Source organism: Vigna unguiculata, chromosome 5 (genome assembly GCF_004118075.2).
Source record: "Vigna unguiculata cultivar IT97K-499-35 chromosome 5, ASM411807v1, whole genome shotgun sequence".
NCBI classification, from domain to species: domain Eukaryota; kingdom Viridiplantae; phylum Streptophyta; class Magnoliopsida; order Fabales; family Fabaceae; genus Vigna; species Vigna unguiculata.
Genome location: NC_040283.1, coordinates 15,119,997 through 15,185,153, shown reverse-complemented (window position 1 = coordinate 15,185,153; position 65,157 = coordinate 15,119,997). Strand labels below are relative to the sequence as shown.

The 65,157-nt window shown below is 33.8% G+C and overlaps 3 protein-coding genes and 1 long non-coding RNA gene across 15 annotated transcripts; 3 read left to right on the top strand and 1 right to left on the bottom strand.

Annotated features, from left to right (window-relative positions):
* The first annotated feature begins 16,004 nt into the window (after nt 1-16,004).
* On the top strand, nt 16,005-19,422 carry LOC114184880 (G-type lectin S-receptor-like serine/threonine-protein kinase At1g11300). Of its 4 annotated transcripts, none has more exons than XM_028072260.1 (7): nt 16,005-17,326; nt 17,449-17,556; nt 17,699-17,895; nt 17,971-18,181; nt 18,261-18,498; nt 18,573-18,723; nt 18,818-19,422. In XM_028072260.1, the coding sequence occupies exons 1-7, from the start codon at nt 16,039-16,041 to the stop codon at nt 19,124-19,126; spliced, it is 2,502 nt and encodes an 833-aa protein (XP_027928061.1). In that variant the 5' UTR covers nt 16,005-16,038; the 3' UTR covers nt 19,127-19,422. The 4 variants fall into 4 exon arrangements, with proteins under 4 accessions (XP_027928061.1, XP_027928060.1, XP_027928059.1 ...); XM_028072259.1 differs by having other exon boundaries at nt 17,696-17,895; XM_028072258.1 differs by having other exon boundaries at nt 16,006-17,326; nt 17,446-17,556.
* Nucleotides 19,423-32,596: 13,174 nt separating this feature from the next.
* Nucleotides 32,597-39,121, top strand: LOC114184882 (G-type lectin S-receptor-like serine/threonine-protein kinase At1g11300). 9 transcript variants are annotated; one of them, XR_003604675.1, is made up of 9 exons: nt 32,597-33,899; nt 34,018-34,125; nt 34,341-34,540; nt 34,614-34,824; nt 34,964-35,201; nt 35,277-35,427; nt 35,518-35,908; nt 36,535-36,593; nt 36,685-38,720. XR_003604675.1 is itself a non-coding variant. In XM_028072266.1 (7 exons), exons 1-7 carry the CDS (start codon nt 32,612-32,614, stop codon nt 35,824-35,826), a joined length of 2,502 nt encoding a protein of 833 aa, XP_027928067.1. In that variant the 5' UTR covers nt 32,597-32,611; the 3' UTR covers nt 35,827-38,720. The 9 variants fall into 9 exon arrangements, 2 of the variants coding, with proteins under 2 accessions (XP_027928067.1, XP_027928066.1); XR_003604674.1 differs by having other exon boundaries at nt 35,518-36,593; nt 36,685-36,762; nt 37,697-38,720; XR_003604669.1 differs by adding an exon at nt 38,910-39,121 and having other exon boundaries at nt 35,518-36,762.
* LOC114184883 lies at nt 38,530-39,130 on the bottom strand. The gene is made up of 2 exons (XR_003604676.1): nt 38,988-39,130; nt 38,530-38,788 (listed from the first exon to the last, which is right to left on the bottom strand). It is a non-coding gene; the product is annotated as an uncharacterized LOC114184883 (long non-coding RNA).
* A 1,486-nt stretch (nt 39,131-40,616) lies between these two features.
* LOC114184390 lies at nt 40,617-53,826 on the top strand. The gene is made up of 14 exons (XM_028071700.1): nt 40,617-42,150; nt 42,233-42,337; nt 42,435-42,664; nt 42,747-42,957; nt 43,078-43,315; nt 43,387-43,537; nt 43,621-43,923; nt 50,652-51,963; nt 52,051-52,155; nt 52,250-52,479; nt 52,555-52,765; nt 52,969-53,206; nt 53,277-53,427; nt 53,518-53,826. The coding sequence occupies exons 1-14, from the start codon at nt 40,869-40,871 to the stop codon at nt 53,824-53,826; spliced, it is 5,076 nt and encodes a 1,691-aa protein (XP_027927501.1). The 5' UTR covers nt 40,617-40,868.
* The last annotated feature ends 11,331 nt before the right edge of the window (nt 53,827-65,157 follow it).

The following is a 65,157-nucleotide window of genomic DNA, read 5'->3' as shown; positions in this document are numbered from 1 at the left end:
TATAAAGGAGAATCTTGGAGAAAAATCTCATCCACGTTTGATGAATATAAACCAGATTAGGAGATATTATTGTTGTTATTTACTAATTATCTCTTTGATTAGATTATTTGAGGATATTTGATTATGTATATCTACAAAAATTGTGCCTAACTTGCTTATAAGAGTGTTACTCCCAATGTCAAATGATGCAATTATTTTGGCCTAAATGAGTCACTAACCAAGGTTAAAATACTTTTTTTCTTTTTATCTTCAGTCTAAGGTTATTTTACACCTTTTTTTACTGGAACATTAGCACCCACCGTGGGGACTCGGTAAAACGAGATCCCAACCACACTTACCATAAGTAATTTACCACCATGAGGAATAGAAAAAACAACTCCAACCACCAAGAGGAGAATGAGAACGACAATACTCCCAACAATGCAGCAGATTCCACCTTCGCAATACTCACAAGAAACTTTTGACAATTGTAAGTCATGAGAAGATGATCAATCTATGCTCAGCTCCGCTTACAAATCAACAATTAATCCTTACGATCGAAGCTTACGCTCTTTCTCGATACAGGGAAAAAAAACCAAAGTTCCAGGTATGTTTCTATTTTTTGACATAAAAAAAAGTTAATTATAAAATTGGGAAAAAAATTACAAACCAGAAAATCTAAACAATTTCTTAATCACATAGTCATAAATCATTCTACTCTTCTTGTATTATCAAAAGTTCACAAGCATAAGTTTAATAGTTTTACAAATTGGATTAAATGATTTATTTAGAGAACTAAAAATAAAAAGCCGGAATGATTAATTTAAAGAAAATATTAAATTTTGTAATTTTTAAAATATATGTTGTTATGTTGTTTTAAATTAAATATATTGTTGGATAATATGATCTTAATTATGCGTACATGAATAATAAATTGATTTACTAAAAGACAATAAAATATATTTATATAACATAATTATTGTTATCGATTGTTTCTTTTATTTTTAACCATCTTATTATCAAAAGAGCAAAATAGTGAAATTAATGAATAGTAAAAGTTTCATGAATTAATTACTCGTCGGCCTTTTCAACGCACAAAACTAAATGTCTTTTACATTAAAGTTTGTCTTTAAAATATTAAATGAAATATGCGTAGTGTTATTAATATTAAAATATATGTTTAGCATCAATATTTTGTTTAATATTATTAAATAAATAATTTTTAGTGCGAAGTATTTTATATTTCAAGGAGTTTTAAGTAAGATATTGTTAACAGAATAATTTAGGAAGAACTAATCTACGATAAAGTTGTTTCAAAATCTTAATATAATTATTTAATATGGTGCTGGAATCATAAAATAAGATTGTTTAAATGTATAGACTAAGATTTCCATACATATGGGAAAATGGGAGTATTTTAGTAAATATTGTTAGTTGTTATCTTTAGAATAAATTTATTGTTACTAGATATAAATATTTTCTAGTATAACTATTTTTTGGTGCTACTTTATTCTAATAATAAACATAATTATTTTATAACAATAAGTTATTTTAATCCGCTTAAAACTTTCGATGATATCTTATAATTCATTCTTTTTGGAATTATTTTTATAAGTGAAAATTATTTAATTAAAATTAAGATATTTATAAAATGTTTTACATAACAATTATTTATCTTGAACTATAAATAAACTTATTGTCATATACATATGTTGAGTTATATATATATATATATATATATATATATATATATATATATATATATATATTTATTATGTGAATTACTAATAAAGATTTTGTAGATATATTGAAAGTTTATTCATCATGTTTAAATCAACTAAGACTGACTTCAACTCGAGAAAAGGTAAGATTGATCTTCCAGGTTCCAACCTCAAGATAAGATTGATCTCTTTCACATCTATTACTATAAAGTTGATCTCTTCAGTTCAGGAAAAGGGTAGAATAACCAAAACCATAATTGGGCCACGATGCTCGGTTAAAATATCGGGCCACAATGCTCGATGTCGGGCCATAATGCTCGATGATTTATTCAAATCACTAGGATCACAAGTACAACCATTACTGAAAGATCGGTTTTCAGCTGACTTACTACAGTCAATACTAAGAGAACGGTTTCCTGTCGATTACTATGAATGTTATTTTTTGTTGTTTTGGTGTTATATTGGCAGGAACTGAGAGCTCGTTTCTTGCCGACGTTCTTACTATAATTGATGATAAATGTATTGCAAGAACTAAGAGCTCATTTCTCAACCAACACTCTTATTATAATTAATGATAAATGTATTGCAGGAATTGAGAGCTCATTTCTCAACCGATACTCTTATTAAAATTAATGATAAGTGTATTGTAAGAACTAAGAGCTCCTCTTTTTGCCGACTTGCTCAGTACGATTGAGTTAAACAATCTGATACTAAGAGCTCGTCTTTTTGCCGACCTCTTCGACACAATTGATTTTACACAGTCGGACACTGGGAGCTCGTCCTTTAGCCAACCTACTCAGTACATTTGAGTTTAAATATACTCTGATACTAAGAACTCCTTTTTCATCTGACCTACTAAAATTAATGGATTGTAGTTGTTTGATGATGAGAGCTCGTTAACTAGCCGACCTACTCAGCTTAATGAATTTTAGAAGTTGTGTAATACTAAGAGCTCACCAAACAATAGATCACCAAGCAGACGACCTATTTAGCTAAAGTTTGTGTAATGTTGACAGCTCACTAAAGAGGTGACCTATTCAAGCTTAGGTAAAAGGTAATGATGAAGTATAGGAAACTACAAACGACAGTTACAGATATAGCAACTTTCTCGCTCCTATTGTATAGTGATAGAAGCTGAAAAGTTGGAGAGCTATGTGCCCTCCCAGATGGAGAAGATCTCCCATAAACCGAGGTATTCAATAGGCCAAGGAATCGGGCGAAAATTCAAGTCAGAAATCACATCTCCACATAGTCGAGGTCATTGCAAGAATCTAGAAGGATGTCTCCCTAGGACCGACGCTACTGAGGGTAGTTGGTTGATGGTTCAAGATTTGCGAGGATCTCACCCTAGGACTGACCTCCCTGTAGGAAGCTAAGATTTAGAGGAGAATATTAGAGAATATAAAGGAGAATCTTGGAGAAAAATCTCATCCACATTTGGTGAATATAAACCAGATTAGGAGATATTATTGTTGTCATTTACTAATTATTTTTTTTATTAGATTATTTGAGAATATTTTATTATGTATATCTACAAAAATTATATTTGCCTTGCTTATAAATAAGAGTGTTACTCCCACGATCAAGGGATGCAATTAATTTGAGTGACTCTTTAATTAAAGTTAAAATACCTTTTTCTTTTTGTCTTCTGTCAATGTTATTTTACACCTTTTTTATCGGAACAATAATATATACAAAGAATAACTTATTTCAAGATGCTTTAAACAAATAACAAACTATTCTTCCAATTTTTGCTTTGAAGTTCTTTGTAGGTAACGTCATCATAAAAATCTTGCAATAGTATACATTTTCTTGTTTTGCCAACATATACAACTTTGTAAACTATATATCGGGTACATACGGATGAATCCACCGGATGCTTTGTGAAACCTTCTATTTATAAGGTCAAAAGCCATATTTCTTTTTATTGTTTTACAATAAGTGGGATTATTTCCTTATCCCAACGCAACTATAGTGTGAGAAAAATTGAAATTTTTAAAATGTTTTATTAAGTTTTAAGTAATTTAAAGATATTTTTATATTAAAATATTTAATATTATTGGGTGTAGTAAATATTTGTTACTTTTATCTAAGTATTCTGTCCTTTGATTTTGTCTTGATCAATTGGAAAAGTAGAATGATAACATAAAGGGCGAAAAAAAATCACAAATTAGTTGGACAACTTAACAATTTTCCCCTTTGAACTAAATCTTTGAATCTATCATCTTACATCCATTCCGATAGTGTTTTTACGTAGTACAAGTTTGTTTTCCTAAGTTACCACTTTGGTAAGTACATATATGATGTATTATTATGTGTGGATCTTCACCAAACTCAACATTTGTTGGTCTATCATATCGAATATCCAATGATAGCAAACATTTATTGATACATTGAATTCTTACTAAAGTCTAAAACACTTTGACAATATCATAAGGACGCTTCTTATTGCAAATCCATATTTTCTCCCTGCACCTCCATTGCCAAGGCGAAAAGGCATTTTTACCCCTATCCTCTTCCTTCATTCTTTACTTCTTTTTTCTCATTATGACACAAACTACGGACTTTCTAGTTCAAATTAATTCCCGTGAGTGTACTACTAGATGCATTGTATCAATCAAATGCTGCAGCTATCGCAACCGACGAACTTAAAAATAAATTAATTTGGAAAAAGAGATTAGAAGTCGTCACCATAGTTTATTCTGGAAAATTATTGAAAACCATACAAATAAAATAACACATGGTCCTACGTATTCTCATTAAAAATCAGAAATCAGGACTACGTAGTTCTTCCTAAAACTATTTGAAAATGATTTGGAAAACCTTTTGATTTTTAGGAAATGAACCTGACAAGGATGTGTCCTGCTCATACGTATCTCCATTCACAATGGAGAAGAAGGATCACGTAGTTCTTGATAAAAAAAATTAATTAAATTATTTAATTTTTAAAGTGGTCTTTTGACATTTTTGAAAAAGAGTGTTGTGTGACGCGAGCAGAATTTCTCTAATTTTTTATATTTTTGAAAAGGAGTGTCGTGCGGTGCGAGCAATCAATTAGACACCAAAATATCTCTATGATTTTTATATTTTGAAAAAGAGTGTCGTGCGACGCCAGCGGTCGATTAGACACCAAAACAATTTTTATAATTTTTTATTTTAAAAAGAAGTGTTGTGTGACGCGAAGAATCGATTAAACACCAAAACTATTTTTATAATTTTTGTATTTTAAAAAGAAGTGTCATGTGATGTTAACGATCGATTAGACACTAAAAGAAAAAAATTTTAAATTTAATTTATTTTTATCATTTTTGAAAATTATTTTAATTTTTATTTCAATTTAAAATACTTTTATTATTTTAGAAAATGATGTTATTGAAATGAAATGTAAAATTTAATTAGAAAAGGGTAAAATTGGAAATAGAAAATAAGAGTGCATAAGTGAGTATGTGGGTGCAATGAAAAAAACTATACACATGACAACGAGATGCATTGAGAGAAACGCGTGATGCATAAAGTAATGACATCCTAGCCTAAAAAAGGAAAATTAAAGGGGTGGAGTGTGTGCTTAATGAAAACGCAGGTACATGAAGTAAAATAAAACTTAATGTAAGGGGTGTGAGGTTATTATATTAAGAAGTACATGAAATAAATAAATAACCGGAACCCAAATTAAAAGTAGGAGTGTACAAATTAAATTAAATTATGGAGGTGTGTGAAGAAAAATAATCTGCCAATCCTGATTAAAAGCGAGTGCACGAATTAAATTATGAAGGTGCGTGGAGAAGAATGAATCTGCTAACCCTAATAACAAAACGACCTATCCCTTGATCTTCATCTTCTTCCTTCCAAAAAAAGCCACCACGCTACCATTGCTGCCCCTACTCGAGACCTACAACCAGACCACCGGCGGCGACGCGACCAACAACGGCGCTGGCCGCCATCGTCAAACCATCACCAACGGCAGCGCTTGACACCGCTTCACCTCTCTCAATCGCGCGGAGCGGAACTGCATGACCTTCGTGCTCGTGTCTCCTCCGCTTGGCTAACACCATCACCATTAGAGCCACCACCGTCGGTGCCTACCACCACAGCAACCGCCGGCGTTGTCACAGCCACAGACTAGGCCGTCACCGTTGCTGCGTTGTCAGCATCGATGATTTCCTCTCGTTTTCCCCTCTAAAACGCACAACCAGAGAGCAATACCATCAAATGAAGACGCTGCTGTCTTGCTGGGATGAAAACGACACTGCCGCGACCGCCAACAGTGAGCACCACCACCACCACCTTATCCGCCGGCGACACTCTAATTTTCCTCAAATTCAATCTCCTTCTTCTCAATCCAGATTTCTTTTAATTTTACTTGCTTGATTAATTAATCTCGGGTGATAACAGATGAGAAAATTGGCTTTTTTCACATGGATTTAATATTACGATTAACATTAACATCATCAAAGAACACAACAACATTAATGAACCTAATTGTATGTTGTTCTTGTTTTTTTGGTCTTCGTCTTTCAAATATCTCCTTTGTATACCCTTTTGATTCTAGACCCTCTGCTGATGAATATGTTCTGTGAATTTTGTGGAAAAAGTGAGTGAATGTTCTATCCTGTAAGTTGGAGGAAGGTGAGACCAACGAATAATTGTTCTTTCAAAAACGGTTTTTGTACTTTTTTAATTTTTAATTTCTAATTTTAAAATTTAATTAATTAAAAAACGAAAAGTAATTAATAATAAAATAATTTTTTTAACTTTTTAATTTTTTAATTTTTAATTTCTGATATTTTTATTTTAATTAAACAAAACGAAAAAATAATTAATAATTAATAATAATTTTTTTAATCTAAAAAATTAAAACTTTTTTACTTAACTTAAAAAAACATAAATTAAAGAAACATTTTTTAATTCCTTTTTATTATAATTAATTAATTTTTTAAGATAATTTATTTTTATTCTTTTTAATTAACACTTATTTTTGATTTTTTTTAAATATTTTTATTCATCCGGATGAAATTGAATGTCGATAATAGTTATAGAAATTTGTTAAAATCATCTAATATTTAAATCTAGTTTGGATTCGATAGACAACGGTTTTAATGAGTATTAAAACATAACTTACTCGAGTTTTAAGAGATTTAATAGTAAAGAGTGTTGGTTTTCATTACACCTTCCTTTGCACTACTATTAATCTTTATTCATTAATTATGCAAATCATTTATGAGATTTCACTATAATTCAAAATTCATTTCTAAAATCTAGAATTTAAGGACTTCAAAAGCTCAGTGTCAATCATCAACTCCTTATTGAATGAATCTTTGTCAAATGCAAGATTTTGTATTCAATTAGAACCTTAGATCTATTCTTAATATTTAAAAGTCTCATCTTATTAAAAATGCAAAACTAAGTGATATATAAAAAGTTTCGAAATATTGAATCTTATAATTTCATGTTAAAAGTGATCTCAAGTATTTTATATTCACAATTCACACTTCAAGTAAGTCGATCTCCATAATTTATTTTAATAAAAGATTGTCAACAATATATAAATAATAGAGTTGATAGTTTATTTTAGTATCCGACTGAGATGGAAACAAACATGTCATTTTGTGATAAGATTCAATCGTAATTAGGATAAATGAAAAGTGTGTTAAGATAAATAAGTATATTAAGTATGTCCTGTTGTGGTATAAATCCATGGTAAAACCCAAATCATACTTGATAAGGAGAGTATTAATAATTTGAGTAAAATATTAAGAATCCAAGTAGGAATTAAAGTCTCATGTTGAATAAAAAAATTTGAATAACATAAAAAAACTTATGTATATTAAGCTTTAACAATGATATATATATATATATATATATATATATATATATATATATATATATATATATATATAAAAGATATTTTATATAAACAACTCGTATATATCTTATAAATAGTCAATATTACATATCTGAGTTAGTAATAAAAGGATTACAATGGTAGTTCCGGGTATAAAAGTGTCGCATGGAGAGTATTCTCTGTTCACAAACTGAATATTTTTGATAGAACTATATTACAGTGCAAGTTACTAGAAAAATTCTTTTTCTAAATTGTGTCTTTTTCTTCAGCTTAAAAAGTAGTTCAAGGGTATTACAAAGATAACCCAAAACAATTTGCAATAGAACAATGACAAGATAGCTCCAAATCTGAATTTAAATGGATTCCGAACAACTCTTTATTTCATATTTTTATTTCATATTAAAAAAATAATAAGTTAGGTATGTTTTTAGTCCTGAACTTTAGATATATTGAGGTTAAATTGGAAATCATTTATCTGCAAAACTTTCATACGTTTTGGTTCTTAAACTTTAAAAATGAATACATATAGTCCTTTTAATCCAATTATATTAAATTTTTTTGACGTGTTAAACACATTTCATGCTAAAATTTGAATTGTTTACACTGTTTGATTTGTTTTTGCTTCAATATATGTTGAAAACACGTTTGACACATCAAAACAATTTAACGTAATTGGATTAGAAGGACTATATCCATTCATTTTTAAAGTTTAGGGACTAAAATATATCAAACTTTCGGACATGGACGAATTTCAATTTCGCGTCAAAGTTTAAAGATGAAAAACATAGTTAACATACTTATACACTTGAAAATTGATATTATTTCGAATGGATTTCAGATCATTAACCTACCTTCTTCTTATATACTTTTACACTTCAAAATTAATATTTCTAATGGACGGGGATCTCTAACCTACACCTTATCTTGTATACTTGTTAATAATTACCTTAGAGTCCACTAATGGATCCTTTTAGAAAGACAAAATGGAGAAATATTGCATTGTATTCGTATTGCAGATGTTATGTTTATATAAACACAATAAAGTACAATCATAATCTCTATAATGAAGCCATAATTGAATATACAATAAATAATATAAGAAATAATTGATAATAATGGTTCCACACAGGAAAAATAATACATAGGGGATATTGGGATAATATTATTGACATAATATCCCTGATATTGATTCTATTAATTAAAATCACAACTTTCTCTAACTCTCTCTCTCAAACTGAGGTGACTCAGTCATCTTAAGTTTGTCTATCAAAATCTTGAACCTTTTGTGTGAGAGAGGTTTGGTTAAATAATCTGCAATTTGATCTGTTGTGGGCACACATGCGATTGTGACTTGATTTTGAAGCACTTGATCACAAATTTAGTGAACATCTATCTCAATATTTTTAGACTGAGCATGCATCACTAGATTGGATGCCAATGCTTTGGCACTCAAGTTATCACACCACAAAATCGGCTTTCTAGTCATAGGAAATTTCAACTCATCTAGAAGTGATATGATCCAAGTTATTTCTACTGCTAGGTCAGCTAAAGTATGTATTATAACTTAGTACTTGACCGTGACAAAACTTTTTGTTTTCTTGAGGCCCACGAGATCAATGTCTCTCAAAAGAAAACACATTGCCCTGCTATGGATTTCTTTTCATCTATGCTAGTGACTCAATCTGTATAAGAGAATCCAGTTATATCAAGATCGATTGAAGGTTTGATATGAAGAAAAAAATTTGTTATGCCATGGAGATATCTCAATATTGTTTTTATTCCTTGCTAGTGATCTATGGTTGGGGAACTCATATATTGGTTGAGTTTGTTGATAGAAAATTATATGTCTGGTTGAGTGTTATTCAGACATTAAAATCCACCTATAGCTTGTCTGTATAGTGTTGGTTCACCTACAGGTTCTGGCAGACACTACAAGATGTTTCGGGAAGTAGGTTGCAGATGAGTTCTGCCTATCATCCATAGACCGATGGCAATCAGAGCGAGTGAACCAATCCTTAGAGGATCTATTGAGGAAGATGCAGTTGGTAAAAGAAAGGTTGAAAGCCTCACAAAGTAGGCAAAAATCCTATGTTGATCAAAGAAGGATACCCTTGGAGTTTGCAGTTGGGGAACATGTGTTATTAAGGGTGACCCAAATCACTAGTGTGGGAATGGCTATACGCCCGAGGAAGCTTTCTCCTAAGTTCCTTGGTCCATATCAGATCTTGAGGAGGATTGAACCCATGACTTATAAGATTGCTTTACCTCCTCAGTTGGCAAATCTCCACTCAGTTTTCCATGTCTCTCAGCTGAGAAAGTATGTACCTGACCCATCTAATGTGTTAGAGGTTACGAATGTGCAAGTTAGAGAGGATCTCCAGACAGAGATACAACCAGTTGGTTTAAAGGACCGCCAAGTCAAACAACTTCGGGGAAAATACATCAGTCTAGTCAAGGTTGTTTCAGATAGGAGGACATGTGACTTTACGTGGAAGCTAAAGGAGGATATAAGGTAGTCATATCCGCATTTGTTTTCTAGTAAGTCTTAATTTTCAAGGTCAAAAATTTTTGTTGTTAGGAAGATTGTAAAGCCCACTTTCTTTTAGTTCTAGGCCCAATTTGAGATAGAGGGCCCAAGGCCAACCACTTCTTGTCTTATTTGCAGACACTCCTTCAGTTTTCCACTAAGTTCCCTCTTTCACTCAAAGTAACTCACTTTCCTTTCTCTCAACAGAAGTAGAACTTAAGTTAGGGCTGTTGTAAGAACCTACTTCAAGTCAATGGAACGCTCTCCCTTTGTGTAAGTAGGACTTAAACCCTAATCCCTTTCTGATTCCTTTTTGTGCTGGAGCTTTGGTTCCACTTTAATCTCTACTAGGGTCTCAGTTTCGTCTCCCTTGTTCGTTTGTGCCAGCTCCGTAAGCTTAAGTCTTGTTCTTGTTGGGTTAGCATCTGTCAAGGTAAGGGGAGCTAGATTTTTCACGTTTTTGAAATATATTGTGTGTTTTGATTTTGTTTCATGTTTGAGATGCATGTTTGATAATTGTGTTTATGTGAGAATGAGTATGTTCGTGATTTGGTATTGATTTTCATGCATAAGCAGGGGAGAAAGTTGCTATTCTCCCCCAAGCGAGCAAGCCTCTCCTAAGCGAGAGAAGCAGAAAACTCATCTAGATTCTGCTTGAGTTGTCACTTAGGTGACGAGCTTTTGTTTTGAGCGAAGAGTAATCTCGCTTAGGTGAGAATGTCTTGTTTAAGCGAGAACTCGCAGAAGCTCACAATGCTCATTGTTCGAACTCTCGCCCAGGCGAGAATGCTTAGCTTAAGCGAGAACCCTTTTGTCACTTGAGCGAGACTGGTGCAAGGATGCGTTTCATTATTTGACTTCTATTGTTATATATTGTTTTACTTTTCCAGAGTATTGTGTATAATGTTGTGCCTGTATTATGGGATATTTTGAACTAAAATTGATGTGTTTGGTATGAGAATGGATGTGTGAGAACATGTATAATGTATGTGCTTGATGTAATTCCATGAGTCCCTTGGGGATACTTTATGGTAGTGATACTGTAGTGTATGTAATGAAATAAGGATTCAAGCAAGGTTGAATCCGAACACTCTAATGAATCAGCCAGACTCACATAGAGTAGACTAGTTCAAGTGGTAAGAGTAGTAGGAGGTCCTAGTCTTTGGCAGGATAATGGCCTTAGATGAACATGGATTAACCTTGTGCGTGGCAGGGTAAAACCCATTGGCAATGGCTTTATAGAGCAGTAAAGGCCACCACAAGTACAAGCAACAAATGAATCCGTTCTCATTACATATATCTGGATAATTGAGTTAGAGGTCTTTTAATGTATGCTATTACATGCTTTGTGTGTGATCAATGATTTTCCTGCTTAAAATCTGTTTGCATATATCTATATATCAAAATTATTTTCACTAGCTTACCTTTTCAGTTTGTGTCTATTTCTTCTTTAGCTTTCCTTTTTGCAGTGATCACCAATTTTTTGTGTGAGTAGACGTGAAGATTCCTAGAGATCGTTCATATGGTGGTAATGTTGTTGTCTAGTTTAGACATATTAGTTATGGCTCTTTAGAGCATCTTTTGGAGAATTGTTTATTTTAAATTTTCTTGCTCAGTTGAGCATTCCTTTTGCCAATCTGTTTTGCATTATGAGACATGTTTATGGCATCATTCTATACGTATGGTACTTCTGCTTTAGTATATTTTGGATGACTGTAAAAGGTTAATTCCCGTATACTATATGTCGTTGCTCTATTTTATATATTATGATTATGTGATGTTTTATTTATTAGAGATTATCTAGTAAATGAGATGCCACATTTTTAGGGCAATAAGTTCTCCTTTAGTAGTGAATTGTTTCCCTGTTACGATTGGTGCAGGGCAAGATGAAGCTTTTTCCATATTATACTTCTTGAGTATATTTCTAATGTACTTGTTTGTTTAAGGTACATTCCACCAATATCTCTATGTACTTTAATTCTCAAGAAGTTGTGTAGAAGGCTAAGGTCTTTGAGAGAGAAGCAATGTTTAATTGAGTAATGGAAGTCTATAGAGACTTATTGTTGCTCCCTGTAATTATTATGTCATCAACATATATGAGAAGGAGTATGATATGATCATTTTCTCTAAGAACAAAGAGTGATGAATCACTCTTGGTGTTTTGAAAGCCCCATCTCAATAAAGTATCTTTCAACTTGTCATACCAAGCCCTTGGGGCTTTCTTCAATACATAAATTGCCTTGTTTAATTTACATGTGTGGCTAAGCTTGGTTGAATCTTTATATCCCTTAGGTTGATGCATGAACATATTTTCTTTGAGATTGCCATTCAAGAATGCATTGCTTATGTCTAATTGCCTAACCTCCCAATTTAAATATATTGCAATGGATAGGACAATTCTTACCGTGCTGGATTTGACCACTGGATTGAAGGTTTCATCATAGTCGAGACTCGAAGTTTCTTGAAAACCTTTGGCAACCAATCTTGCTTTCCTTCTCTCAATTGAGCCATTTGCCTTGTATTTAGTTTTAAAGACCCACTTTTAGTCTATGATATTATTTTGTCTCTAAAATGGTACCAAAGTCCAAGCGTGATTAGTTGTTAGAGCTTTAAATTTTGCATCTATCATTGCTTTCCATTTTGACTGAGTAGTGCTTCATTAACATTTTATGGTTCCTTTACTTCTATTCTTGTTTCTAGCAGCCCTATATAGGGCAGTTTTGGGTTGTACATCCCTATCTTGTTTTTGGTTTGCATCCAGTGCGTATTGTCTTGTTGAGTCTGTTGGTTATTTTCTTCTAGTTGTCTTCTGGTGTGTCGTTTACATGTGAGGTTGCCTCATCTGTATGAATTGAGATATTACTGAGCGTTGGTTAATCATCATTGACAACTAAGTCACCAAGAGTTGGTTGCTCTTCATTGGCAACTAAGTCACCTTCTTGATGATTCACCTCCTTATGAGCTTATTCAACAATGTGGCTTGTAGTGGTACCTGCATGACAAGAAGGAAGAACAATAAGGATTGGTCCAGTTATTCTTTTTAATGAATTTCTTGTGTCAAGAAAGCCATCATGGAAAGGAAAGTGATTCTCGTTAAAGACCACATGTCTTGAGATAAAAATTCTGCCATGAGAGTTGAGGCGCTTATAACCCTTGTGAGATTTGTTGTATCCCAAGAATACACATTGTGTTGTGTGGAATTGAAGTTTGTGTTGATTTTATGGTTTAAGGCAAGGATAACAAACACAACCAAACGGCTTTAGAGCATCATAATCATGTTTCTTTCCAAATAATAATGAAAATGGACTTTTATTTGGGTTAACTAATAAGGATGACAAATAAACGCGTCTCCGTGGGTATTGCCTAAACCTGTCCTCATTTTGATGGGGAATCCCCGCATTGACTTGGTATAGGTATGTGTATGAAGAATCCCAGACTTTTTTAATTGAGTATGAGGATGTACATATCTGCACAATACAGTACAATCATAATCTCTATAATAAAACCATCATTAAATACAATAAAAAATATAGGAAATAATTGATAATGATGGCTGCACACGAGAAATAATACACGGACATAATATCAGAGATATTGGAATAATATTATTGGCATAATATCCCTAATATTGATTCTAATAATTAGAATCAAAACTTTGTCAGACTCTTCTACTAAGTGGTTTACTTAGATGTTGGTTACAACTGGTTAATATACTTATATTTTTATAACAGTAATTACTTCTTTTTATATATATTTCTTATCTGACCCACTTAGATGTTGGGTTCATGTAATATTAAGTTTAGCTCCGAAATAAATGGTGGGACGAGATATTGGGATTAATGTGATGAGTTTTTGATGAAGAATTTATCAAAGAGAAATTATATAAAGTAATCCGAATTGAACGTATATAGGATATTGATACAATTTTAAATTTAATATTTTAGAATAATTATATTATGATTTTTCTTTATGTATGCTTCAAACTTTCTCATTTCTATTTCATCCAATTTAAACTTAGGTTTGTATTCTTACCTTGATAAAAGTTCGATGTATAGCAAAAATGATTGTTGTCCCTTTTATCAAAATCATATTGAGGTAGTTAAATATTCTTTATGATTTGGCAAAACCTAGTGTAAGGATGAAAATAAGTTCCTTTGATTTATTCAATTTGATATTAATTTCATTCTAAACACTTGAAGGAAACTTTGTCCTTAATATTTCTATTGATGTGGTTTAATTAGGTGGATATTTATTTGGCATTTTTCTAACTAATATACAGGAATGTCAAAAAAATCCGCACTAGTGAGGATCTGTGGATAAAACCCGCAAAGGGTAGAAAATGGATATTGTAAATGGATATCTGCAGGTAACGAATACGAGTATCATAATATCCGTACTCGTGGATACCCGTACTCGCTATATTCTAATTTAGATTGAAAAAACATGATTAAAATATTAACATATTGATTTGGAATGAATTATTTTTTTATCAATTAATTTAAAAAAAATTATTTCTTTCTAAATTGTCATTCAACACTATTTAAATGGGTTATTTAGACTTTGTTTAAAATTTATGAATGTTATGTATTGTATTTTATTTAAATTTACAATTAAAATATGTTGTTAAATATTTATTTTTATCTTCTTATAAATATTTGTGGATACCCATGGATATCCATGGATATTAAAAAAATGATGCGGGTACCCGCATAATGAATACCCGACGGATAAATATACGGATACGGATATTTATCCAACGGGTAGGGTACGGGGGAGCTATTACCCGTACCATACTCACACCTTTGACATCCCTACTATATATTCTTATTTAATTAATTTTAATGTGGTATTTATTTTCATTGACTTCTTATTTTCAACCTTTAATGTTATTGGTTTCTAAATTAAGGGTGCAGTTTCTTAAAATTTGATTTGACGAACCTTAATTAAAAAAAAATCATTAATATGAAAGAAAAATTAGCAATTTTTGAAAACATATCAAAATATCAAGAAGTGTTTTGCATGTATATACATCTAAATAAAGAAATGACACATCTCTTCTTAATTGAATGTGTCAAATTTAGTAAGGCAATCTACTTTTAAGAATTTTATATTTTACATGTAAATATTGTTTGTTAAATGCTCGAATATAATTTAATATTTTACGTATATTTTTTTAATTATGTTAATAAAATATGATTTTAATTTCAATGATGAACAGATTCAATAAAATGTGCATAAGAAAGATTTCCATTTAACATTAATATTGTGAATAAAATGTGTTAACTTCATAAGGAAGATTTTCATTTAGTATTAATATTTATGAAGTTTGACATTATGTTTTGTCAAATATAATTGAAATGTATTTAAATTGACATATATGAGATAAGAGACATCTTAAGGAGAAAGAATGTATAGTAAATACGGTAGAATATTTAAATCATATTCATTACAACCACTAACATTACGATCACATTTTCAACTATTAGGAAAAAAAAAGTCATTTCCTTAACCATTTAAGCCTCCTATTACGATTATAGCCTCTCTTTTTTATTTTCCCAACTGTCACTATAGTAGAATACAAAAAGTTTGCTATGAAGACTATCTTTTTTTTTTTTTTAATCTGTCATTGTTGACCGTAATCCAATCGATGTGGGACAATTCGTTTGAAGACAAATTAGAAAGCTGGCCCACGCAAGTGCCAGAGAAAAAACTTAATATAAATAATTACGAAGTGCTATTTGACACCTTCCCAGAAATGCATAAAAAATATGATAACTTTAAATGATAATGTGCGAAAGAAATAAAAACACTTACAAGACTGTAGATTAAGAAGTGCTCAAAAAAGTAGCACAACACCAACCGTGTTGATTTTTATGAGGAGAAGTCACAATCAAGAAATGAAGTAGAAAAAGGTCAATTACAAATGCCTTAAAATTCACCTTATCGACAAGAAATAATCACTATCTGTAATGGATTACAGCAACTGCAAGAATTTGTTCTTCGTTTTGATCATAACATGTTTTCTTTTTTCAGATGTTGTTATTGCCACATACACCATCACATCATCTCAGTTCATCAAGGACAATGAAACTATAACATCCACTGGTGGCAACTACACCTTGGGGTTCTTCACCCCTCATAATTCCACAAAACGTTATGTGGGAATTTGGTGGCAACCCAAATTCACTGTCATATGGGTGGCTAACAGAAACCAGCCATTGAATGATTCTTCTGGAGTTGTTACCATATCTGAAGATGGCAATCTTGTGGTGTTGAATGGTCAGAATCAAGTAATTTGGTCAACAAATGTGTCCAACGTTGGATCCAACACTACTTCCAAACTCTTGGATTCTGGGAACCTTGTGCTTCAGGAAAGCTCATCAGAAAGAACTATATGGGAGAGTTTCCAGCATCCTACAAATGCATTGTTACCCAATATGAAGATTTCAACTAACAAAGCAACTGGTGAGAAAGTAAAACAAACATCATGGAAAAGCCCTTCTGATCCATCCACTGGTAGCTTTTCTATAAGTGTTGAACGTCTTAGTATACCTGAATTGTTCATCTGGAAAGAAACTCGCCCATTCTGGCGCAGTGGTCCATGGAATGGTAAGACCTTTACCGGGATCCCGTTTATGAATACGTATTATCTTCAAGGGTTACATATTGGAGATGACGGGGAAGGAAATGTTGAATTCCTTTTCAAGGAAGTAGAAGAGATTGGCTTCATAATCTATATTCTGAATGCAACGGGAAATTGTGAAGAAAGATGGTGGAATGGAGAGAAGAAAGAATGGGTAGTCACATGGAATAGTCATCATTTTGAGTGTGATGTTTATGGTGTATGTGGACCTTTTGCAGTGTGCAATTATGAAAGCTCACCAACATGCAGCTGTTTGAAAGGGTTTGAGCCAAGAAACAAAGAGGAATGGAATCGACAAAACTGGACTAGTGGATGTTTCAGGAGAACACCTCTGCAGTGTGAAAGAGACAGCAACCAAAACAAAAGTGCAGATCATACAGAAGATGGATTTTTTGAAATGAAAATGGTCAAAGTTCCAGATTTTGCAGATGGGTCATCCCTCAGACTTCAACCAGACATGTGCAGAAGCCGATGTTTGGAAAATTGTTCATGCATTGCATACTCATATGATGCTGATATTGGTTGTATGTCTTGGACTGAGAATCTAATTGACATAACACAATTCTCAAACGAAGGACTTGATCTACATGTTCGAGTAGCCTACACAGAACTTGGTATACATTCTATAATGCCAGCTGTTATCTGCACAATAATCTGTATTAACTTTCTTGATCTGAAAACCTTTCTACAGCGACAGGACTAAATTTCCGATTTTCATTTTTCCCAAATGCAGCAGAGAAAGAGAGAAACAGGACAATCATCATTATTGTTACAGGGACAGTAGGAACTACCTTAATTCTCATTTGTGCATACATCATGTGGAAAAGGATTTCTACTGGCCACGGTAATTTATCATCATTATGCGTCTAAATTACTCAATTGAGTTCACAATTTTTTTTTTCTGTTTTGATTAACAATTTTAGATCATTGCTAACTTATATCTGTGTATGTTGTTGCTAATTTGTGCCCCTGTAATAAATCAGTAGAGATCATCAAAAGATTCCTTCAGTTTAATGGAGGTGGAGCACCTCAAGAATATATAAATGACAATGCATTTGGTGATCTCTCACAAGTCAAACTCCAGGAGCTTTTAACAATTAGATTTGAAAATCTGGTAACCGCCACAAACAAATTTCACGCATCGAACAAACTAGGAGAGGGTGGTTTTGGTCCGGTCTACAAGGTACTTAACATTTGGCTTCCTCATATATCTGAAAAAATTGTCAATTGTTTCATTTTTCTCATTATTATGCATTAGGGGCAATTGAACGATGGCAGGGAAATTGCAGTTAAAAGACTTTCTAGAGCCTCTGGACAAGGTTTAGAAGAGTTCATGAATGAAGTTGTAGTCATTTCCAAGCTTCAACACCGCAATCTTGTGAGACTTCTTGGTTGTTGTATTGAAGGGGAGGAAAAAATGCTGATTTATGAGTACATGCCAAATAACAGTTTGGACAAATATATCTTTGGTTAGTTCTTTGATACCCTTAGCTAGCATCCATCAACAATTGTTAGAAATTCATACAATTCTTCAATTTGATTCTTTAGATCCATCAAAAGATAAGGTTCTTCATTGGAGAAAACGCTTTAGCATAATAGAAGGAGTTGCTCGAGGAATGCTTTATCTTCACAGAGACTCCAGGCTAAAAATCATCCACAGGGACTTGAAGGCAAGTAATATCTTGTTGGATGTGGAGCTAAATCCAAAGATATCTGACTTTGGTATGGCTAGAATCTTTGGTGGGAATGAGGATGAGGCAAACACTAAGAGAATCGTGGGAACATAGTAAGCACGCCTCTTTCTTCATGATTATATTCGTACACTTAGAATTGCATTAATTGTGGTACATTTCAATGCAGTGGCTATATGTCTCCTGAGTATGCAATGCAAGGACTGTTCTCTGAAAAATCAGATGTGTTCAGTTTTGGGGTTTTGCTACTTGAGATTGTTAGTGGAAGACGCAATTCAAGCTTTTATGACGAAGAAAATTATCTTACCCTTCTAGGATTTGTAAGTCAGCAAAATTCTTTTGAAGTTCACCCACCATAGGAGTTCTGTATCCTTCTTCTGATAAAACTTTCAAATGTTTTAAATTTCGTTGCAGGCCTGGATACAGTGGACAGAGGACAACATTCCCTCTCTAATAGATCCAGGAATATATGATCCTAAGCTTCACAGATATTTTTACAGGTGCATACACTTAGGACTTCTATGTGTCCAAGAATATGCAGCAGATAGGCCTAATATGGCTACTGTAATTTCTATGCTAAACAGTGAGATTGCGGATCTTCCTCCTCCAAGGAAACCTGCATTCATCCTAAGGGAAAATATGTTAAATTCACTTTCCTCTGTAAGAGGAAATGACTTAAACTCCCTCAACTCTGTCAGTATTTCGGACATACATGGAAGATAGAAAACCAAGAGCTCCCAGAAAGTTGTACAGAGGAAAATTTGAGATTATGTTAGTACTAAAACCAGAGTTGAAAATTGTAATATTTTAGGTATACCAGTTTTTTTGTCCCAGGGTGCTAGGGCTATTTAGAGAGTTTTGCTAATTAAAAAAAGTGTAGGAGAAGAAAATTTATGTATTACCACAATTGTACAAATGTTCATCAGTTTCTTTAAACTTATATGTATCAGACCTTTGTTTACATATGTATTCCTTCATCATCAATATATGAAATTAGATTCCCAGCTTCATGCTTCGTATAAGCTATGATATAGTATAGAGGCAAATGGCATCATGAAACCTTTGATGTTGAATTTTGTTGTGCCTAAGAATGCTACTACTATTGTTATCCTTTTGAATTATGTCAAAGTCTGTTACTTGGTTTTTGCAGTTTGATATGTTCAGTTTTTTTAGTGTGTTTTATCGAGACATGCTAGAGAACATGTTCAGTTGTCATATCATAAGCTTTGGAGAACTTTGAGAGTGGGTTGGGAACGATGAAACCGTTGTTCCTCCTGTGTTGGACTGAAAAAATGATCAGATTTTGTTATAAGCAGTTCATGAGAGATTTAAAACGGTTTCCCAAAACAAAATCTCCATATACAACTTAAGTGTTTATCTTAATCCAAAACAATTTACAATAGAACAATGACAAGATAACTCCAAATCTGAATTGATATAGATTATGAACGACTCTTTATTTTATATTAAAAAATAATATACTTATACACTTGAAAATTGATATTATTTCGAATGGATTTCAGATCATTAACCTACCTTCTTCTTATATACTTTTACACTTGAAAAATAATATTATTTCTAATGGACGTAGATCTCTTAACCTACCTTATCTTATATACTTCTTAATAATTACCTCAAAGTCCACCAATGGATCCTTTTAACTTATCTACTTAGATGTTGGTTACAACTGGTTAATACTTATATTTTATATTAGTAATTACTTTTTTTTTATTATTATATGCTTCTTATCTGATCCACTTAGATGTTGGCTTCATGTAATATTAAGTTTAGGTCCGAAATTAATGGTGGGACGAGGTATTGGGATTAATGTGATGAGTTTTTGATGGAGAATTTATCAAAGAGAAATGATATAAATGTGATAAGAATTCAAGATATCCACATAATTTTGAATTCAAAATTTTAAGATAATGGTATTGATTCTTCTTTCTTACATGCTTCTCCACTCTCTCGAGAATGTACATTGTTGTCCCATTTTTCACGGCCAACTCAAGGATAAAACCGATAAAATTTAGGCCTCCGAAAAATAAAAAGGTTTCAAAATTTTTTCTTTTAGTATTAATATTCTTCTATTAATTTAATTATAAAATTATGATTAAGAAAAAATTCTCAAAAAAAAATTTTTAGTACTAATATATCTTATTAAATTAATTATAAAATTATGTTTATGATAAAAAAAGGTCTAAAAAAATTGATACTAATATATCTTTATTAAATTAATTATAAGTTTATTTTTGAGAATAAAATTTATTTATATTATTAATAATGTCTACTAATTTTTATTGGTATTAAAAATAATATTTAACGAGTTAAAATTTTCTTTCAGTAAGTTATAATTTTGTTTAGAAAAAATGAAATGGTTAGTTATTTTTATTCTCTTATAATTAATTTTGATTATCTATGTATGGCTTCAATTTTGATTTTATTTTCTTCTTCTAAGTCTATGTGACTTTAATTTTGATTCTATTTTTTTCTTTTATCTTTATGTAACTTCAATTTTGATCTATTTTATTCTTTTATCTCTATGTGACTTCAATTTTGATTATATTTTCTTCTTTTAGCTTTTTGTGACTTCAGTCTTGATTTTATTTTCTTCTTTTATCTCTTTCTCACTTCTCATGTACTGATTTCACTTCACTCATTGTTTTCTTTTCTTTTAGAGTTCTTCTTTTGAGGGTTTTAACATATTCCACTCCTTGAATCACATATTGCCAATTTTTTTATTCTCACTTTTTGTTATTATGTGTTTTTTCTCCTATTTGGGTTGATGTTGATTTTATTCTATTTATTGAATTTGTATTAGGAATAAAATGTATTTCTTTTGCCTAATTTTGTTTAGGGATTAGGTAGGGTTTAGGGTTCTAGCTAAGAACAACAATAGCATTTTTTAATAGTTTTTTTTTTTTATAAATGATTAATCTTAAAATAAACTTTGCATGTTTATGACAAAATTGAGATACGGAAAAGAGACTTGAAATTTCAAGATACTAAATCTATAATCGAGTTCACTTTATTAACAACTAGAACCAGGTTTTATTATTTTAACTCATTCTTTTTATATACTTATTTTTAGTAGTGTTTTATATATTATAGTTTTTCATTTCACGTAATATATATATATATATATATATATATATATATATGTGTGTGTGTGTGTGTGTAAATTATAAATTTTGAATTAGACGGTTACAAAATTCAAAAGAAGATAAAAGTTGAGACTTTATTGCATCACAAAAAAACTATGAACAAATGAACGATTAAAAATATATAAAAAGATTAAACGGATTAACCTTATTATCTATTAAACAAATATTAAATGAAATTAATTTCAAAAATTTAATAAATAATTTTACGTAAAAAAAATTCAAAAAATAAATTTAAAATAAAAGGTCTCATTCTTCAAATTATTTTAGGCTTTCCAAACCCTTAAACCCTTCTTTTGCAAGATCACATTGTGGTAGTTAAATATTCTTTATGATTTGGCAAAGCCTAGTGTAAGGATGAAAATAAGTTCCTTTGATTTTCTTCAATTTGTTATTAATTGCATTCCAAACATTTGAAGGAAACTTTCTCCTCTGCATGCAATCCTGAGAATAGAGAACTGGAAATAATATTTCTATTGAAGTGGTTTAATTAGGTCGATATTTATTTGGCATTTTTCTAAATAGTATCTCTACTGTTGTTATATATTATTATTTAATTAACTTTGATGTGGTATATGTAACGTCTCATTTAATCAATAAACATAATTAAAGGAAGCGTCACACACAGATAGTATAGCAGCGCAATCCTGGAGTTTAAAACATAACTCCTTACAAATATCCAAGGCACACCATGATGCCAAAACTAAATCAGTTACAACATTCAATAGTAATCAAAAAGGAATTTAAAAGACAAACTAGTACATGGGCCATAGCCCAGAAAGAAAGCCCAAAAAGATTTAGATCCAGTCCAAGCAGACTATGCAGCGGAACCTCCAACAAGTTAATGATCATAGCAAAAGAAAAGACCACACCACAGAACATACAACAACAAACAGTAGGGTAAGTTAGAGCCCAAAATGGTTTCATCATGCAATCAGATACATTTTCGCAGTCAAATATACATACAACACCCAATCATGTTATGACTTTCAAATCAATACACTAAGACTCGACTCGACTCATCCGGATATGTATAATCTGGTCGGATTCAGCGGATGCTTGCACTTGTGGTGGATATCTCTGCTCACCCCCGAGCTGCTCACCCTCGAGCTATGTGTTACAAGTTGTTACAATGTTTCCAATCCCCCACAACAAGGTTAGCCCTTAATGAGTTTCAGGCCTCCTACTACGCTCACCACAAGAGTCAGTCCGCTCTAAGTGAGACTAACTGACCCCTCAGAGTGTCAGGATGCAGCCTTACCTGGAATCCTTACCAAATTATATGAATGGGGCACCACCATGAACACCCACTAACACGGGTCATGAAATTACGTCCCGACCACTAAAGCACGACCCTGAAATCTCACCTAAAGATTCCAAGGAATTACGCACTGACACGGACCAATCATACCCAAACAATCAAGAAAGATTTATCTTGCATGTACATATATTATGTCAACCTTTATTACCATTCCCTTTCATGTTTCAGACCAAACCCATACCAACTCATCATACTCCATCCATGAATACCGAATCTCAACTCATCTCATTACCATGCCACTTTCATAACCAACCATTCCATGATTATTACATGCCAAGATTTATTCAAGTTCATCATTCACAACTCATACACCCTCCCACTCATGCATATTCATTTCCCTCATGCCATTATATAATAATCAAATCAAATACAAGCTAAACATCCAGAACAGGGAGAACGCTAAACCATAATGCACTCTCGCCCAGCTCAAGCGAGAGGGTCTCTCACTCAGGCAAGCTCCCTTCGCCTAGGCGAGAGCTTGACACACAGAAATAGTGGCCTTCGCACATTCTTGCTTAGGCGAGTCTCTCCTCGCCTAAGCGAGACGCTCGCTCGCTCAAAACTGAGATGGTCGCCTGAGCGACCCCTCGCGTGAAAAGGGTCTGGGCGAGTCTCTGCCCATCTCGCCTAAGCGAGACAGGCTCGCTTGGGCGAGATTATGAGATCTCGCCACTATTTCCCTTTAACAACCATACATACCAATCCAAACCAACATGCTAAAATGTTCCAAGCATTCATAACATCACACCAACCATAGAATCTTAAAACAACAGTTGAACAACAGAGAAAAATGAAATTCATGAGTAAGCCATAACTTCCCTTACTTGGAAATGGCTAGCACAGGACCTTGACTCTAAACAGCGGGACACGGCAGCTCAAGGAACGACTTAAGGAACTGGAAAAATTAAGAAACAACGGGGATATAAGTTACCCAAAGTAACAGTACCAGAAAATGCAAGCACGAATGAGGAAGCACTTACATAGAGAAGAAAAGAACTTGTTCGAACTTGCGTGCCCAAGGTGGTACCAAACCCTAGCAGAGATAGAGAGACGGTTGCAGCTCTTAGGACAAGGGACAATTTTCTGAAAGTGAGAAAGAGAGTTAGGGTTAGGGTAGACTTAGGGTCTGAATTCGTTTTGGGCCAACCCTTGGGCCTATTAGATTAGGGCAGCCCTTAAAAATTAAGGAAGCAGAAAAATTGGGCCTTACATTCTCCCCAACAAGAAAAATTTTTGACCTCGAAAATGGAAACTTGTCAAGCAAAAAGATGTGGTTGTGATCTCCTCATATCCTCCTCCAACTCCCAAGTAGAGTCGCTGATTCTCTGATCCTAGATGACTTTGACAAGACTGACCGGCTTTCCCCTACGCTCCTCAACCCGACTCTCCTCTAAGGCAATGGGTGGTACTTCTAGGGTGAGGTCCTCTCTAATCTGTGTATCCTCAGCCTCCAATACATGAGCCGGATCAAACACGTACTTCCTCAACTGTGATACATGGAACTCCAGATGAAGATTGGCCAACTGAGAGGGCAAGGCAATCTCATACGCCACCGACCCAATCCTCCTCGAAATCTGATAGGGACCAAGGAACTTAGGAGAAAGCTTCTTTGAGTGTAGAGCCCTTCCCACACCGGTGGTTCGGGTCATTCTCAAGAATATGTGATCTCCTCAACCCGACTCTCCTCTAAGGCAATGGGTGGTACTTCCAGGGTGAGGTCCTCTCTAATCTGTATATCCTCAGCCTCCAATACATGAGCCGGATCAAACACGTACTTCCTCAGCTGTGATACATGGAACTCCAGATGAAGATTGGCCAACTGAGAGGGCAAGGCAATCTCATACGCCACCGACCCAATCCTCCTCGAAATCTGATAGGGACCAAGGAACTTAGGAGAAAGCTTCTTTGAGTGTAGAGCCCTTCCCACACCGGTGGTTCGGGTCATTCTCAAGAATATGTGATCTCCTCAACCCGACTCTCCTCTAAGGCAATGGGTGGTACTTCCAGGGTGAGGTCCTCTCTAATCTGTATATCCTCAGCCTCCAATACATGAGCCGGATCAAACACGTACTTCCTCAGCTGTGATACATGGAACTCCAGATGAAGATTGGCCAACTGAGAGGGCAAGGCAATCTCATACGCCACCGACCCAATCCTCCTCGAAATCTGATAGAGACCAAGGAACTTAGGAGAAAGCTTCTTTGAGTGTAGAGCCCTTCCCACACCAGTGGTTCGGGTCATTCTCAAGAATATGTGATCTCCTGTCGTGAACTCCAAGGGTCTCCTTCTACGATCCACATAGGTCTTCTGCCTACTTTGAGAAGTCTGCATTTTGTCCCTCACCATCCTTACCTTCTCAGTAGTCTGCTCCAACAACTCTGGCCCGACAAGAACTGCTTCCCTATCCTGATACCAACATAGGGGAGTTCTACACTTCCTGTTGTATAGAGCCTCATATGGCGTCATGCCAATACTCGCATGAAAGTTGTCGTAAGTTAACTCTATCAGAGGCAGCACTTCATCCCAAGCCCTCAGGTGATCGAATATGCACGTCCACAACAAATCCTCAAGTGACTGAATCGTCCTCTCAGACTAACCATCGGTCTGGGGATGGTAGGCTGAGCTCATAGTCAACTTACTTCCCAAAGCATCCTGTAAGGTTTGCCAAAACCATGATATAAACCGTGGGTCTCTATCAAAAACTATGCTTGAAGGTACTCCATGCAGCCTTACTATCTCCTTAATGTACAATTGGGCCAACTTGGCCATTGACATTCTCAAGTTCATTGACAGGAAATGAGCCCTCTTGGTCAATCTATCCATAATAACCCAGATGGTGTCATGCCCCCTAAAGGTTCGTGGCAAATGGGTCACAAAATCCATGGAGATGCTATCACATTTCCACACTGGTATTTCCAAGGGTTGTAGGATCCCACCGAGTCTCTGATGCTCGACATTAGCCTTCTGACAGGTCAGACAAGCTGATACAAACTGGGCCACATCTTTCTTCATCCTCTACCACCAAAAAGTCTCCTTGAGGTTCTGATACATCTTAGTCATGTCGGGATGCAAGCTAAGACGACTTTTGTGTCCTTCCTCAAGGATCAACTTCTTCATTTCAACATCGTCGGGCACACAAACTCTGCCCTGGAACTGCAGTATACCATTATTACCCAAAACAAATTCCCTCGCTTCATCTCACCCAAGCTGTTCTCTCACCCAAACTGGCATCCAACAGTTGCCTCTCTCTGATTGAGTCCAAGAAGTCACTAGATATAGTCAGGGTACTACACCTAATGAACTCGGATCCCAGTTCCACCTGTAGCTTCATATCCCTGAATTGCTCCAATAACTCCACATCTTTAATCATAAGGTGAGTAGTGTGTACAGCCTTCCTACTCAGAGCATCTGCCACTGCGTTCACCTTCCATGGATGGTACAAGAGCTCGAAATCATAATCCTTCAAGAATTCCATCCACCTCTTCTGAATCATGTTTAACTCCTTCTCATCAAATAAGTACTTGAGACTCTTGTGATCGCTGAACACGCGAAACTGAACACCATAAAGATAGTGCCTCTAGATCTTCAAGGCAAACACTACGACCGCCAACTCTATGTTATGAGTGGGATAGTTTCTCTCATGCACCTTAAGTTGCCTCAAAGCATAGGCCACTGCTTTCTTTTCCTGCATCAACATGCAACCAAGTCCAAGATGGGAGGCATCACAATACACCTCAAAAGGTTTCCCAACATCTGGGATGATCAAAATGGGAGCACTCGTCAACCTTCTCTTCAGCTCTTGGAAGCTCTCCTTACACTTATTTCTCCAGGTGAAAGGTTGGTCCTTCCGTGTGAGTTGTGTTAGAGGCGCCACTATCTTGGAGAATCCCTCTATGAATCTCTTATAGTAGCCAGCTAATCCCACGAAACTCCTGATCTCGGTTGCTGACTTAGGACTCTCCCACTTTACCACTGCCTCAACCTTTGTTGGATCCACTACAATGCCCTATGCTGATATCACATGGCCCAAGAATTGTACTTCATCCATCCAGAACTCGAACTTGGACAGTTTGGCCTACAATTGTTTCTCTCTCAAGACACCAAGCACTAGTCTCAGGTGCTCGACATGCTCCTCCTGAGTTCTAGAACAGATAAGGATGTCATCAATGAAGACCACGACAAACTTATCTAGGAACGGTTTGAAGATCTGGTTCATGTAGTCCATAAACACTACCGGAGCATTGGTCAAACTGAAGGCCATAACCACATACTCGTACTGTCCATACCGGGACCTGAAGGCCGTCTTCTACACATCATCAGCCTTTACCAAAATCTGATGGTATCCTAACCTCAGATTGATCTTTGAGAACAATGACGACCCATGCAACTGATCCATCAAATCGTCAATTCTTGGGAGGGGATACTTGTTCTTGATTGTCATCTTATTCAATTGTCTGTAGTCCACACACAGTCGTGAGCTTCCATCCTTCTTCTTTACCAACAACATTGGCGCACACCAAGTGAAGTGCTGGGTTGGATAAATTGCTTCCCCAGCAACTCCTTTATCTATTTCTTGAGTTCTACTAACTCCACTGAAGCCATGCGGTATGGGACCATTGACACTGGACCGGTTCCTGGTACTACGTCGGTAGAAAATTCTACCTCTCTACTGGGAGGCAACCCTGGTACTTCTTCTGGGAACACATCTTCAAATTCCTATACAACCGGTATCACTGTCATCACCTCTCCCTTCTTCACCTCCAGATGTGTGAAGATCATGAAGCATTGTGCACCGCCTTATAGCTCCTTCATAACTCTGTGAGATAATAACAACTCAGGTTCCACCGAGTTGGGGAATAACAACTTCTCTCAGCAATCTATAAGAATGTGATTGGCAGATAGTCAATCCATCCCTAAGATTACCTTCAATAGAGGCTGGCAGATTAGGTTCACTTTGTACATGCGTCCCTCTACCTCCACCGGACACCTAGCACACAAGGACGACGTCCTGACCAAATCCGACGTCGAAGTAGACACCGCAAGCTCACACTGCAGCTCGCACACCAGCAAACCCAACCAATCCATACATGCATCTGACACAAAAGAATGTGTCGCTCCAGAATCATACAGCACACACAAAGATTCACCAGCAATCGTGCATCGACCCATAACAAGATTACCTGAGCCTGCAGCCTCTGCTCTTGTCATAGCATAGACTCTGCTCTTCGCTTGAGGCATATTGCCTTTGTTCCTCTGCTGGTTCTGTGCAGGAGTCTGAACTGGAGGTTGTGTCGCTGCTCTAACAAGGGTGGGACAGTCTTTCCCAAAGTGGACTTCCTTGCCATAGTTGTTGCACCGACGATAGGCCTCCATGCGCGGACAAGCGCTTCTCAGATGAGGGCCTCCACATATATAACATTGTACTCGGCCTTGTTGGGGAGGAAAACTCCTAGACCCCTGGGACTGATAGTGGGGTCTATCATACGGTCTCCTCCACTCTCCATGCCTCGGCTTGGATCCAGATGGTCCACCGATCCTTTGCGGTTGCTGTGGTTGTTGTGGTCGCTGACCTTCTACCTCACGTTTCATCTTTTCCATCACTCTGGCCTTCTCCATAACAAAGTCCTTGATGGACAAGGGAGCCACCATCAAGTGGATGTCACCGCAGAGGCCATTCTCGAACTTGCGGCATCTCCATTCTTCGTCGAGCGGTAGAGTGTAGAAGCAGCTGAGGTGCTTGAATTTCTCAACATAGTCAGCTACTGACTTCCCTCCCTGCGTGAGCTGGAGGAACTCCACTTCCTTAGCATACCTCACACTGTCAAGGAAATACTTGGAGAGGAATTTACCCCGGAATGCCTCCCACGACACTGGCTCCCCCGGCTCCTCCATGATGGATTTCATGCTGATCCACCAATGTTCTGTCTCTTCTGTGAGCATATACACTAAGATCGCTAACCTGTTCTTCGTAGGGCATATCTTCGCATCAAAGAAGCGCTCTAGATCCTTCAGCCATTGGTTTGCGGCATCAGGGCTAGTCTTCGCATCAAACTTCACCGAGTGGTGTTTCAGAAAGTCCTCCAGGCTCCACTCTCTGACTGTAGGTCGTGGCTCAAGAACAAAAATAGGGGCAGCTACCCTGTTCTCCTCCAGCTGACGGAGGGCTTCCATATGCTGTCGGTGGGCGTCCTCAGCAGCCACCTTGCAGCCTCCATCTACTGCATCACCAATTGTTGCTGCTTGAGCGACGCTGCCTGTCGCTGCATAGATGCCTCATGTTGATGCATCATCGTTGTGCTTTGCTGCGTCATAGCAGCTACCATCGCCTCTATACCTCTGGCGATATCAGGTACCTCGCCCTGGGAGGATTGCTGAGTCCTACGAGGAGGTGCCATAGTTCACTAGCACACACGAAATCACTTGGTTAGTCTTGATAAGATAGGAATTAACTAAGAACACCTAGAAAGACACAGAGAAAGCTAAGTGGACATCCAAGTACACAGACCTAAGGAATGACCGCTCTGATACCATAAATGTAACATCCCATTTAATCAATAAACATAATTAAAGGAAGCGTCACACACAGATAGTATAGCGGCGCAGTCCTGGAGTTTAAAACATAACTCCTTACAAATATCCAAGGCACACCACGATGCCAAAACTAAACCAGTTACAACATTCAACGGTAATCAAAAAGGAATTTAAAAGACAAACTAGTACATGGGCTATAGCCCAAAAAGATTTAGATCCAGTCCAAGCAGACTATGCAGCAGAACCTCTATCACCTTGATGATTACGGGGAGTTCTCACCTCTACTCACATCACAGAACATACAACAACAAACAGTAGGGTAAGCTAGAGCCCAAAATGGTTTCATCATGCAATCAGATACACTTTCGCAGTCAAATATACATACAACACCCAATCATGTTATGACTTTCAAATCAATACACTAAGACTCGACTCGACTCATCCAGATATGTATAATTTGGTCGGATTCAACGGATCCTTACACTTGTGGTGGATATCTCTGTTCACCCCCGAGCTGCTCACCCCCGAGCTATGTGTTACAAGTTGTTACAATGTTTCCAATCACCCACACACAAGGTTAGCCCTGAATGAGTTTCAGGCCTTCTGCTACTCTCACCGCAAGAGTCAGTCCACTCTAAGTGAGACTAACTGACCCCTTAGAGTGTTAGGATGCAACCTTACCTTGAATCCTTACCAAATTATACGAATGTGGCACCACCATGAACACTCACTAACAGGGGTCATGAAATTACGTCCCGACCACTGAAGCACGACCCTGAAATCTCACCTAGAGATTCCAAGGAATTACACACTGACACGGACCAATGATACCCAAACAATCAAGAAAGATTTATCATGCATGTACATATATTATGTCAACCTTTATTACCATTCCCTTTCATGTTTCAGACCAAACTCATACCAACTCATCATACTCCATCCATGAATACCGAATCTCAACTCATCTCATTACCATGCCACTTTCATAACCAACCATTCCATGATTATTACATGCCAAGATTTATTCAAGTTCATCATTCACAACTCATACACCCTCCCACTCATGCATATTCATTCCCCTCATGCCATTATATAATAATCAAATCAAATACAAGCCAAACATCCAGAACATGGAGAACGCTAAACCATAACGCACTCTCGCCCAGCTCTTTGCCCAAGTTGAAGGGTCTCGCTCAAGCGAGAGGGTCTCTCGCTCAGGCAAGCTCCCTTCGCCTAGGCGAGAGCTCGACACACAGAAATAGTGGCCTTCGTGCATTCTCGCTTAGGCGAGTCTCTCCTCGCCTGAGCGAGACGCTCGCTCGCTCAAAACTGAGATGGTCGCTTGAGCGACCCCTCGCGTGAAAGGAATCTGGGTGAGTCTCTGCCCATCTCGCCTAGGCGAGACAGGCTCGCTTGGGCGAGATTATCAGATCTCGCCACTGTTTCCTTTTAACAGCCATACATATCAATCCAAACCAACATGCTAAAACGTTCCAAGCATTCATAACATCACACCAACCATAGAATCTTAAAACAACAGCTAAACAATAGGGAAAAACGAAATACATGAGTAAGCCATAGCTTCCCTTACCTGGAAATGGCTACCACAGGACCTTGACTCTAAACAACGGGACACGGCAGCTCAAAGAACGACTTAAGGAGCTAGAAAAATTAAGAAACAGCGGGGATATAAGTTACCCAAAGTAACAGTAACAGAAAATGCAAGCACGGATGAGGAAGCAGTTACGTAGAGAAGAAAAGAACTGGTTCGAACTTGCGTGCCCATGGTGGTACCAAACCCTAACAGAGATAGAGAGACGGCTGCAGTTCTTAGGACAAGAGACAATTTTCTGAAAGTGAAAAAGAGAGTTAGGATTAGGACAGACTTAGGGTCTGAATTCGTTTTGGGCCAATCCTTGGGCCCATTAGATTGGGGCAGTCCTTAAAAATTAAGGTATGAGAAAAACCTGGCCTTACAATATCTATTTCTAATGGCTTCTTATTTTCAACCTCTAATGTTATTAGTTATTCTAAATTAAGCGTGCAGTTTCTTAAATTTTGATTTGATGAACCTTAATTTAAAAAAAAAAAAAAAGTCATTAATGTGAAAGAAAAATTAGCAACTTTTTTAAAAAAATATATCAAATTATCAAGAAGTGTTTTTGCGCGTATACATCTAAATAAAGAAATGGCAAATCTCTTCTTAATTGAATGTGTCATATTTAGTTAGGCAATCTACTTTTAAGAATTTTATATTTTACATGTTAAATATTATTTGTTAAGTACTTGAATATAATTTAATATTTTTGTCTATATTTTTTAATTATGCTAATATAATATGATTTTAATTTCAATGTTGAACAGAGTGAATAAAATGTGTTAACTTCATAAGAATTTTGTATTTTACATGTTAAATATAATTTGTTAAATGCTGGGATATAACATTATTTTAATTTTAATAATGAATAGAGTGAATAAAATGTGTTAACTTCATAAGAAAGATTTTCATTTAACATTAATATTGTGAATAAAATGTATTAACTTCATAAGGAAGATTTTCATTTAATATTAATATTTATGAAATTTGACATTATATGACATATGAGACACCTTAACCTTAAGGACAAAAAATGTATAATAAGGTTTACTGTTTACTGTAGAATATTTAAATCATATTCATTACAACCATTAACATTACCATCACATTTTCAACAATTACAAAAAACAAAAAAGTCATTTCTTTAACCATTTAAAACTCCTATTATGATTATAGCCCTATTTTCTAAACAACTGTCCCTATACTAGAATACCAAAAGTTTGCTACGAAGACTATCCTTCTTTTTTTAATATCTCATTGACCACAATCTAATCAATGTGGGACAATTTGTTTCAAGACAAGTTAGAAAACTGGACCACGCAAGTGTCACAAAAACAACTTAAGAGAACTAATTACAAAGTGCTAATTGACCCCTTCACAGAAATGCCAAAAAAAAAAAATTACAGTTTTAAATAATATTATGTGAAACAAATAAAAACACGTACAAAAGTATAGATTAAGTAGTGCCGAAGAAAAGTAGCACAACACCAAACCGTGTTGATTTTTATGAGAAGTCACAGTCAAGAATGAAGTAGAAAATTCTCACTAACGATTGCCTTAAAATTAATCTTATGGACCAAAAATAATCACAATCTGTAATGGATTACACGAAGTGCACAAATCTGTTCTTCGTTTTCGTCGTGACATGTTTTCTTTCTTCAGATGCTGTTACTGCCACAGACACTATCTCCTCATCTCAGTTCATCAAGGACAATGAAACTATAACCTCCACTGGTGGCAACTTCACCTTGGGATTCTTCACCCCACAAAATTCTACAAACCGTTATGTGGGAATTTGGTGGCAACCTAAATTCACTGTCATATGGGTAGCTAACAGAAACCAGCCACTGAATGATTCCTCTGGACTTGTTACCATATCTGAAGATGGCAATCTTGTGGTGTTGAATGGTCAGAATCAAGTAATTTGGTCAACAAATGTGTCCAATGTTGGATCCAACACTACTTCCAAACTCTTGGATTCTGGGAACCTTGTGCTTCAGGAGAGCTCATCAGACAGAACTATATGGGAAAGTTTCCAGCATCCTTCAGATGCAATGTTACCCAATATGAAGATTTCAACTAACAAAGTAACGGGTGAGAAAGTAAAACAAACATCATGGAAAAGCCCTTCTGATCCATCCACTGGCAGCTTTTCTTTAAGTGTTGAACGCCTTAGTATACCTGAAGTGTTCATCTGGAATGAAACTCGTCCCTTCTGGCGCACTGGTCCATGGAACAGTAAGATCTTTACAGGACTGCCCTATATGAAAACGTATTATCTTGAAGGGATACATATTGGAGATGACGGGGAAGGAAATGTTGAATTCCTTTACAAGGAAGTAGAAGAGGTTGGCTTCATAATCTATATTTTGAATTCAACAGGAAATTGTGAAGAAAGATGGTGGAATGGAGAGAGGAAAGAATGGGTAGTCACATGGAATAGTCATCAATTTGAGTGTGATGTTTACGGTGTATGTGGACCTTTTGCAGTTTGTAATTCTGAAAGCGCCCCAACATGCAGCTGTTTGAAAGGGTTTGAGCCAAAAAACAAAGAGGAATGGAATAGAAAAAACTGGACTAGTGGATGTTTCAGGAGAACACCTCTGCAGTGTGAAAGAGCCAGCAACCAAAACAAAAGTGCAGATAATACAGAAGATGGATTTTTGGAAATGAAAATGGTCAAAGTTCCAGATTTTGCAGATGGGTCATCCCTCAGACTTCAACCAGACATGTGCAGAAGCCGATGTTTGGAAAATTGTTCATGCATTGCATACTCATATGATGCTGATATTGGTTGTATGTCTTGGACTGAGAATCTAATTGACATAACACAATTCTCAAACGGAGGACTTGATTTACATGTACGAGTAGCCTACACAGAACTTGGTATACACTGTATAATGCTAGCTGTTATCTGCACAATAATCTGTATTAACTTCCTTGATCCGAGAACTTTTCTCCACTGACAGGACTAAATTTCCAATTTTCATTTACCAAAATGCAGAGAAAGAGAGAAACAACAAAATCATCATTATCGTTTCAGTGACAGTAGGAAGTACCTTAGTTCTCATTTGTGCATATATGATGTGGAGAACGATTTCTACTCGCCACGGTAATTTATCATCACTATGCGTTTAAATTACTCAAATGAGCTCACTATTTAATGCATGCAAATTTTATAGAAAACATGCTCAAAATTTACAAAATGATAAATTCTTTCTGTTGACAAGTATAATTTATTTTTCTTTCCTGTCAAATAATTCTAGATCACTGCTAACCTATAGTTTGTGTCTGTTGATGCTAATTTGTGCCACTGTAATAAATCAGTAGAGATCATCAAAAGATTACTCCAGTTTAATGGAGGTGGAGCACCTGCAGAATATACAAATGACAATGCATTTTGTGATCTGTCACAAGTCAAACTCCAGGAGCTATTAACATTTACTATTGAAAAGCTTGTAACCGCCACAAACAAATTTCACCCTTCGAACAAACTAGGACAGGGTGGTTTTGGTCCGGTCTATAAGGTACTTAACATTCAGCTTACTCATATCTGAAATAAGTGTCAAATGCGTCAATTTTCTCTTTGTTATGTTATAGGGGCAATTGCACGATGGGAGGGAAATTGCAGTTAAAAGACTTTCCAGAGCATCTGGGCAAGGTCTAGAAGAGTTCATGAATGAAGTAGTAGTCATTTCCAAGCTTCAACACCGCAATCTTGTAAGACTTCTTGGTTGTTGTGTTGAAGGGGAGGAAAAGATGTTGATTTATGAGTACATGCCAAATAAAAGTTTGGACAAATACATCTTTGGTTAGTTCTTTGGTACTCCTACCTATCATCCATCAACAGTTGTTCTTTATTGGAAATTAAAGATAAACTATGGAAAAATTAGATTGTGCTTCATCTCAAAATGTTAAAATTCATACAATTCTTCCTTTTGATTCTTTAGATCCATCAAAAGATAAGGTTCTTCATTGGAGAAAACGGTTTAGCATAATAGAAGGAGTTGCTCGAGGAATGCTTTATCTTCACAGAGATTCCAGGCTAAAAATCATCCACAGGGACTTGAAGGCAAGTAATATCTTGCTGGATGTAGAGCTAAATCCAAAAATATCTGACTTTGGTATGGCTAGAATCTTTGGTGGGAATGAGGATGAGGCAAATACTAAAAGAATTGTTGGAACATAGTAAGCACACCTCTTTCTTCATGATTATATTAGTACAACTTGGAATTGCATAAATTGTGGTACATTTCAATGCAGTGGCTATATGTCTCCTGAGTATGCAATGCAAGGACTGTTCTCTGAAAAATCAGATGTCTTTAGTTTTGGGGTTTTGCTACTTGAGATTATTAGTGGAAGACGAAATTCAAGCTTTTATGATGAAGAAAATTGTCTTACCCTTTCAGGATTTGTAAGTCAGCAAAATTCTTTTGGAGTTCACCATATGGGTTCTGCATCCTTCTTCTGATAAAACTTTCAAATGTTTGAAATTTCATTGCAGGCCTGGATACAGTGGACAGAGGACAACATTCCCTCCCTAATAGATCCAGGAATATATGATCCTAACCTTCGTAAATATTTTTATAGGTGCATACACATAGGACTTCTATGTGTCCAAGAATTTGCAGCAGATAGGCCTACTATGGCTACTGTAATTTCTATGCTAAACAGTGAGATTGCAGATCTTCCTCCTCCAAGGAAGCCTGCATTCATCCTGAGGGAATATATGTTAAGTTCACTTTCCTCTGTAAGAGAAAATGACTTAAACTCCCTCAACATTGTCAGTATTTCAGACATACAAGGCAGATAGAAAACCAAGAGGTCTCAGAAAGTTGTATGGAGGCAAAATGGAGATTATTTCAGCACTAAAAACAGAGTTGGAATGTAATATTGTAGGTATATGTTTTTTTATGTCCAAAAGTATGCATTGCTAGGGCTATTTAGAGATTTTCAGTATAGAAGTTTGTCGATTTAAAAATAGTGTAGGAAAAGAAAATTTATGATTACCACAAATGTAAAAATGTTTATCAGTTTCTTTAAACTTAAATGTATCACACCGTTGTTTACATATGTATTCATTGATCACCAACAAAGGAAATTAGATTTCCAGCTTCATGTCTTCTACATGCCTTCTATAAGTTATTATATAGTATAGAGACAATAGCATCCTCAAACCTTTGATGTTGAATTTTGTAAATGCCTTGTAATATCATCACTTGCAGTTTCTAAGCAAAAGTTGACTTTTGGTTAGCTGTTGTACTTAAGAATGCTGCAACTACGGCCATCCTTTTGAATTAGTTCAAAGTTTGTTTCTTGATTTCAGTAGTTTCATATGTTCACACTACTACATATATGATTATTAGTAACAATTAAAAAATGTTACTAATACAATTTAGTAACACTATATCAAATGTTACGATACCCTATGTTACTAATGACTTTTATGCTCTGTTCGCTTCTACATATTTCCTGTAGACGCGGATGGGTGAGCAAGTGACACTCGTGTTCCTTTCTGCAGATTATCGTTGATATGCCGCGATGGATTTGAGGGGGAGGCCCAAATTTTCATCCCTCTTGGTTGGACAAATTTAAAGAGAAACATCTTGCATTTACCAAATTAAGCTTTACTTTTTTTCTTGATATTCCTCGTTTTATTGTGTATTGACAGTGCCAAAGATTGCAGCGTCCAGAGGGTGGGGATGTTCGAAAAGTACTCTGGTGTGTTGTGAAGTTGATAATCAATGGGGTAAGTAGCCATTAGAAGGGATCCAATCCCATATTAGTTGGAATCTGTTCGAGTGTGGAAAAGTGGAGAGGGATTCGATCTCATTTCTATGCAGATTCGATCCCCATTGCTTTGAAACATTTATTAAAATATATTATCAAAAAAAATTATTTTATTAAATTTATAATTTATTTTTTCAATTTTAATAGTAAAAAAAATAACAAAATAATTGTAACTCATACAAATACCAATTTATATTACTTATTATATAAAGGGCAATATGGTAATCTATCTATTACTTCTATTAAACATTCTTTTTAATTTATCACATTAATCAAATCACTCACAAATTCTCAAAAACTTTACATCCAAATCCACTTTACTTCCAAATCCACTGACTGTCAGCTTTAAATCCCTTTAAAAAAAAAACACACAATTCACTCTCAAATCCACTCCAACTCATCCACTCCCTCTCTCTCAAACCCATCTACTCAAGTGTACACAGTCTTAGTGACATTTTTACGTATCAATATAGACATTTATAAAAATGTTACTAGATACCTCTAGTATCATTTATTTAATGAAAATGTAACATTTTAAAAAATGTGACTAAACCTTTTTTTTTATATAAAATTAATATTATAAAAATCCTATTACAAATCTATAGTAATATTGTTTTCAAATAGAAAGACATTTTCAAATTATTACTACAAAATTTTTAGTGATATTTTTTTTATAAGGGCAACATTGTAAAAACGTTACTAATATAAATATTTTGCAACATTCCAACAAATGTAACAAAAATACACACAATTAATGTTAAATTGTGTACATTGCATAAAATATTGCACACCAACATGTACACTGCATGCATTATAATATCTAGATTCTTTACTTTAATGCTGCCATCAAAGAAAAAAGTCACAAAATCAACTATTTTATTTTAATGTAACAGTGGAAAAATCAACTATAGTTATGCAAATATTGAAGATGACACAACTTAGTTAGTACTAGCTTCAAAAGTGCCACATGGGTTTGAGAAGGGAATCATGAGGTTTACACAAGACTGTCAACAGAGGAAGTTTTTGGCCAAAAAGAAAATCTCAAAATATCTAGAGTTTGGGGGTTGGCTAGAAGAAAGGTGACCGAAGATTTTTTGTTTGGGAAAGATGCAGGAAGGCAGCTAAAAAAGTTTAAAACTAGAACATATAAGCATAAGAAAATGAACAGGTTTTGAACTGTTAGCAAGGGATACAAATTTTGCTATTGAAGTGATTTGTACACAAGTCCAAGGCTGGAAACACATTGGTAATTGTCATCATGCACAGGTGTAGATCATGATGTCCTTGAAAATTATATTTTGAGAAATAAATAGAAGAAATTGAATGACAAAAGGATACATAATGAACTATAGACTTATAATATCAATTTCAAAATTTACATTGGATGTAACAGAGGAATGAAGACCAGAAAAATGACTAGAGTTGTGTACTTATTATCAACTAGGATCTAATGTGCTTAGTTTGATAAATTAGGGCGAGTAGTTCAGCTGAAATACTAAATCAGGGCAATAAGCAGTATCATCTTACTCTTGCTCAGTGTCATTACGAAAATCTGAGATGGGAAAAGAAATATAGTATATGCCCCAATCAAGAAACAATTATTAACATACTTAAGAGATGAGAAGTCTTTATTTGGATGGATTCTGGAAACTTCAATGAAAACAATTTAATAAACGAAGATAAATGTACATTTCAATTATCAGCAAAAGAAGAACCGAAAAGAGAATAAGAGAAACAAATAAGGATATTTTATTTCATTAACTTCATGAACCTCCTTTGAACGAAAAGGGGTAACCTATGAAGCACAAACACAGACGAGACTCGTAACAGTAAATTATAGTAGGACACAGTATGATAAACTTGTAACATTAGATAAATTATACGCAGGACGAACCAACTAATTAGGTCCAGAGACGAGAAAAATAAAAGTACCTGGCCAAGGAGCATGCTCTTCTGAATTCGAAGATCCCTCTCAACTTCTGATCCTAACGAAACGAGCAAATGAAGAAAGTGATCTAACTAGATGAAATGAATGAAATCATAATAAGATAGCAAATCTTAATCAAATTTCTACAAAGAAATCCTAACCACTAGTTTATAATGAAGGATCAGCGAGAGTGCAACAAAATCACGATACATCGAAAGATTGACGGAAGCAACTGAGTTGATGCGGAATCCAAATACCTAATGGTTTATGCTCGTCAGAGTTTTTTGGGATGAGTCATTGCAGAGTGCGTCAAAGTCAAAATCGCAATGTGCCGGTGGTTGATGTTCTTGCTCGGTGGTGACTACTACTATACTTGCAGAATGGTAATGGCTATACTTTTATCTCGTCGTTTAACACGCGAAAACATTAACACCATTCTTTCTGACGAGAATATTCATTTATTTTTAAAGTTTAGAATAGATACAAATTTTAAATTCACATTTAAATTTAAACATATTTAACTTTAATTGATTTTCTGATATATGTATGAATATTTAGATCAATAAAATTGTACTCAGTTAGGCAGTAAACATTTATGAGTTATGTAATTTAAATTTTTTATCTTTGTAATATATATTTTTTTTAAATTTTATTTGAGATGATTTTGAATTAATTGAGAGAATAATAATTTTAGGCTAAAAATATATGAAATTTTTTTAATAAAAAGCATCAATTTAGAAAACATGACAATAAAAAAATGCATCTCAAGTAGGTTAATATTTCATATATCAACAATCATATATGTATATGGAAAAAGAAAGAAACAATTTACACACATCAAACATGGATGACCAAACCAAAACTCATGTAGTCGAAATCTATATTCACAAACCAAAACTATTTTTAAGAAAATTTTGACTATTAGGAATTAACTCAAATAATTAGATTTTACTCTCAAACTTGTTAAGCCATCAACACATTTATTATCCTATCTAAAAATGTGAGAGACTTCAGAATTTAAAGTATTTACTACTCATGATCCGACAATATCGTTGGATTTATGTATATATTTTTTATGGATCTTTATTTTTGTAATATTTAATTTTGTCTATTTTATCCAATATGAAATTTATGTTTAGATCATTCCCAACAAATATTTCTAACATGGTACACTCATAGGATTCTTAAAAGAATTAACTACAACATAGTCACTCTCCAACCATAAGGAAGCCCAAACTTTAAACCACAACTATTTCAATAGCAAACATCCATTCAGCTTCTTTTCAAAGATCTATCCATGTCAAAATAAGAAGCAAACCCTGTAGTATGCTTTCATTTACCGCACAATGTTTCCACCAGCCTCTATAATACCATGGTATGTTCATAAGATTCTTAAAAGAATTTACTACCATAAGACAACACAAAATTTAACCTCAACAATCTCAATAACAAGCATAACTCCCATTGGCTCTTTTTTCAAAGATCTATCAATCTCAATATAAGAAGCAAACCCTCTCATATGAACTCCTCCACCACCTCTGAATAAGCCAAAAGACTCGTGAGGAGCCCCATTCAAAATACATTTAACAAATCTAATAGAACAAGATTTCCATATAACCATAAGAATCTTAGGAGCTTTATTATTATATCAACATTAAAATCACATGACCTTATTTAACCTGATACATTTTTGATACATTTTTCTTCTATTGTATTTAAGTTTTGACTTTTCATTTAAAAACAACCTAAGATCTTCAGGACTACAACGATAAAATAGTATACCTGAATACCTACTACTTCAGAAACTATTTTGAAACTACAATTTTATAAGACAACTGGTATATTAGTTAATTAAGTGATTACGTGAAAGGAAAGTTTGACTAGGCTTCCTTACAAATTTGAGAAGCTAGGATAGTTGATTGAATTAAAGAACAAAGAAAGATAAATAACCAAGAGAATGACGAAAAAGAAAATGAAAGATGAAGGTGAAGCCTGTTTATTCTATATAGACAAGTTATGTGACTTGATCAAAGAGAAATTGTCATTTGAAGATTCCATTCATTGTGCTGTGAGAACTAGCTAGAAATTCTCATTTGCATGCCATAGATAGTTGACTTGAAGAAGGGAGTGTTTCAGTAATGCGTTTCGCAAACCATGCAAACCTGTTCTTTGTTCTGTTCATACTATGTTTTTTTGTGTTGGACGTTTGTATTGCCATAGACAGCATCACATCTTCACAATCCATCAAGGACCCTGAAACTCTAAGGTCCAAAGATGGTAACTTTACTTTGGGGTTCTTCACCCCTCAAAACTCCACAAACCGCTACGTTGGAATCTGGTGGAAGTCTCAGTCCACAGTTATATGGGTTGCTAACAGAAACCAACCATTGAATGATTCTTCTGGAATTGTTACAATATCTGAATATGGAAATCTTGTGGTGCTGAATGGACAGAAACAAGTGATTTGGTCAACAAATGTGTCCAAAACATTATCCAATACAAGTTCAGAGTTTTCAGACTCTGGTAAGCTAGTTCTCATGGAAACCGCAACAGGAAACATCTTATGGGATAGTTTTCACCAACCCTCAGATACGCTCTTGCCCGGCATGAAACTTTCAACCAACACAAAAACTAATAAGAAAATAGAACTTACATCATGGAAAAGCCCTTCTGATCCCTCTGTTGGGAGCTTCTCTTCTGGGGTTGTTCAACGCCCTGATATTCTTGAAGCGTTCATTTGGAATGAAACTCGACCATACTGGCGCAGTGGTCCATGGAATGGTGGGGTATTCACAGGGATACCGACCATGTCAACGTATCTTAATGGTTTCAAAGGTGGGGATGATGGCGAAGGAAATATAAATATCTATTACACAGTGCCAAGTGAATTAGATTTTGTAATCTATATGTTGAATTCTAAAGGACAATATGAACAAAAACTGTGGGATGCTGAGAAGAACGAAATGGGAGTTAATTGGACTAGTAAAGTGTCAGATTGTGATGTTTATGGTATGTGTGGACCATTCACAAGCTGTAATGCACAGAGCACACCAATATGTAGCTGTTTGAAAGGATTTGAGCCGAGGAACAAGGACGAATGGAATGGAAAAAACTGGAGTGGTGGATGTGTTAGGAGAACGCCTTTGAAGTGTGAAAGGGTAAGAGATCAAAACACAAGTACTGATGCAAAGGAAGATGGATTTTTTAAACTGCAGATGGTTAAAGTTCCTGATTTTTCAGAAGGTTCTCCTGTTGAGACTGACATATGCAGAAGCCAATGCTTGGGGAATTGCTCTTGTGTTGCTTATTCTCATGATGATGAGATTGGTTGCATGTCTTGGACTGGGAATCTATTAGATATACAACAATTCTCAGAGGGAGGACTTGATCTATATCTTCGTGTAGCTTACTCTGAACTTGGTATGCTAACTCTCCTCCTCTGCTCAATATTTTGAAACATTGTTTCTATGGACTAAATTTCTTCTATGTCCTTTTATTAAAGATAAAGGGTCAAACAAAAAAATCATCATTACAACAGCAGTGATAGTAGCAACTGTGATCATGGTTACCGGTGCATATTTCATGTGGAGGACTTCCAATCATCCAGGTAAAACAACATCTTCCTTAATTTCATAATTAGTCCTATTATTAAGGTTTTGTTGGTAAGGAACTAAGCTTATGTTTACATGTGTTTGTTTCTTCAGCTAAATTTTGGCAGTTAATTAACTCAGTAAGGAAAGTGAACAACGATGCTTTTATAGAATATAATAATGGTGGAACACCAGAACATGAAAGCCATAGTGTAATTGAAGAACTGTCACAAGTTAAACTACAGGAACTGTTACTATTTGATTTTAAAAGGGCTGCAGCAGCCACAGACAACTTCCATCTTTCCAACAAACTTGGGCAAGGTGGTTTTGGTCCTGTGTACAAGGTACATGAAAAACAAGTTACCAAATTTGAACCAATTCTCATTTTTCTCATAAAACACTTAGTTTTTTTTTTTTTTTTCTCAGGGGCAACTGGAAGATGGACAGGAAATAGCAGTTAAAAGACTTTCTAGAGCCTCTGGACAAGGTCTAGAAGAATTCATGAACGAAATAGTCGTGATTTCCAAGCTTCAACATCGCAATCTTGTAAAACTTTTTGGCTGCTGTGTTGAAGGGGATGAGAAGATGCTGATATATGAATACATGCCAAACAAAAGTTTGGATGTGTTTATCTTTGGTTAGTTCTTCAATCCTCTGTAGTGTTTTTCTCATCGAAAATTCATAACTACTGAGTACGACTCACTTTCATAACTTCGTCTTCTACATAGTATATAATATCACTATTATTACATTTTAGATCCATCAAAGTGTAAACTTCTAGATTGGAGGAAGCGCAGTAGCATAATAGAAGGAATAGCTCGAGGACTACTTTATCTACACAGAGACTCCAGACTAAAAATTATACACAGAGATTTGAAGGCAAGTAATATATTGCTAGATGAAGACCTAAATCCAAAAATATCAGATTTTGGTATGGCTAGAATCTTTGGTGGAACACAAGATCAAGTCAATACCAGTAGAGTTGTTGGAACCTAGTAAGTATTCTTTCTTTCTCCAATATGAAAGCAAGAAAGTGTGAAGAATTAACTTTTACATTTGAATGTAGTGGCTACATGTCTCCTGAATATGCAATGGAAGGACTATTTTCAGAAAAATCAGATGTTTTTAGCTTTGGTGTTCTGGTACTAGAGATTATTAGTGGAAGAAGAAGCTCAAGTTTTTTTGGCAATATGCATGCTCTTAGCCTTTTAGGATTTGTAAGTCTCAACAATTCATTTACAAAAACTTTTTCCATTTGCTGATACAACTTCTAAACATTGACCCCTTTTGTTTATTTTAGGCTTGGACACAATGGAAGGAAGGAAATGCATTATCTTTGGTAGATTCAGAACTATATGATCCTATTCATCATAAAGATATCTTAAGGTGCATACACATAGCTCTTCTATGTGTACAAGAACTTTCTGTAGACAGACCCACTATGGCTACAGTAATTTCTATGCTCAGCAATGAGTTTGTGCTTCCTGCTCCAAGTAATTCTGCATTCATCCAGCGACAAAAAATGATGAATTCGACGTCATCGGAAGAAACTCAGAGATTTCGCTCTATCAATGTTGTTAGTATAACAGAAATTCAAGGTAGATAGAAAAATAAAAACTCTTAAGAAAAAACCAGCAGAGCTTCTCTCAGTATAGTTATAACAATGATTTGGTGTACAAGAAAAAATTCAACATCTTAGTCCATAGGAATCGATATGAAATCAATGAAGCAAAATTTTTGTCTTCCAAATAAACTTTAAACACTTCTAAGTTGTTTGAATCCTTAATCACAAAAGGTTCGTGTTCAAATAACACCTTATAACTTTTTTCTAATAATTGAGCGATACTTAAATATATTTTGATTAATCTTAAGAACATACAAGACATTAATACCCTTAAGATAATTTGATTAATTGTCGGGAACAAATAAGGCATAAAGATTAATTTGATATCTAAATGACTTATAAATACAATTGTTTGCATATCTTTCACAATAATATGTGCTATATTTCCAATTTCAAATTTAGAAATGTTATATTCTAAGGAAACTAGTGCTTTTGTAAATGATGGAAACCAGCTTCACGCTAGTTGAAGCTACTCCATGCTTGACGGCACTGAATTATGAAAGCGAATTGGATGAAAGTTTAGATGTGTTTGATGAGTGGATTTTGGTGTATTTCCTGAGAGAGGTTCGACGAACTCTCAAGAAAAAAATCTAAGACAGAAAGTTTAGCAAAGAGACTATCCTAGTGAACTCATAAAAACAAAGGTTAAATCATTTTAGAAGTTCCCATTTTTGTCGTGAAATCTCAAGTAGGTTCTCCCATTTTTGTTTAACTCAATTGAATCTTTATTTTTTGAAAATTCGTTGCAATCAGTTCTTTTCCGTTAGTTGTACAGTAACGGTGTTAATTATGTGTCACGTGTCGGCACATGTTTTTTTTAAAATTTTTTTTTTTAATTTTTAATTTTTTTTTACAATTTCTTTTAAAAAAAAAATTGTCACGTGTCAATATGATATTGTGCCACGTGGCAAAGACAAAGTGATGTGACAGTGATAGTGTCACATGTCACTATTGGATGTGAAAAGTCTCAATGTAGTCCCTGTATTTGTTATTTTGTCTCAATTTGGTCCCAATTTTTTTAAAATTGAATCAATTTCATCCTTATATCAAATTTAATTTTTATATAAATTTTACAATGGTATTTTTATTATAATTGATATTTTTAACAAGATTAAGTTTATTTAGATGTATATTTTGCATTGAACTTTATTTAAATATTATTTCATATATTTATATATCAATAATTTATAGACAAATGTTAGAATTGTTATAATTTTTTTTAAAATTTTATATTTGAATTTATAAAGTTTTTATTTTTAAAGCAACTCTAAAATTTATCTATAAATTATAGATATATAAATATTTAAAAATAAATAAATAAATATCAGTGCAAAATATATATTTAAATAAACTCAATTTTGTTAAAATATCAACTATAATAAAAATATCATTGTAAAATTTATATAAAAATTAAATTTGATACAAATAGGCCACTTGTCAGGTTTTACAGAGACACCACTCTCAACCCAAAACCTTAAGGCAATGGGTTTATGGGCCTTGATCCTTATATGGTGCTCTACTTTCTCATTTTTGGCCAATGTGGGACTTAGACTCACACTTGGATTCCTAACAAAGAACTCTTTGTTTTGCTATAATAATTTTTGTTATTTCTCAATCTTTGATTATGTTGACATTTGAAAAGTTTTCTTAGATCTCTAAGGTATCTTTCATCTGATCATACCCTTAATTATATTTATTTTAATTTGTGCTATTTCATTCAATAATCTCTCAAATTATTTCTAAGACACGCATTTGATACTATTTTAATATTTTTATTTATTATTTATTTTTATAATGTAGAATATTATTTTAATATATTTTATATAAATATTATTTTATTGTCTAACTCATTATCATACTATAATTTTGTCACTATAATTGTATAAATAAATTTTATTTACTATAACATAAAAACTTAACATAATTGCCATGAATTTTTTTTATCACCATCTAATATATATATTGAAGTTCAAAAAATACAAGACCTATGTTTAAATTTTATTATTATTAGTTTAATCTTTGTTCTTTGCGTGATTTTGATAAGTGATTATTATAACTTTTACTAGTGTATAAAAAAGAGATTCATTAGAATTTTAAAAATTGAAGTACACAGACAAACATTTAAAATCTATTTTAATTTGAATATTTGTTTTCCTTTTTATATGTATTTTTTAAATATTTTTAAATTTTATGAAATAGGTTTCATTAATGTTTGCAAATATAATAAATATTTTGATTCTCATGAAATTTTATTATTTGTTATTCTAATTTGAAATGTATACAATTATAATTTCTTTCTAAATATTTGATACCGAAAAAAAAAAATCATTCTCTTAATATTGAATATTTGATAATGTTATATTTCGTTTACCGTAATTTTTTATTATTTTATAAAAATTAATCAGTTAATATTGAAATAATAAGAAAGTGGGTACACGTATGGATTCGAATATATACCCGTTACCTGGTGGTAGTGGAGATGAGACAAAAGTTTGATACCCGTTAGATTTGAATATAAGGATGAGATGTTCTGTGAAGATAAATATGAGATAACGAAATTCGTCCTCAGCCCGTCTTGTTACCATCCCTAATAGCACCTCTTGCTTTAAAAAGGTATTCTTTGTATCAATTCTTTGTTTTGTTTTAATATAATGGTTCAAATAAATATTTCACCTTTAATATAAAAAATAAAATAACATATAAGATATAGAGATAAGAATAAACTTTTTAAAGCAAAGGAAATAAATGTTTAGCATAGCTAAGAAATCAATGCTAGTTAACTAATAGCGTCATATTTTGTGTTGTATGTGCATGAGATTTAAAAACCATAAACATTCATTTATCATCTTCGACTTTGAAAGCCGATTCTAAATAGTGTCAACTTTGAAGGTTGGCTTAAAATAGCGTTGGGTAGGCCACTTTTAAATAGTGTCAGCTTAGCAAACGTTAATTTTAATCGATTTTTCAATTGAAACAGTTTAATGGTGATTTAGTTGACGTTAATGTGTTTTTATTTTAAATTAATCTAAACCGATGTTAAATTTATTTTTCATATTAATTTAATTTGCATATATTTGGAAGGTGTTATAATAATAATATTATTTTTAAAATTTTTATTGTGGATGAAATAAAATAAAAGACAAAGAAGAAAAATAGAAAAAGATTGGAGTGGATGAAATATGAGTATGGACGAAGGATATGAATTTGATTGAAATGAATCTAAATGAAGGAGATAAGAGAAATGTGTGAATCAGTGTTGTGAAGATAATGAGTATGATTAAAAGAGATGAGCGTGGATGAGTGTGATGACACTTGTTGGTGTGGATGAAAAGAATGTGTGTATAGAGATTTATGTAGAAAGTTAAAAAATAAAAAAAAATGGAGAAATTTTTAATATTCAAATATAGACCACTAAATCAAAAATCAACGTCATTAAAATCTACTATATCTTCGTTAAAATGTACTGATTTATAATAGTTAAATCAATGTCAATATAATTTACGTTAATTTAAATTAGCGTAAACACACGTGCTATCGCGTCTTTGTAACGTCCCAATTAATTTGTGAGCATAATTAAAAGAAAACGTCACATGATTATAACATAGCAGTGCACTTCTGGAGTTTAAACGTAAGACCTTACAACTAAGGCACACCACGGTGCCACCAAAAATAAAAGAGCATCATAAACAGACTGCTAGAAACACAAGCATATGAAAAGATTGACAAATACATAGTTCGTAGCCCTCAAGATATTCCAAGAAAACTAAGCTACAGAGTCGCCTCCTCCCTGATGACCACGATTATCCCTCGCATCTGCTCCCATCAATAAATTGATGATCATCGCAAAGATAGAAACACGACATACAAAGCAACCAACAAGAAAAGGGTAAGCTAGAGCCAATCAACATCTGTATCATACAGTTAAAATATACTTTCACCATCCAATATCAATACAACATCCAAGCATGTTAAGACGTTCAAACAATACACTACGACTCGACTCGACTCATCCGGATACGTATAACTTGGTCGGATTCAGCGGATGCCCGCACTTGTGGTGGATACCTCTGCTCACCCCCGAGCTATGTGTTACAAGTGTTACGATGGATCAATTTTCCCTCACCACAAGGTTAACCCTTAATGAATTTCAGGCCTCCTGCTACTCTCACCATAGGAGTCAGTCCGCTCTAGGTGAGACTAACTGACTCCTCAAAGTGTCAGGATGCAACCTTACCTTGAATTCTTACCTAGTTATACATATGGGGCACCACCATGGACACCCACTAACAGGGGTCATGGAATTACGTCCCGACCACTAAAGCGCGACCCTAAAAGTCTCACCTAGAGATCCCAAGGACTTACGTACTGACACGGACCAAACTTTCTTAATCAATCAAATAGACTCGGCATGCATACACACAATATATATATATATATATATATATATATATATATATATATATATATATATATATATATATATATATATATATATATATATATACACACACACACACCTATACATAGAATTTCTCAAAATCCACCTCTTTAGTATTCCCAACCAAACCATGCCAACTCATTGTTCTCGAACCCACAATGTGGAGCTCTGTCTCATACCATTACCATGCCACATTGATACCAACCCTTTCATGTCTCATGTCGAACTCATACCAAACTCATCATTTCAATTTCATGAATCATCTCATACAATTATCATGTTCACGTTATGTTAAGATTCACAATCACAACTCATACACCACCTCATTCATACAGGCCATTCAGTTTATAAGTTTAAAGATAAAACTCATACAAGCATGTTGTTCACTTTTGAAATCAAGGAAACATCAAGACCAACCCCTTTCTCGCCCAACATCTCGCTCAGGCAGAAAGGTCTCGCTCAGGCGAGGAGGACTCTCACTCAGGTGAGCTCCCTTCGCCTAGGCGAGAGCTCGACATCCAGTATGAGAACCCTGCGTGCGTTCTCGCTTAGGCGAGACGTTCGCTCGCCCAAAACGTACAGTGGGTCGCCTGGGCGACCATTCGCGAAGAAATACTTAGGCGAGTCCTTGTAACTCTCGCCTAGGTGAGACAGGCTCGCCTGGACGAGTTTATTAGACTCTGCCATTGTTCCTCTCTGCCATCAGCACAGTTTCATACCCAAACAACAAAACAACTCATACCAAACACTCACAGTCACATATAAGCACGAAAATCACGGAATATCATCAAAACAACCATTATTGTACCGAACAATAGGGTTCTAGCTTCCCTTACCTGGAAATAAGCTAGCAAAATAACCCGACACATCCTCGACACAGAACGCACGAGCACAGCAGCTCAAGGAACGAACGGAGGAGCTGAAAGAATAGAGAAACAGAAGCACGGGATGGGTTACTTGGAAACCCTAACTGAAAAAGAAAAATGAAAAGGAACAATGGATACAAGTATGGCTAGCAACAGTACTTACATGGAGTAGGAAACAGCTTCGAGCTAGCTTGAAGATGGCAGGAACCTAACCCTAACAGAGCTTTCAGTGAGAGGGGAAAAGAGATGACGGCTGAATCTGTGAGAATGAGAGAGTGGAAGCATTAGGGCAACTGCAGGCCAACTTTATCCTTAGGGCCAGCTCTTTGCCCCATCAGATTTTGGGACAGCCCTTTTTATTAAGGGTTATAAAAGAATAGGGGGTTACAGTCTTTGTATACACTTTTTTAAATATAAATGATATTATATTAATAAATAATAATAGCGTAATTGTATACACTTTTTTAAATATAAATGATATTATGTTAATAAATGATAATAGCGTAATGTTATTAAGTTAATATATAAAATAAATATATATTTATTAAAAATAAAATAAAATAAAATGAATAGAAAGAATAATTGTTAATGAATAAAAAAAACCGTTTTATAAAAAATAGGTAAGAGTAACTGTTAATTTTTAAAAATTTAATAAATAATTATATTGTAAAAGATATAATTGATATTATGAAACGTGGATACAAAAGAGTGAATCATCTTTATATATTGTTATAGATAAAAATAAATACGACATGTATCTTATATACTTTTAATATTTATTTTAATGAATTTGACTAATAACATTTTAATTTTTTTGACACTAACATTTGGAAACTAATTTAATGTTTTTTTATTGAAGTAGATTTTTTTTCTTTTACGGATAGATTTGTTCATATTTACAAAATTAAAATTTATTAATTTTATTTGGAAAAAAATATAAATAGAATTGTTGTCGGTAATAATAATAATCGTGGTTCGAATAATTTTTTTATGACATATATTTAGTTTTACTGAAATTCAATTATTCTTTTATTTGCTCGCAGATTTTAGTTGAAACTTTTAAGATCTTGGCAACTACAAAAATAAAATTGGATAGCAACCACCTTGAAAACTAATTTAAATGTATAGTTTCAAAATGAATCAGAGAAGTAATATTAGTTTAGTAAAATTACGTCAGCAACCTACCAAGTCAAAGTTGACTACAAAAATATTCTCACAAATTGGACGAGGTAAGTTAATTGTGTGGAACAAGAAACAGAAAAGGGCGTGAAATGAAAGATGTGATAGTGAAGCATGTTTATTATATTCAGCTTTTCGTATTCATCGAAGAAAACTGAATTGAACAATTATTTAGTCAAGAGGAGATATCAGATTTGCATGGCACAAACCGTTGACTTCAAAAGGGCACTGTCAAATCTTACAGTGGCCATTTGGTTCATGGTAAAGAGTTTCAGGAACCGTGTGCAAACATGTTCTTTGTTTTGTTCATACTGTGTTGTTATGTTTTGGATATTGGTAATGCCACAGACATTATCTCCTCATCTCAGTTCATCAAGGACAATGAAACTATAACCTCCGCTGGTGGCAACTTCACCTTGGGGTTCTTCACCCCTCAAAATTCTACCAATCGTTATGTGGGAATTTGGTGGCAAACCAAATCCACTGTCATATGGGTGGCTAACAGAAACCAACCTCTGAATCATTCTTCTGGGGCTGTTACGATTTCTGAAGATGGCAATCTTGTGGTGTTGAATGGTCAGAATCAAGTGATTTGGTCAACAAATGTGTCCACAGCATCATCGAATACAAGTGCCCAGCTTTCAGATTCTGGTAAGCTAGTTCTCACTGAAACCACAAGGGGAACATTGTGGGATAGTTTTCAGCAACCTTCGAATACGTTAATGCCCGGAATGAAAACTTTAACCAACGCAAAAACAGGTAGGAAAGTAGAACTTACAGCATGGAAAAGCCCTTCAAATCCCTCCGTTGGGAGCTTCACTTCCAGTGTTCTTCGACGCATAAATATACTCGAGGTGTTCATTTGGAATGAAACTCGACCGTACTGGCGCAGTGGTCCATGGAATGGTGTGATCTTTACAGGGATACCCATGTCATCGTTTCTTTATTCTTTCAAAGCTGGGGATGATGACGAAGGAAATACATATTTCTATTACACGGTACCAAGTCCGCTGGAGATTTTTATCTATGTGATGAATTCGCGAGGCCAGTATGAACAACTATCGTGGAATGATAAGAAGGAAGAAATGGAAATTTCGTGGAGTAGTCATGAATCAGATTGTGATGTTTATGGAATATGTGGGTCATTTTCTATTTGTAATGCAAAAAACTCACCAATTTGCAGTTGTTTGAAAGGGTTTGAGCCGAGGAACAAAGAAGAATGGAATAGACAAAACTGGTCAAGTGGGTGTGTTAGGAGCACACCTTTGAAGTGTGAAAGGGTCAATCAAAACGTAAGTGTTAAGGAAGATGGTTTTTCGCAACTGCAAATGGTTAAGGTTCCTGATTTTCCAGAAGGGTCTCCTGTTGACACTGAATGCAGAAGGCAATGCTTGGAGAATTGCTCTTGTGTTGCTTATTCCTATGATGTTGGAATTGGTTGCATGTCTTGGACTGGGAATCTGCTAGACATACAACAATTCTCAGAGGGAGGACTTGAGTTATATGTTCGTGTAGCCGATTCTGATCTTGAACATGGTATGCTGAGTCTGCTCAAACATTTTAAACACTGTTTCTTTGAACTGGATTCCTCATATTTTAAATTTGGTTCTTCCTTCATAACAGATAAAGGGACACACACAGCAATCATCGTCGGAATTACAGTGACAGTAGTATCAGTCATCATAGTTATTTGTGCATATGTCATGTGGAGGACTTCCAATCACCCAGGTATGACATCTTTGTCTTGTTTCAGAATTAGTTTATTATAAATTTTACTTTTTGTAGTAAAAGAGTTAAGCTTACTTTATGTTTTTAACTCCAGCTAAAATATGGCACGCAATCAGATCAGCAAGGAATAGGAACATCAAAGATTTCCAACGATTGAAAAAAGGTGAAACACCAGAACATCCTAGTCACAAAGTAATTGAAGAACTGTCACAAGTTAAACTCCAGGAGCTGTTACTGTTTGATTTTGAAAGGCTTGCAACAGCCACAAACAACTTCCACCTGTCCAACAAACTTGGGCAGGGTGGTTTTGGTCCTGTGTACAAGGTACCTTTAAACAAAGTTATCATATTTGAATCCATTAGTTGTTTTTAGTTGTGCTCATAAATTTTTTTTTTTCAGGGGAAACTGCAAGATGGACAAGAAATAGCAGTTAAAAGACTTTCTAGAGCATCTGGACAAGGTCAAGAAGAATTCATGAATGAAGTAGTGGTCATTTCCAAGCTTCAACACCGTAATCTTGTAAGACTTTTTGGCTGCTGCATTGAAGGTGACGAAAAGATGTTGATCTATGAATACTTGCCAAATAAAAGCTTGGATGTGTTAATCTTTGGTTAGTATTTTTCTCATAACCATTTCCATACTAATTGTTTCTGTTTATTTAGGACACAATTGTTTAAGATATAAACATTCATTTCATAACTAGGGAGTTTTCTTTGCAAGCATGCTAATCCAGGGCCTTTAGATGACTCAGCTTCATAACTTCCATTTCTAAGATTGTGTTCTTAACAGTATAATTCTACCATAATTTTTTAGATCCATCAAAAAGTAAACTCGTAGGTTGGAGGAAGCGGTGCAGCATAATAGAAGGAATAGCTCGAGGATTGCTATATCTTCACAGGGACTCCAGACTAAGAATCATACACAGAGATTTGAAGACAAGTAATATCTTGTTAGATGAAGACCTAAATCCAAAAATATCAGACTTTGGTATGGCTAGAATCTTTGGAGGAACAGAAGATCACGCTAATACTAATAGGATTGTTGGGACATAGTAAGTATATTTACTTTATCCATTATTTGAAGAAAATTATTGGAGAATCACGGTTGACATTTTAATGCAGTGGCTACATGTCCCCTGAATATGCAATGCAAGGCCTGTTTTCAGAGAAATCGGATGTCTTTAGCTTTGGTGTTTTAGCACTAGAGATTGTAACTGGAAGAAGAAATTCAAGCTTTTATGATGATGAACATGTTCTTAGCCTCTTGGGATTTGTAAGTCTCAGCAACTCATTTCTCATTCACAGAAACATTTGCCTTTTGTTCATCCAACATACAAATGTTTGATTTTTCTTTTCATTTTAGGCCTGGATACAATGGAGGGAAGGCAACATATCTTCTATAATAGATCCAGAAGTATATGATCCTAGTTATCATATAGATATTTTAAGGTGCATTAACATAGCTCTTCTGTGTGTACAAGAACTTGCTGTAGACAGACCCACTATGGCTGCAGTAATTTCTATGCTTAACAGTGAGGTTGCGTTTCTTCCTCCTCCAAGCCAACCTGCATTCATCCTGAGGCATAATCTGCTGAATTCGGAGCCATGTAAAGGAAGTCATAGATTTTCCTCCACCAACACTGCTAGCATTACAACTATCTATGGAAGATAGAAAATAAGAGCTCTAAGAAAGGTGAATCAAGCACAGTCACAACCTATTCTCTTACAGCATTTCCCAGAATGAGTAAAGAACTCAGCATTGGAATTGGTTCCAAGAAACTGAATTGAGTCCTCTTCGGGGGTGTTCAGTGCTGATTGCTGACAATATAAATAGGTGTTTTGCCCCATTTTGTAGATTTTTTTTTGCCTTTTTCTTGTTTTTCCTCCATTGTAATCATCATAAATATTTACTTTATGAATTAACATGACCTTATATTTTCTGTTTCAGTTTGCTAAATGTATTCATAGTCTTAAGTTATCGGCACTTTTAATTTAAAAGTCAGTATGATAATTGTATCTCTTAATTTCTTAGTCTGTTCAAACTTTCAGTATTCATAAATGTAAATGTTGTTGATCAATGAGAAAACTAGAATCTTTTAATAATAGAAGTGATTCCAATGTAAAATGATTCTAACAAATTTACCTTGTGGTTTTATTTCTGAGTCATAATACCTACCTACAATTCATCAAGTACCAGAGCAAAGTGAGAAATCTGATGTAGTTGCTCTTCAATAGATGTAAGAATGAATGTGGAGTTTCAAGGATCACAATCTTCAATCCCTTTTCCTGCTTCAGTATCTTCTGAATTCACTTCATTTATCTCCATCCCATAATGTTGTTAATCTTTCTTTGGTACTTAAAATGCATTCTTTTTTTTATGGAAAAAAATTGAATGATATTGTGCTTAAGGTTGCAACTGAAAAATTGAATGTTACCCGTCATTATGCTCCTAACTCCCAATAACGTGGAAGTAAAAAACCTTGGCACGCACCATCATTTACTATTGCAGAGGTCGTGAGTTTGTTTATTGTAGGGTGACATGGTAATATTTTCTATATATTTTATAGCAAACCAATAATAAAGGTAAGCTTCATACAAAGGTACAGAATTACTCTCTTCATCAACTACTTCAACATCAAAACTCTTGACCCAATGTGACCCTTTGAAAAATCAATATCTAAAAATGTTTTCACTGCAATTTTTCCTAGTCCAACTTCAATTTTTTTCAAATAGAAAAGTGGCTGACTTGATACGATTTCATCAGATTCTAAAACTACTGAGTGTGTTTTGCTAAAGAGCATTATCATCATTAATAATAAAATCATTGCTACTTTAGATGTAGTCGTCATCTTTACCTACACATAAAAATTAGCCATAAAAATATGTATCGAGGATCCTGATAATGTTGTAGATTATTTAAACAATTTTTGTGAAAACATGTGAATAAAAAAATATTAAAATAAAAGGTAAAGTAATAGAACATTGATGATAAAAGTGTTATACCATGTAAGGAAAAGATAAGGGACTCATGATGGTGGTCATTGGATCTTAGCTTAAGATGTATGAAATTTTAAGGTGGGTAAATGTTTTTTTTATGAAATTGGTAGCTAGATTTATATATGGTAGGTGAGTTGATAACGGTGTACCTGGAATAGTTAAATTTTAATTTGATGTAGGTTGTCCCATATTTTGATGGATGTAAAAGGTGTTTTCAATTTACTTTACACCTAAATTAAAATGTGTTGGCTTATTTTACAAATATACAAAACTAAAAGTTCTTATAATTATTTGTAGGGGTAAAAATAACTTGATTAACAATTTGTTTGAAGAAGCCAAATATGGTTTAATGTTTGTAGGATTTTCTTTAGTGGCAATATTTTTACATTGTATGACCGTAAGTATCAATTTAAATATTTTTTAAAAGATGAAATAGAAAATAATGATTATATAAATGTAAGAAAGAAAGTTCATTCAAATTAACATTTAGCTGAGATTTAAGAAAAAATATGATAAATTTTGAGAGGGATTTTGTGAAAAATGTCGCAGATGAAGATTGTCACAGTCGAAGTAAATAGACAAAATGTCGACATTGTGATATGTGGGAAAAAAGGGTTTTCTTTCAAAGATAAAAACAAATTTATGTCGGATTTCCTAGGGTTTAACATAAATTTCAAAACTAATGTTTGATTATGGCGTTATGTGATATATATTTTCAAATTTACATTGAATCCTAGAACATCCCATAGACAGATTTTTTTAATTGCAAAAATACCACTACTATTTTACGTTGGACATTTTTTTTTACGTAAGTTCTTTTTCCATCAGTGTTGTTGGTTCGAGTATAAGCTTAGTCATGCTTGTTTTTTGCCTGTCGTACCTTATTTGTGAAATGAAACAACACTTAGCAGTTTTTAATAGTACTTTTGTGTTTATTGTGATTTAATGGGTGAATTTCAACATTATTTGAAAAAGTGATTTTATGAATGGAGATTATAATTTTTGGGTTTGGGTGCAGTTTTTTTGTGAGTGTCTTGTTATGTTGTAGCTTGATTTAGTATTGAAGCTTGAATTCAATTTGTTTAGATTTTATAAAATGAGAAAAACAAATTATATATATATATATATATATATATATATATATATATATATATATATATATATAATTTAGGGGGCAATATACCTCAATGAGACGGAAGCTCTGCCACTGAAAACAAATAACAATATAAGAATAGTAGCGTTTGTTTTATTTAGATATAAGTTAAAAACAAATATTAATTGGTGAGTTTAAATCACACGCAAAGAAGATAATACCATTTTTCATTTCTCTAAAAATATAATTTATTTATTTTATCCCAAGTAGCTACGATAGTTTTAATAATCATGAATTTGCTCATGTCAATTATTCAGTTTGAGGAGTTAAATGTATTTTAATAACTGTTTTTATTCTTCTAGGACAAGATCTAATTTAATCCATGGTTTATAATTAATTTATACAATACTTACGTATCTATTATTTTAATATTTTGGGTTAAAAGTGATCTTTATTCTCATACTTATTATCTTAAACTTTTTATATTACAAATGGTATTTTTCATAATGAAAAACTCTGTTTCCGAATTAACATTTAGGATTTGCTCAAAATATGATCCAACTATATCCTATTTTGGTTTCACTTTTCTAATCATTTTAGATTCAATAAATATACTTTCTTATTTTCTTTTGTGTATAAGTATTTATTGAAATCACTTATTCAAATAGAAAGGTTGCCTTCACTTAGAATATTATTCATGCTTCCAAACACACTTCAAGTGAGGTGATGTTACGATAAAATCTTGAATATTATGTAAATTCTTAATTATATGTTTCTTCATAGGTTATGTGAAAATTTTCAAAGTAGAAGGTTGGTGGAACCGAAACGGCGATGAGAGATATACCTCACGATGGAAATTATAATCCATGATTTGAATGTTGCATGTATTGTGTTTGAAACAATATAAATAAATAAAAAGTGTATTAGATAGCATGATTTAATGTAATTGGTTAGGATGTTGCATATGTTGCAATCCATTTATGTTTACAATAATGTTAAATCAGGTGCTGAGTCTATGTTTTCATGTTTCAAGTTAGAAAAATGATATTTAAACCCACTTTTTTTTACCCACTTTTAATCTATTGCTTTAATCACCATTAGATCATCTTTTTTTAATTTTTTTAGTGATGTGATGTGATAATTTAATGGTGATTGAAGTTGTAGGTTAAAAATGGGTCAAAAAAAGTATATTAAAGCATCATTATCCTTTCAAGTTATGTACTGTGTTTCAAATATTTTAGTAACAATTTTTTAATTATATAACTATAAGTTTTAATATAAATAATTTTTAAGAGATGAAATAGAAAATAATGAATAAATATAAATGTAATGATGAAAGTTCATTCAAATTAACATTTAGTTAATACTTAAGTGAAAATATAGTAAATTTTTAAAGGATTTCAAGAAAAATGTTAAAGATAAGATAGTCAAAATGTAGACAATAAGAAGGAGAAGTGGGGAAAATAAGGGTTTCATTCAAATATATAAATAAATTTATGTTGGATGCCATGGGGTTTGACGTAAATTTCAAAATAATTAAGTATATTTTTAGTTCCTAAATTTTGATGGAAAATTGAAATTCGTCATTGTGTGAAATTTTAATATATTTTTGCCCTCAAACTTTAAAAGAAATGGATATAGTCCTTTTAACTAATTTATATTAAATTTTTTTATAGGTCAAACACGTTTTATGATAGCATTTGAGTTGTTTACCCGTTTGACATGTTCTTGCTTCAATGTATATTGAAAAATGTGTTTGACATGTCAAAAAGTTTAACATAATTGTATTAAAAAGACTATATTCATTCATTATTAAAGTTTAGAGACTTAACTTTATCAAAATTTCAAATAAGGCGACAAATTCAAATTTCGTATTAAAATTTAGGGACCAAAAATATAGATAGTCCATTTCAAAATTTATATTAAATTATGACGTCATACGATGTATATTTTTAAATTTACATCAAACCCTAAGATATCCCACATAAAAAAAAATAATTGCAAAAATGCAATTGCCCATTTTTATGTTGTGTTCTTTTAGGTTAGACATTAATATTGTCATATAAATTACTCTTTTTCCACTATTGTTGATTAAGTGTCAAGCTTTGCGATGTATCTCATTCTGCTTTTTATTTATTGATCTAATATCATATTTTAAGCTAATTATTCACCTAATAAATCATGCATTTAATATATTTTAATAAAAACATAGCATATTTCAATTTTACTAAATTTGTCGCATTTTACATAATTTTAGCATCAATGCATGCATTCATGATACACAATGCATATTTCTCTTTTTCTTATGCCATCAAATGCATAACAATTATCAAACGCAAGGCCCAACTTCATCCATTCCCAATTCATCAGAGGATGCTCCAAGGGCCAATGTGTTATTCCATTTCGTCAAACCATTTTCTAAACATTACAAATGAAAGATTGTTAATTAATAAAATTAATTACTACAAGCCAATTTAGTTAAATTAAAAATTTCAAGAACTAAATGAAATACAATCTGTGTATCATTAAAATTGGAAAAGATTTAATTGCTCCGATTAGTTTTATTTCATAGTAATTAATTTTCATTCTATTTATCTAACAGTGTTGTTGGTGAGTCTCCTATAAATGTGAGACTTGGGAACAAAGCATAGTGTGTGGATAAAAGGGCAAAATATCTCTTCTTTCTCCCTTCTTTTCTTCAATACATTGTTAGTTTGGTCAAATAGCAAAGAATCACTGTCACTTTTTCGATTAGTTCTCTTATTAATATAATTTCCATTTTCTATTTAATATCTAGTTTTATATTTATTCAAGTTTCTTTATTTATTTGGAATTTTCGGTCTAATTTCTTTTATTCGACCATTCTATGTAATTCCAATACTCGACTTACTTCATTTTTATTTTTTTTCACAATTCCATCCACACTTTTATTTTATTATATTTACTCACACACCACTTTTATACCCACGCCACTCACCACCACATTTAATACAATACAATCATTATAAAATGAGCATCCAAATAATTTATTATTTTTATTTATTTAAGTATTACATTCACTTTTCGCCTTTAGCATTCTCAACTTATGATTTCTTAGTTCAGCTTGCATTCAACTTTCCTCATCATTGGATTCCGACAAATTATTAACTTAATTTAAGTTTATATATATTTCAACATTTTAATTTAATTGATATTGTATGCATTCAATTTTAGCTATTAGTTTTAGGCATTTATTCAAATAGTCATAGGCTTCATCATCCATTCATGGTTATTGATTTAAATTTAATTTAACATTTTAGAACTTAGCATTTTTAATCACTTTTGTGGGTTCTTTCAATTTGTCATAATCATTATAAATTGATGTATTTTCATTTCAAAATGTTTAAAGCTCTCGAGTTTTCTTTGCTATTTTAGTAAATTTTAGTTGTTTGAATTTTCATTATTTTTTTCAATTTATTTTATCACTATTTTGTTTCATAATCATTATAAATAAAAAAGTATAGTTATTTAAATTTTCATTATTTTTTTTTCAACTTATTTATCACTCTTTTGTTTTATAATTACTAAAAATAAATAGAAAAAAGTTTAATTACTCGTATAGTATCCACTTTGGTAGAAGTGTGTCAATCTGGTACCCGGTTTTAAAAAAGTATCAATTGCATCCCAACTTTTGAAAAAGTGCTTCAATTAGGTCCCTTTCAGACCAAGTTGACTAACGTCGTTAACGACGTGCCACGTGTCAGTTTATGATTTTATTTATTTATTTATTTATTTTATAATTTTTGAAAAAAAAAATTAAAAAATGCCACGTGTCAGGTCCCTGTGTGTGACACGTGGCATTGTCAGTACCACTTGACATTACAATGCCACGTGTCAAGTCCATGTGTGTGACATGTGACATTGCTAGTGCCACATGGCATTGCAATGTCACATGTTAGTGTCATTATTAGATGGATGACATTGTGTTGATTTGGATTTAGTCCTCATATATGTCTTAATGATTCAATTTAGTCCCTACTGTCTCTGATTCAATTTTGACCCAATTATTTTTAATAATTAAAATCTATTTTTTATAAAATTAAAAGTAATTAAGTATAAAATTTTTACAAAAATTAAGTATTTGATATTTATATTAAAATTTAGTGGTAAAAGTCATTTTATTAAGTCATTTTTAATAAAAAAAAATTAGTATAACATTCATTCAAATAAAAATTTTGGTTTAAAATTAGTAAGAGAAATTATTGTTCTATTTTTGAAAAATAATAATAATTAACAAAACATGAGTACTTAATAAAAAAGTAATTAATAAAGTAATATGTTAAAAAGTCGTTTTTAATAAAAAAATATTAGTATAACATTTATACAAATAATAAATTTGGTTTGAAATTGAGATAAACAATATAAATATTAGTACTTAATTTTGTAAAAGTATTTATACTTAATTAGTTTTAATCTTATAAAAAATGGACTGCAAAAATATTTTAATTATTAAAAAAAATTAGGACAAAATTGAATCAGATACACATAAATAGGTACTAAATTGAACAAAAAAACATATATGAGGATTAAATCAAAATCAACACAATGACATCTGATAATGACACTAACAATCCAACAATTCAATAATTAATTAATTAATAGATGCGAGTAGAAAGAGCCTTTATGGCATTAATTATTGTTTGATGTGATGTGGAAAAGTATTAGCTCAAGTGGTTGAGAGTACTTGGTTTGTGTGAGAGAACTTGGGTTTGAGTATTATGTATGCCAATTATGTGTTGTTGTTTTATTATTAATTTTAATAATATGTATGAGTATGGAATTGGTATTGTAAGCTTATAATAATTGGAGTGTATCACAAAACTTGACTTGGTTGGATTGGTTGTGCATTTGATATAATAATTGATGGGTTGTGGGTTCAAACTTGGTTGGGATGGAATTTGGAACTTTATTTTTTTAAAGTTTTGGAGGGAATATGAGAGGGCAAAAGAAAACCTAGAAGGGGAAGCCGAGGGGCTAAAAATCATCCTATAATGATAATTAAATGAGACTTAACCATACCAAAAAGCCTAAATTCGTTTCAGCCCTTTAACCCAATCATAAGACACATATAAAAGGCAAATTTGAGGTGGAAAGGAGGGTTTCTACAATTATTTTCGTTTTGGCTTGAGAGGAGAGCGAAAATTGGAAGAGTGAGAGGTTGAATTGGGTGTGCAAGGGCTGAGTTGGGAGAGAGAGGTGGAAGCAAAGAATTTGGTGAACCAAGGAATCCTTATTCCCTTCTCAATTTCAATCAAGAATTCAGGTTAGGGGAGTTGAACCCGAAATTTGTGTTGTTGTATGTTATTGTATGATTTTGATGAAATTATGCACTGAAATTTGTGGGTTGTGAGTTTGGTACTGTTTTATTTGAATTTTGGACTAAATGCATGAAGGAAAGGGGTTTATACACTCTATATGTGGGAATGGTGTGAAACTTGGAATTTGGGAATTTTATGGAGTCTATACTATGCCTATGTGTTGTTGCAATATGTGTAAATTGATTTGGTATGAATAGGAATGTGTTTTGGTATGTTTGTGCATTGTTTAGAGTGAATTGTGTGCTTGAACAGACTCGAAACCCTGCAAGTCTCGCCCAAGCGAGTCCATCTCGCCTAAGCGAGAGTTGCAGAGTCTCATTTTTGGTTCTGGTTCGTGTTTCTCGCTTAGGCGACCATGGACGGGGTTGAGCGACTCAATCTCTCGCTCAGGCGAGAGACACTCGCCCAAGCGAAGTCGCGAGGAAACCTGGATGTTTTGAGCGCGACTTCTCGCCCAGGCGAGAGGTTTTGGGGTTCTGAGCGACAAGTATGCTCGCTTAGGCGAGAATGGCTCGCCTAAGCGAGGTCGCGATGAGACTTTGTGTTTTGTTGAGTGAATCCTCGTCCAAGCGAGGGGCTTTGTGTGTTTCGAGCGACTAGAGGTCTCGCTCAGGCGAGGAGAGCTCGCCTAAGCGAGATGGCGAGGTACAGCCACTGTTACACACTCGCTTAGGCGAGGTGGGCTAACCTAAGCAAGACCGAGGCTTTAGCTTGGGCGAATTGACATTGCTTAAGCGAGAATGGCGCGTAGTCATGTGTTTGTGCACTGTTTGGACTGTTTGCTTGTTATTTCCTAAAGGATTGGAATTATATGCTTGTGTTTGTGGTGTTTGGGCTTGAAAGACTAAGTCCAATAGGGGTCTGAGATGTGCTTGATGGTTGGACGCATGATGGGCATGGAACTGGTTGAGTTCCTGTCGGCTACTAATGGGCGAGGAGTCCTTAGTATGGTGATTACATGCGTCGGACGCACGATGGGCAAGGAACTGTTATGTTCCCGTCGGCTACTATTGGGCAAGGAGTCCATAGTATGGTGATTGCGTACGTGCCAGGGTCCAAGTTGAGAAGGCTTGGATGATTTACTACAGACGAGGAGTCTGTAGGGCAGGACTATGATCGGGATAGACTCGTAGGGTTGGACCACAAATGGGTTAGTTTCGTGGAAGCACAGTGAAGTCCCAAGACCTAGTTCATGTAATTGACTCATGAAGGACTATGAGTTCATGGATGGGTAATTTGAAAACAATGAGATATTTAATTATGTTATTTTGGGATGGGTGGCATATTTATTTCATGTGTATTTTTAATTATTGTGCATAGCTCACCCTTTTTGTGTGTGTGTGTGGCGATGATCGGATAACTCGTTATCCGGGAGCAGATGATTTGACAGGTGGGTCAGGAGATGCTTAGACTCGGAGCGAGGGATAGCATGGGATTTTGTATATATGTTTATTATTTTGGTTTTGAGATAATTATGTAACCTTTTGGGAGCCATTTGAATATTATTTCAGTTTTATAAATTATGGACTCCTGTTGTTATTACATGTATATTAAAGTTTTAAATTTCCCGTGTTTTTTAGAAATGGTATTATATTAAATGAGGTATTTAATTTTTCTTTCCTATTTTATTTATTAAAATTTCGTAATATTCCTTAGGGATATTACACCTGTCATATGACATTTTGTAATTTTTTTCAAAAAAATTAAAAAATTAAAGAAAAAATAAAAAAAAAACAAAAAAACCACAGACTGACACGTGGCACGTTGTTAACAGCGTTAGTCAACCCCGTCTGGAAGGGACCTAATTGAAGCACTTTTTTAAAAGTTGGGATGCAATTGACACTTTTTAAAAACCAGGTACCAGATTGATACACCTCTACTAAAGTAGGTACCATACGAGTAATTAAACCATAAAAAAGTTATAGTCATTTAAATTTTATTATTTTGTTTCAATTTATTTTATCACTCTTTTGTTTTATAATTATTAAGTCATTGTCAAACATGTCCATTTTTTTAGAAGAGAGTGATGTTTAGTAATGAATACATTCCTACAATTGTGTCCTTGTGAGATTCGACAGGGTTAGTAATCGGTATTGTACCTAACCAAATAAATTGTACCCAACCAAATAAACAGTTTAAAATCTAGTATAAGGAGTTCTTCTTAGGTCGTCTCCCATTGACCACTATTTTCAATCAAAGCTTCCAATCTAACACAAGTCAAGAGGCTTTGGCATATTCAAAACACAATTAGTTTAATAATGACAAATAAACAATATAAAATGTATTGACTCCCTCACACAAATGCAATTTCACTTATCATAGGTTACAAAATTAGGGTCATGTTTTACTCTCAACTAAAAGGAGTTTAAAACAAGTTTCATCATGCAATTAAGTAATGTACACATCCATAAATTTGAAATCGTGTCAATAACACAAACTACAATCATTAAGCATGAACAAGTTGAGTTAACACAAATACCCAAACTGTATATTAAGCATACATAGATTAGTTTCATTCATTAAACATAGATTAAGATGATGAAGAGCAAACATAAACTAACCATTAACTTAACAAAACAAAACTTCAAAGCCCATGCATTCTCTTCAAGAAATCAATACAGAGAGTTTAGTACTCCATAGATATGGAGTTACAGCTCAATGAAAAACGAAAATGCATAATAGAATTAAAAGGAAGAAGTGAACCAATGATGTAGAAGAGCTAAAAAATGTGAACTGGGTAGAAAAAACAAAAACCCTAAGTTGGGTTGTTGTCCAAATGTAGAACGTGAAATCCCCAAGTGGGTGTTGTTCAGAACGTGAAAACAGAATGGAGACTGTGTTTTAAAAACATGAGAACCTAAGTATGGAGCTCTCTCACGTGGTCACATCAGACCCACTACAAACCCTAAGCTACCCTTGGTTTTGGGCTCATTTTGGCCCAATAAAATACAACAAAAGAAAAATAGAACTAATCTTAATGGTAGCTAATATGACACTTTGATATGACGTGGCACTCCTTTCTTCAGCCTAAAATTAATGCCCAAGCTCAAAATTGCTTGATAACAAAACCTGAAAACAATTAATAAATATGGGGAATCAACAAAAGACAATTAAGATTGGTACATAAAGCTTGGTACATAAAACCTGAAAACAATATGCACTAACAAAAGACAATTAAGCACAAATCAACAATTAAGATTGGTACATAAAACTAAAAAAATAGGGGAAAATAATGGCTCATCAGTTGGCTATATTGCATTAAGTTTAGTTAACTTGTTAAATTTTGATCAATATTTTGTGCAACCAAAATGTTGTCACCACTTAATCATTCTTATTATTGGCATTTAGAAAGGATTTGTACCTTATGTATGAGATTAAACAACACTTGACATTTTCTAGCAATACTTTTGTGTTAATTATGATTTGATGGATGGATTTCAAAACTGTTTGAAACAATTTTGTGATTGAAGATTAAGGTTTTTGGTTAAAAGTGTGTTCTTGGGTGAAGTTTTCTTTATGAGTGTCTAATTATGTTTTAACTTAATTTAGTATTGAA

Coding starts and splice junctions, on each gene's coding strand:
- LOC114184880 (XM_028072257.1), top strand. CDS start 16,039: ATGGATTACAGCAACTGCAAGAATTTGTTCTTCGTTTTGATCATAACA. Junction 17,557..17,695: donor AAGGATTTCTACTGGCCACG/GTAATTTATCAT, acceptor GTAATAAATCAG/TAGAGATCATCAAAAGATTC. Junction 17,896..17,970: donor GTTTTGGTCCGGTCTACAAG/GTACTTAACATT, acceptor ATTATGCATTAG/GGGCAATTGAACGATGGCAG.
- LOC114184882 (XM_028072265.1), top strand. CDS start 32,612: ATGGATTACACGAAGTGCACAAATCTGTTCTTCGTTTTCGTCGTGACA. Junction 33,900..34,017: donor AGTAGCCTACACAGAACTTG/GTATACACTGTA, acceptor ACCAAAATGCAG/AGAAAGAGAGAAACAACAAA. Junction 35,428..35,517: donor GTCTTACCCTTTCAGGATTT/GTAAGTCAGCAA, acceptor ATTTCATTGCAG/GCCTGGATACAGTGGACAGA.
- LOC114184390 (XM_028071700.1), top strand. CDS start 40,869: ATGCGTTTCGCAAACCATGCAAACCTGTTCTTTGTTCTGTTCATACTA. Junction 42,665..42,746: donor GTTTTGGTCCTGTGTACAAG/GTACATGAAAAA, acceptor TTTTTTTCTCAG/GGGCAACTGGAAGATGGACA. Junction 43,924..50,651: donor TAACAGAAATTCAAGGTAGA/TAGAAAAATAAA, acceptor TGACTTCAAAAG/GGCACTGTCAAATCTTACAG.